The following is a 72,089-nucleotide window of genomic DNA, read 5'->3' as shown; positions in this document are numbered from 1 at the left end:
CTCATATAAATTTGACTTTTGAATGACTGAAATAAATCTGATAAATCAAATGAGTGTTCCGTTGCTTTAAATACTTATTATATTAAATTCAAGAGTATTTAAAAAGCAAATTTTTGCAATATTTAAATTTTTTAGGCCAAAATCTTGACAGTTGAAAATATTGGATTTAAACGTCAAAAATAAACATCCAAATTTCAATATTAAAATGGCCCTAGTTTCTATAATATATATCCTATGGCCATGAAACTTCACCAACTATCTTATAATTGCCTAAGCTTAGGTCATGCAAAGTTTTATTAAAATTAGTCAAGTCTTTCTATCCTATTAGATGAATTCCGTAAATGTAGATTTTGTACTTTGGCAACTTTCCTGAATGGTTTGCTGGTTTCGATTTGTCAAACTCAATAAAAGTAAAGGATTTACATCTTTGTTTGACAGAAATTCTGTTAAAATAAGCATTTTGGCATTATACGGCTAAAATAAGCATTTTAAAGCAGTTTCCATTTTATGCCTAAGAGCCATGCTGACTTTCTATCTGACAGCTTTTTATGTTCCTGATATTTGTGTTTCTATGCTTAAATCAAATTTAATTAACCATTTGTGAACTCGGAATCTACAGAAAAGTAGATTATCACAGAAAAAATGTGCAGAATATTTGTATTTATGTCCCTGGTTAAACGGCCTGTTTGATGTATGTTAAATGTGAAGAGCTATGTACATAAAATCTGTAGTCCATCACAAATATTTCACTAAATCTGTAAAAAAAACACTTTACAATGATCAGTACACCCTATTCATTTCATATGCTACCATAATTTTCTTCTTTAGGATAGTAAGTGGTTCAAATATATGCCAAATGAGACTAAAACTACATGCAAGTTTTCCATTGAAAAGTGAAAAACTGGTCATCAAACCATACTGTCTGCAAAAAAAAGTTGAATTCAAGAGTCCTTTTGCAATTAGACTTCTTGTATCATGACATCTTAGCATAGAAATGAGCAAAAAGTAACAAATTTCAATTTCTTATAGCCTCTGTGTGCATTTTTATATGTAAATATGGGCTACGGCCTAAATCGACTCTAAATAATTCTCAGTCTTACATGGCCTAAGACCATTTTATACTCATGTGGTATGCTTTTTGTAACTTTTCTTTACATTTAAAGTACATTTAATATATATGGAAGAATAATGTATGGTTAAAAAACTTCAAAAACTTCAAATTGGTTGAAAAAAATGCATATTTATGTAAGGCTTCCCTTAATTCGAAAATCTCTATTTTCAGGCACAGGCTCATATAAATTTGACTTTTGAATAACTGAAATAAATCTGATAAATCAAATGAGTGTTCCGTTGCTTTAAATACTTATTATATTAAATTCAAGAGTATTTAAAAAGCAAATTTTTGCAATATTTAAATTTTTTAGGCCAAAATCTTGACAGTTGAAAATATTGGATTTAAACGTCAAAAATAAACATCCAAATTTCAATATTAAAATGGCCCTAGTTTCTATAATATATATCCTATGGCCATGAAACTTGGCCAACTATCTTATAATTGCCTAAGCTTAGGTCATGCAAAGTTTTATTAAAATTGGTCAAGTCTTTCTATCCTAAGAGATGAATTCCGTAAATGTAGATTCTGTACTTTGGCAACTTTCCTGAATGGTTTGCTGGTTTCGATTTGTCAAACTCAATAAAAGTAAAGGATTTACATCTTTGTTTGACAGAAATTCTGTTAAAATAAGCATTTTGGCATTATACGGCTAAAATAAGCATTTTAAAGCAGTTTCCATTTTATGCCTAAGAGCCATGCTGACTTTCTATCTGACAGCTTTTTATGTTCCTGATATTTGTGTTTCTATGCTTAAATCAAATTTAATTAACCATTTGTGAACTCGGAATCTAGAGAAAAGTAGATTATCACAGAAAAAATGTGCAGAATATTTGTATTTATGTCCCTGGTTAAACGGCCTGTTTGATGTATGTGAAATGTGAAAAGCTATGTACATAAAATCTGTAGTCCATCACAAATATTTCACTAAATCTGTTAAAAAAAACACTTTACAATGATCAGTACACCCTATTCATTTCATATGCTACCATAATTTTCTTCTTTAGGATAGTAAGTGGTTCAAATATATGCCAAATGAGACTAAAACTACATGCAAGTTTTCCATTGAAAAGTGAAAAACTGGTCATCAAACCATACTGTCTGCAAAAAAAAGTTGAATTCAAGAGTCCTTTTGCAATTAGACTTCTTGTATCATGACATCTTAGCATAGAAATGAGCAAAAAGTAACAAATTTCAATTTCTTATAGCCTCTGTGTGCATTTTTATATGTAAATATGGGCTACGGCCTAAATCGACTCTAAATAATTCTCAGTCTTACATGGCCTAAGACCATTTTATACTCATGTGGTATGCTTTTTGTAACTTTTCTTTACATTTAAAGTACATTTAATATATATGGAAGAATAATGTATGGTTAAAAAACTTCAAAAACTTCAAATTGGTTGAAAAAAATGCATGTTTATGTAAGGCTTCCCTTAATTCGAAAATCTCTATTTTCAGGCACAGGCTCATATAAATTTGACTTTTGAATAACTGAAATAAATCTGATAAATCAAATGAGTGTTCCGTTGCTTTAAATACTTATCATATTAAATTCAAGAGTATTTAAAAAGCAAATTTTTGCAATATTTAAATCTTTTAGGCCAAAATCTTGACAGTTGAAAATATTGGATTTAAACGTCAAAAATAAACATCCAAATTTCAATATTAAAATGGCCCTAGTTTCTATAATATATATCCTATGGCCATGAAACTTGGCCAACTATCTTATAATTGCCTAAGCTTAGGTCATGCAAAGTTTTATTAAAATTGGTCAAGTCTTTCTATCCTATTAGGTCCAAGGACACAGTTATCGTCCTTTGGTTTTCGTTGTCTACAAATATAGTCCCTAGTGTGAACAGTGTATAACTTGCATTTTTTTTTGATACACTTTCCCAATTTATTTCTTGATATTTTATGCATGAAATATTAAGTAAGGGGATGAAATTACATGTTAAAAAAATTTGGGTGCTGAATCTTTATGTTAAGTAGTGATTTGGTCCAGTTAAAAAAGGTCAAAAATTAGAATGTCTGAAGCTGTCAAACTGAATTTTAGCCCCCCTTAACACAGAATTGTCAATATTTTGAGTTAGAGCTGGTAGAAGTTTCTATAATTTTGATATTATTTGTATCAATAGTAGTACACTACACTGTAAAAATCTTTTTGAGATAGAGCAGGTGCGATTTTTTTAATTTGAATTTACTGTCTAAAAGAAATGCACTACGAAATAACTGTGTTCTCGGGCCTAAGAGATGAATTCCGTAAATGTAGATTCTGTACTTTGGCAACTTTCCTGAATGGTTTGCTGGTTTCGATTTGTCAAACTCAATAAAAGTAAAGGATTTACATCTTTGTTTGACAGAAATTCTGTTAAAATAAGCATTTTGGCATTATACGGCTAAAATAAGCATTTTAAAGCAGTTTCCATTTTATGCCTAAGAGCCATGCTGACTTTCTATCTGACAGCTTTTTATGTTCCTGATATTTGTGTTTCTATGCTTAAATCAAATTTAATTAACCATTTGTGAACTCGGAATCTAGAGAAAAGTAGATTATCACAGAAAAAATGTACAGAATATTTGTATTTATGTCCCTGGTTAAACGGCCTGTTTGATGTATGTGAAATGTGAAGAGCTATGTACATAAAATCTGTAGTCCATCACAAATATTTCACTAAATCTGTAAAAAAAACACTTTACAATGATCAGTACACCCTATTCATTTCATATGCTACCATAATTTTCTTCTTTAGGATAGTAAGTGGTTCAAATATATGCCAAATGAGACTAAAACTACATGCAAGTTTTCCATTGAAAAGTGAAAAACTGGTCATCAAACCATACTGTCTGCAAAAAAAAGTTGAATTCAAGAGTCCTTTTGCAATTAGACTTCTTGTATCATGACATCTTAGCATAGAAATGAGCAAAAAGTAACAAATTTCAATTTCTTATAGCCTCTGTGTGCATTTTTATATGTAAATATGGGCTACGGCCTAAATCGACTCTAAATAATTCTCAGTCTTACATGGCCTAAGACCATTTTATACTCATGTGGTATGCTTTTTGTAACTTTTCTTTACATTTAAAGTACATTTAATATATATGGAAGAATAATGTATGGTTAAAAAACTTCAAAAACTTCAAATTGGTTGAAAAAAATGCATGTTTATGTAAGGCTTCCCTTAATTCGAAAATCTCTATTTTCAGGCACAGGCTCATATAAATTTGACTTTTGAATAACTGAAATAAATCTGATAAATCAAATGAGTGTTCCGTTGCTTTAAATACTTATTATATTAAATTCAAGAGTATTTAAAAAGCAAATTTTTGCAATATTTAAATTTTTTAGGCCAAAATCTTGACAGTTGAAAATATTGGATTTAAACGTCAAAAATAAACATCCAAATTTCAATATTAAAATGGCCCTAGTTTCTATAATATATATCCTATGGCCATGAAACTTGGCCAACTATCTTATAATTGCCTAAGCTTAGGTCATGCAAAGTTTTATTAAAATTGGTCAAGTCTTTCTATCCTATTAGGTCCAAGGACACAGTTATCGTCCTTTGGTTTTCGTTGTCTACAAATATAGTCCCTAGTGTGAACAGTGTATAACTTGCATTTTTTTTTGATACACTTTCCCAATTTATTTCTTGATATTTTATGCATGAAATATTAAGTAAGGGGATGAAATTACATGTTAAAAAAATTTGGGTGCTGAATCTTTATGTTAAGTAGTGATTTGGTCCAGTTAAAAAAGGTCAAAAATTAGAATGTCTGAAGCTGTCAAACTGAATTTTAGCCCCCCTTAACACAGAATTGTCAATATTTTGAGTTAGAGCTGGTAGAAGTTTCTATAATTTTGATATTATTTGTATCAATAGTAGTACACTACACTGTAAAAATCTTTTTGAGATAGAGCAGGTGCGATTTTTTTAATTTGAATTTACTGTCTAAAAGAAATGCACTACGAAATAACTGTGTTCTCAGGCCTAAGAGATGAATTCCGTAGATGTAGATTCTGTACTTTGGCAACTTTCCTGAATGGTTTGCTGGTTTCGATTTGTCAAACTCAATAAAAGTAAAGGATTTACATCTTTGTTTGACAGAAATTCTGTTAAAATAAGCATTTTGGCATTATACGGCTAAAATAAGCATTTTAAAGCAGTTTCCATTTTATGCCTAAGAGCCATGCTGACTTTCTATCTGACAGCTTTTTATGTTCCTGATATTTGTGTTTCTATGCTTAAATCAAATTTAATTAACCATTTGTGAACTCGGAATCTAGAGAAAAGTAGATTATCACAGAAAAAATGTGCAGAATATTTGTATTTATGTCCCTGGTTAAACGGCCTGTTTGATGTATGTGAAATGTGAAGAGCTATGTACATAAAATCTGTAGTCCATCACAAAAATTTCACTAAATCTGTAAAAAAAACACTTTACAATGATCAGTACACCCTATTCATTTCATATGCTACCATAATTTTCTTCTTTAGGATAGTAAGTGGTTCAAATATATGCCAAATGAGACTAAAACTACATGCAAGTTTTCCATTGAAAAGTGAAAAACTGGTCATCAAACCATACTGTCTGCAAAAAAAAGTTGAATTCAAGAGTCCTTTTGCAATTAGACTTCTTGTATCATGACATCTTAGCATAGAAATGAGCAAAAAGTAACAAATTTCAATTTCTTATAGCCTCTGTGTGCATTTTTATATGTAAATATGGGCTACGGCCTAAATCGACTCTAAATAATTCTCAGTCTTACATGGCCTAAGACCATTTTATACTCATGTGGTATGCTTTTTGTAACTTTTCTTTACATTTAAAGTACATTTAATATATATGGAAGAATAATGTATGGTTAAAAAACTTCAAAAACTTCAAATTGGTTGAAAAAAATGCATGTTTATGTAAGGCTTCCCTTAATTCGAAAATCTCTATTTTCAGGCACAGGCTCATATAAATTTGACTTTTGAATAACTGAAATAAATCTGATAAATCAAATGAGTGTTCCGTTGCTTTAAATACTTATTATATTAAATTCAAGAGTATTTAAAAAGCAAATTTTTGCAATATTTAAATTTTTTAGGCCAAAATCTTGACAGTTGAAAATATTGGATTTAAACGTCAAAAATAAACATCCAAATTTCAATATTAAAATGGCCCTAGTTTCTATAATATATATCCTATGGCCATGAAACTTGGCCAACTATCTTATAATTGCCTAAGCTTAGGTCATGCAAAGTTTTATTAAAATTGGTCAAGTCTTTCTATCCTATTAGATGAATTCCGTAAATGTAGATTGTGTACTTTGGCAACTTTCCTGAATGGTTTGCTGGTTTCGATTTGTCAAACTCAATAAAAGTAAAGGATTTACATCTTTGTTTGACAGAAATTCTGTTAAAATAAGCATTTTGGCATTATACGGCTAAAATAAGCATTTTAAAGCAGTTTCCATTTTATGCCTAAGAGCCATGCTGACTTTCTATCTGACAGCTTTTTATGTTCCTGATATTTGTGTTTCTATGCTTAAATCAAATTTAATTAACCATTTGTGAACTCGGAATCTAGAGAAAAGTAGATTATCACAGAAAAAATGTGCAGAATATTTGTATTTATGTCCCTGGTTAAACGGCCTGTTTGATGTATGTGAAATGTGAAGAGCTATGTACATAAAATCTGTAGTCCATCACAAATATTTCACTAAATCTGTAAAAAAAACACTTTACAATGATCAGTACACCCTATTCATTTCATATGCTACCATAATTTTCTTCTTTAGGATAGTAAGTGGTTCAAATATATGCCAAATGAGACTAAAACTACATGCAAGTTTTCCATTGAAAAGTGAAAAACTGGTCATCAAACCATACTGTCTGCAAAAAAAAGTTGAATTCAAGAGTCCTTTTGCAATTAGACTTCTTGTATCATGACATCTTAGCATAGAAATGAGCAAAAAGTAACAAATTTCAATTTCTTATAGCCTCTGTGTGCATTTTTATATGTAAATATGGGCTACGGCCTAAATCGACTCTAAATAATTCTCAGTCTTACATGGCCTAAGACCATTTTATACTCATGTGGTATGCTTTTTGTAACTTTTCTTTACATTTAAAGTACATTTAATATATATGGAAGAATAATGTATGGTTAAAAAACTTCAAAAACTTCAAATTGGTTGAAAAAAATGCATGTTTATGTAAGGCTTCCCTTAATTCGAAAATCTCTATTTTCAGGCACAGGCTCATATAAATTTGACTTTTGAATAACTGAAATAAATCTGATAAATCAAATGAGTGTTCCGTTGCTTTAAATACTTATTATATTAAATTCAAGAGTATTTAAAAAGCAAATTTTTGCAATATTTAAATTTTTTAGGCCAAAATCTTGACAGTTGAAAATATTGGATTTAAACGTCAAAAATAAACATCCAAATTTCAATATTAAAATGGCCCTAGTTTCTATAATATATATCCTATGGCCATGAAACTTGGCCAACTATCTTATAATTGCCTAAGCTTAGGTCATGCAAAGTTTTATTAAAATTGGTCAAGTCTTTCTATCCTATTAGATGAATTCCGTAAATGTAGATTCTGTACTTTGGCAACTTTCCTGAATGGTTTGCTGGTTTCGATTTGTCAAACTCAATAAAAGTAAAGGATTTACATCTTTGTTTGACAGAAATTCTGTTAAAATAAGCATTTTGGCATTATACGGCTAAAATAAGCATTTTAAAGCAGTTTCCATTTTATGCCTAAGAGCCATGCTGACTTTCTATCTGACAGCTTTTTATGTTCCTGATATTTGTGTTTCTATGCTTAAATCAAATTTAATTAACCATTTGTGAACTCGGAATCTAGAGAAAAGTAGATTATCACAGAAAAAATGTGCAGAATATTTGTATTTATGTCCCTGGTTAAACGGCCTGTTTGATGTATGTGAAATGTGAAGAGCTATGTACATAAAATCTGTAGTCCATCACAAATATTTCACTAAATCTGTAAAAAAAACACTTTACAATGATCAGTACACCCTATTCATTTCATATGCTACCATAATTTTCTTCTTTAGGATAGTAAGTGGTTCAAATATATGCCAAATGAGACTAAAACTACATGCAAGTTTTCCATTGAAAAGTGAAAAACTGGTCATCAAACCATACTGTCTGCAAAAAAAAGTTGAATTCAAGAGTCCTTTTGCAATTAGACTTCTTGTATCATGACATCTTAGCATAGAAATGAGCAAAAAGTAACAAATTTCAATTTCTTATAGCCTCTGTGTGCATTTTTATATGTAAATATGGGCTACGGCCTAAATCGACTCTAAATAATTCTCAGTCTTACATGGCCTAAGACCATTTTATACTCATGTGGTATGCTTTTTGTAACTTTTCTTTACATTTAAAGTACATTTAATATATATGGAAGAATAATGTATGGTTAAAAAACTTCAAAAACTTCAAATTGGTTGAAAAAAATGCATGTTTATGTAAGGCTTCCCTTAATTCGAAAATCTCTATTTTCAGGCACAGGCTCATATAAATTTGACTTTTGAATAACTGAAATAAATCTGATAAATCAAATGAGTGTTCCGTTGCTTTAAATACTTATTATATTAAATTCAAGAGTATTTAAAAAGCAAATTTTTGCAATATTTAAATTTTTTAGGCCAAAATCTTGACAGTTGAAAATATTGGATTTAAACGTCAAAAATAAACATCCAAATTTCAATATTAAAATGGCCCTAGTTTCTATAATATATATCCTATGGCCATGAAACTTGGCCAACTATCTTATAATTGCCTAAGCTTAGGTCATGCAAAGTTTTATTAAAATTGGTCAAGTCTTTCTATCCTATTAGATGAATTCCGTAAATGTAGATTCTGTACTTTGGCAACTTTCCTGAATGGTTTGCTGGTTTCGATTTGTCAAACTCAATAAAAGTAAAGGATTTACATCTTTGTTTGACAGAAATTCTGTTAAAATAAGCATTTTGGCATTATACGGCTAAAATAAGCATTTTAAAGCAGTTTCCATTTTATGCCTAAGAGCCATGCTGACTTTCTATCTGACAGCTTTTTATGTTCCTGATATTTGTGTTTCTATGCTTAAATCAAATTTAATTAACCATTTGTGAACTCGGAATCTAGAGAAAAGTAGATTATCACAGAAAAAATGTGCAGAATATTTGTATTTATGTCCCTGGTTAAACGGCCTGTTTGATGTATGTGAAATGTGAAGAGCTATGTACATAAAATCTGTAGTCCATCACAAATATTTCACTAAATCTGTAAAAAAAACACTTTACAATGATCAGTACACCCTATTCATTTCATATGCTACCATAATTTTCTTCTTTAGGATAGTAAGTGGTTCAAATATATGCCAAATGAGACTAAAACTACATGCAAGTTTTCCATTGAAAAGTGAAAAACTGGTCATCAAACCATACTGTCTGCAAAAAAAAGTTGAATTCAAGAGTCCTTTTGCAATTAGACTTCTTGTATCATGACATCTTAGCATAGAAATGAGCAAAAAGTAACAAATTTCAATTTCTTATAGCCTCTGTGTGCATTTTTATATGTAAATATGGGCTACGGCCTAAATCGACTCTAAATAATTCTCAGTCTTACATGGCCTAAGACCATTTTATACTCATGTGGTATGCTTTTTGTAACTTTTCTTTACATTTAAAGTACATTTAATATATATGGAAGAATAATGTATGGTTAAAAAACTTCAAAAACTTCAAATTGGTTGAAAAAAATGCATGTTTATGTAAGGCTTCCCTTAATTCGAAAATCTCTATTTTCAGGCACAGGCTCATATAAATTTGACTTTTGAATAACTGAAATAAATCTGATAAATCAAATGAGTGTTCCGTTGCTTTAAATACTTATTATATTAAATTCAAGAGTATTTAAAAAGCAAATTTTTGCAATATTTAAATTTTTTAGGCCAAAATCTTGACAGTTGAAAATATTGGATTTAAACGTCAAAAATAAACATCCAAATTTCAATATTAAAATGGCCCTAGTTTCTATAATATATATCCTATGGCCATGAAACTTGGCCAACTATCTTATAATTGCCTAAGCTTAGGTCATGCAAAGTTTTATTAAAATTGGTCAAGTCTTTCTATCCTATTAGGTCCAAGGACACAGTTATCGTCCTTTGGTTTTCGTTGTCTACAAATATAGTCCCTAGTGTGAACAGTGTATAACTTGCATTTTTTTTTGATACACTTTCCCAATTTATTTCTTGATATTTTATGCATGAAATATTAAGTAAGGGGATGAAATTACATGTTAAAAAAATTTGGGTGCTGAATCTTTATGTTAAGTAGTGATTTGGTCCAGTTAAAAAAGGTCAAAAATTAGAATGTCTGAAGCTGTCAAACTGAATTTTAGCCCCCCTTAACACAGAATTGTCAATATTTTGAGTTAGAGCTGGTAGAAGTTTCTATAATTTTGATATTATTTGTATCAATAGTAGTACACTACACTGTAAAAATCTTTTTGAGATAGAGCAGGTGCGATTTTTTTAATTTGAATTTACTGTCTAAAAGAAATGCACTACGAAATAACTGTGTTCTCGGGCCTAAGAGATGAATTCCGTAAATGTAGATTGTGTACTTTGGCAACTTTCCTGAATGGTTTGCTGGTTTCGATTTGTCAAACTCAATAAAAGTAAAGGATTTACATCTTTGTTTGACAGAAATTCTGTTAAAATAAGCATTTTGGCATTATACGGCTAAAATAAGCATTTTAAAGCAGTTTCCATTTTATGCCTAAGAGCCATGCTGACTTTCTATCTGACAGCTTTTTATGTTCCTGATATTTGTGTTTCTATGCTTAAATCAAATTTAATTAACCATTTGTGAACTCGGAATCTAGAGAAAAGTAGATTATCACAGAAAAAATGTGCAGAATATTTGTATTTATGTCCCTGGTTAAACGGCCTGTTTGATGTATGTGAAATGTGAAGAGCTATGTACATAAAATCTGTAGTCCATCACAAATATTTCACTAAATCTGTAAAAAAAACACTTTACAATGATCAGTACACCCTATTCATTTCATATGCTACCATAATTTTCTTCTTTAGGATAGTAAGTGGTTCAAATATATGCCAAATGAGACTAAAACTACATGCAAGTTTTCCATTGAAAAGTGAAAAACTGGTCATCAAACCATACTGTCTGCAAAAAAAAGTTGAATTCAAGAGTCCTTTTGCAATTAGACTTCTTGTATCATGACATCTTAGCATAGAAATGAGCAAAAAGTAACAAATTTCAATTTCTTATAGCCTCTGTGTGCATTTTTATATGTAAATATGGGCTACGGCCTAAATGGACTCTAAATAATTCTCAGTCTTACATGGCCTAAGACCATTTTATACTCATGTGGTATGCTTTTTGTAACTTTTCTTTACATTTAAAGTACATTTAATATATATGGAAGAATAATGTATGGTTAAAAAACTTCAAAAACTTCAAATTGGTTGAAAAAAATGCATGTTTATGTAAGGCTTCCCTTAATTCGAAAATCTCTATTTTCAGGCACAGGCTCATATAAATTTGACTTTTGAATAACTGAAATAAATCTGATAAATCAAATGAGTGTTCCGTTGCTTTAAATACTTATTATATTAAATTCAAGAGTATTTAAAAAGCAAAATTTTGCAATATTTAAATTTTTTAGGCCAAAATCTTGACAGTTGAAAATATTGGATTTAAACGTCAAAAATAAACATCCAAATTTCAATATTAAAATGGCCCTAGTTTCTATAATATATATCCTATGGCCATGAAACTTGGCCAACTATCTTATAATTGCCTAAGCTTAGGTCATGCAAAGTTTTATTAAAATTGGTCAAGTCTTTCTATCCTATTAGATGAATTCCGTAAATGTAGATTTTGTACTTTGGCAACTTTCCTGAATGGTTTGCTGGTTTCGATTTGTCAAACTCAATAAAAGTAAAGGATTTACATCTTTGTTTGACAGAAATTCTGTTAAAATAAGCATTTTGGCATTATACGGCTAAAATAAGCATTTTAAAGCAGTTTCCATTTTATGCCTAAGAGCCATGCTGACTTTCTATCTGACAGCTTTTTATGTTCCTGATATTTGTGTTTCTATGCTTAAATCAAATTTAATTAACCATTTGTGAACTCGGAATCTAGAGAAAAGTAGATTATCACAGAAAAAATGTGCAGAATATTTGTATTTATGTCCCTGGTTAAACGGCCTGTTTGATGTATGTGAAATGTGAAGAGCTATGTACATAAAATCTGTAGTCCATCACAAATATTTCACTAAATCTGTAAAAAAAACACTTTACAATGATCAGTACACCCTATTCATTTCATATGCTACCATAATTTTCTTCTTTAGGATAGTAAGTGGTTCAAATATATGCCAAATGAGACTAAAACTACATGCAAGTTTTCCATTGAAAAGTGAAAAACTGGTCATCAAACCATACTGTCTGCAAAAAAAAGTTGAATTCAAGAGTCCTTTTGCAATTAGACTTCTTGTATCATGACATCTTAGCATAGAAATGAGCAAAAAGTAACAAATTTCAATTTCTTATAGCCTCTGTGTGCATTTTTATATGTAAATATGGGCTACGGCCTAAATCGACTCTAAATAATTCTCAGTCTTACATGGCCTAAGACCATTTTATACTCATGTGGTATGCTTTTTGTAACTTTTCTTTACATTTAAAGTACATTTAATATATATGGAAGAATAATGTATGGTTAAAAAACTTCAAAAACTTCAAATTGGTTGAAAAAAATGCATGTTTATGTAAGGCTTCCCTTAATTCGAAAATCTCTATTTTCAGGCACAGGCTCATATAAATTTGACTTTTGAATAACTGAAATAAATCTGATAAATCAAATGAGTGTTCCGTTGCTTTAAATACTTATTATATTAAATTCAAGAGTATTTAAAAAGCAAATTTTTGCAATATTTAAATTTTTTAGGCCAAAATCTTGACAGTTGAAAATATTGGATTTAAACGTCAAAAATAAACATCCAAATTTCAATATTAAAATGGCCCTAGTTTCTATAATATATATCCTATGGCCATGAAACTTGGCCAACTATCTTATAATTGCCTAAGCTTAGGTCATGCAAAGTTTTATTAAAATTGGTCAAGTCTTTCTATCCTATTAGGTCCAAGGACACAGTTATCGTCCTTTGGTTTTCGTTGTCTACAAATATAGTCCCTAGTGTGAACAGTGTATAACTTGCATTTTTTTTTGATACACTTTCCCAATTTATTTCTTGATATTTTATGCATGAAATATTAAGTAAGGGGATGAAATTACATGTTAAAAAAATTTGGGTGCTGAATCTTTATGTTAAGTAGTGATTTGGTCCAGTTAAAAAAGGTCAAAAATTAGAATGTCTGAAGCTGTCAAACTGAATTTTAGCCCCCCTTAACACAGAATTGTCAATATTTTGAGTTAGAGCTGGTAGAAGTTTCTATAATTTTGATATTATTTGTATCAATAGTAGTACACTACACTGTAAAAATCTTTTTGAGATAGAGCAGGTGCGATTTTTTTAATTTGAATTTACTGTCTAAAAGAAATGCACTACGAAATAACTGTGTTCTCGGGCCTAAGAGATGAATTCCGTAAATGTAGATTCTGTACTTTGGCAACTTTCCTGAATGGTTTGCTGGTTTCGATTTGTCAAACTCAATAAAAGTAAAAGATTTACATCTTTGTTTGACAGAAATTCTGTTAAAATAAGCATTTTGGCATTATACGGCTAAAATAAGCATTTTAAAGCAGTTTCCATTTTATGCCTAAGAGCCATGCTGACTTTCTATCTGACAGCTTTTTATGTTCCTGATATTTGTGTTTCTATGCTTAAATCAAATTTAATTAACCATTTGTGAACTCGGAATCTAGAGAAAAGTAGATTATCACAGAAAAAATGTGCAGAATATTTGTATTTATGTCCCTGGTTAAACGGCCTGTTTGATGTATGCGAAATGTGAAGAGCTATGTACATAAAATCTGTAGTCCATCACAAATATTTCACTAAATCTGTAAAAAAAACACTTTACAATGATCAGTACACCCTATTCATTTCATATGCTACCATAATTTTCTTCTTTAGGATAGTAAGTGGTTCAAATATATGCCAAATGAGACTAAAACTACATGCAAGTTTTCCATTGAAAAGTGAAAAACTGGTCATCAAACCATACTGTCTGCAAAAAAAAGTTGAATTCAAGAGTCCTTTTGCAATTAGACTTCTTGTATCATGACATCTTAGCATAGAAATGAGCAAAAAGTAACAAATTTCAATTTCTTATAGCCTCTGTGTGCATTTTTATATGTAAATATGGGCTACGGCCTAAATCGACTCTAAATAATTCTCAGTCTTACATGGCCTAAGACCATTTTATACTCATGTGGTATGCTTTTTGTAACTTTTCTTTACATTTAAAGTACATTTAATATATATGGAAGAATAATGTAAGGTTAAAAAATTCAAAAACTTCAAATTGGTTGAAAAAAATGCATGTTTATGTAAGGCTTCCCTTAATTCGAAAATCTCTATTTTCAGGCACAGGCTCATATAAATTTGACTTTTGAATAACTGAAATAAATCTGATAAATCAAATGAGTGTTCCGTTGCTTTAAATACTTATTATATTAAATTCAAGAGTATTTAAAAAGCAAATTTTTGCAATATTTAAATTTTTTAGGCCAAAATCTTGACAGTTGAAAATATTGGATTTAAACGTCAAAAATAAACATCCAAATTTCAATATTAAAATGGCCCTAGTTTCTATAATATATATCCTATGGCCATGAAACTTGGCCAACTATCTTATAATTGCCTAAGCTTAGGTCATGCAAAGTTTTATTAAAATTGGTCAAGTCTTTCTATCCTATTAGATGAATTCCGTAAATGTAGATTCTGTACTTTGGCAACTTTCCTGAATGGTTTGCTGGTTTCGATTTGTCAAACTCAATAAAAGTAAAGGATTTACATCTTTGTTTGACAGAAATTCTGTTAAAATAAGCATTTTGGCATTATACGGCTAAAATAAGCATTTTAAAGCAGTTTCCATTTTATGCCTAAGAGCCATGCTGACTTTCTATCTGACAGCTTTTTATGTTCCTGATATTTGTGTTTCTATGCTTAAATCAAATTTAATTAACCATTTGTGAACTCGGAATCTAGAGAAAAGTAGATTATCACAGAAAAAATGTGCAGAATATTTGTATTTATGTCCCTGGTTAAACGGCCTGTTTGATGTATGTGAAATGTGAAGAGCTATGTACATAAAATCTGTAGTCCATCACAAATATTTCACTAAATCTGTAAAAAAAACACTTTACAATGATCAGTACACCCTATTCATTTCATATGCTACCATAATTTTCTTCTTTAGGATAGTAAGTGGTTCAAATATATGCCAAATGAGACTAAAACTACATGCAAGTTTTCCATTGAAAAGTGAAAAACTGGTCATCAAACCATACTGTCTGCAAAAAAAAGTTGAATTCAAGAGTCCTTTTGCAATTAGACTTCTTGTATCATGACATCTTAGCATAGAAATGAGCAAAAAGTAACAAATTTCAATTTCTTATAGCCTCTGTGTGCATTTTTATATGTAAATATGGGCTACGGCCTAAATCGACTCTAAATAATTCTCAGTCTTACATGGCCTAAGACCATTTTATACTCATGTGGTATGCTTTTTGTAACTTTTCTTTACATTTAAAGTACATTTAATATATATGGAAGAATAATGTATGGTTAAAAAACTTCAAAAACTTCAAATTGGTTGAAAAAAATGCATGTTTATGTAAGGCTTCCCTTAATTCGAAAATCTCTATTTTCAGGCACAGGCTCATATAAATTTGACTTTTGAATAACTGAAATAAATCTGATAAATCAAATGAGTGTTCCGTTGCTTTAAATACTTATTATATTAAATTCAAGAGTATTTAAAAAGCAAATTTTTGCAATATTTAAATTTTTTAGGCCAAAATCTTGACAGTTGAAAATATTGGATTTAAACGTCAAAAATAAACATCCAAATTTCAATATTAAAATGGCCCTAGTTTCTATAATATATATCCTATGGCCATGAAACTTGGCCAACTATCTTATAATTGCCTAAGCTTAGGTCATGCAAAGTTTTATTAAAATTGGTCAAGTCTTTCTATCCTATTAGATGAATTCCGTAAATGTAGATTCTGTACTTTGGCAACTTTCCTGAATGGTTTGCTGGTTTCGATTTGTCAAACTCAATAAAAGTAAAGGATTTACATCTTTGTTTGACAGAAATTCTGTTAAAATAAGCATTTTGGCATTATACGGCTAAAATAAGCATTTTAAAGCAGTTTCCATTTTATGCCTAAGAGCCATGCTGACTTTCTATCTGACAGCTTTTTATGTTCCTGATATTTGTGTTTCTATGCTTAAATCAAATTTAATTAACCATTTGTGAACTCGGAATCTAGAGAAAAGTAGATTATCACAGAAAAAATGTGCAGAATATTTGTATTTATGTCCCTGGTTAAACGGCCTGTTTGATGTATGTGAAATGTGAAGAGCTATGTACATAAAATCTGTAGTCCATCACAAATATTTCACTAAATCTGTAAAAAAAACACTTTACAATGATCAGTACACCCTATTCATTTCATATGCTACCATAATTTTCTTCTTTAGGATAGTAAGTGGTTCAAATATATGCCAAATGAGACTAAAACTACATGCAAGTTTTCCATTGAAAAGTGAAAAACTGGTCATCAAACCATACTGTCTGCAAAAAAAAGTTGAATTCAAGAGTCCTTTTGCAATTAGACTTCTTGTATCATGACATCTTAGCATAGAAATGAGCAAAAAGTAACAAATTTCAATTTCTTATAGCCTCTGTGTGCATTTTTATATGTAAATATGGGCTACGGCCTAAATCGACTCTAAATAATTCTCAGTCTTACATGGCCTAAGACCATTTTATACTCATGTGGTATGCTTTTTGTAACTTTTCTTTACATTTAAAGTACATTTAATATATATGGAAGAATAATGTATGGTTAAAAAACTTCAAAAACTTCAAATTGGTTGAAAAAAATGCATGTTTATGTAAGGCTTCCCTTAATTCGAAAATCTCTATTTTCAGGCACAGGCTCATATAAATTTGACTTTTGAATAACTGAAATAAATCTGATAAATCAAATGAGTGTTCCGTTGCTTTAAATACTTATTATATTAAATTCAAGAGTATTTAAAAAGCAAATTTTTGCAATATTTAAATTTTTTAGGCCAAAATCTTGACAGTTGAAAATATTGGATTTAAACGTCAAAAATAAACATCCAAATTTCAATATTAAAATGGCCCTAGTTTCTATAATATATATCCTATGGCCATGAAACTTGGCCAACTATCTTATAATTGCCTAAGCTTAGGTCATGCAAAGTTTTATTAAAATTGGTCAAGTCTTTCTATCCTATTAGGTCCAAGGACACAGTTATCGTCCTTTGGTTTTCGTTGTCTACAAATATAGTCCCTAGTGTGAACAGTGTATAACTTGCATTTTTTTTTGATACACTTTCCCAATTTATTTCTTGATATTTTATGCATGAAATATTAAGTAAGGGGATGAAATTACATGTTAAAAAAATTTGGGTGCTGAATCTTTATGTTAAGTAGTGATTTGGTCCAGTTAAAAAAGGTCAAACATTAGAATGTCTGAAGCTGTCAAACTGAATTTTAGCCCCCCTTAACACAGAATTGTCAATATTTTGAGTTAGAGCTGGTAGAAGTTTCTATAATTTTGATATTATTTGTATCAATAGTAGTACACTACACTGTAAAAATCTTTTTGAGATAGAGCAGGTGCGATTTTTTTAATTTGAATTTACTGTCTAAAAGAAATGCACTACGAAATAACTGTGTTCTCGGGCCTAAGAGATGAATTCCGTAAATGTAGATTGTGTACTTTGGCAACTTTCCTGAATGGTTTGCTGGTTTCGATTTGTCAAACTCAATAAAAGTAAAGGATTTACATCTTTGTTTGACAGAAATTCTGTTAAAATAAGCATTTTGGCATTATACGGCTAAAATAAGCATTTTAAAGCAGTTTCCATTTTATGCCTAAGAGCCATGCTGACTTTCTATCTGACAGCTTTTTATGTTCCTGATATTTGTGTTTCTATGCTTAAATCAAATTTAATTAACCATTTGTGAACTCGGAATCTAGAGAAAAGTAGATTATCACAGAAAAAATGTGCAGAATATTTGTATTTATGTCCCTGGTTAAACGGCCTGTTTGATGTATGCGAAATGTGAAGAGCTATGTACATAAAATCTGTAGTCCATCACAAATATTTCACTAAATCTGTAAAAAAAACACTTTACAATGATCAGTACACCCTATTCATTTCATATGCTACCATAATTTTCTTCTTTAGGATAGTAAGTGGTTCAAATATATGCCAAATGAGACTAAAACTACATGCAAGTTTTCCATTGAAAAGTGAAAAACTGGTCATCAAACCATACTGTCTGCAAAAAAAAGTTGAATTCAAGAGTCCTTTTGCAATTAGACTTCTTGTATCATGACATCTTAGCATAGAAATGAGCAAAAAGTAACAAATTTCAATTTCTTATAGCCTCTGTGTGCATTTTTATATGTAAATATGGGCTACGGCCTAAATCGACTCTAAATAATTCTCAGTCTTACATGGCCTAAGACCATTTTATACTCATGTGGTATGCTTTTTGTAACTTTTCTTTACATTTAAAGTACATTTAATATATATGGAAGAATAATGTAAGGTTAAAAAATTCAAAAACTTCAAATTGGTTGAAAAAAATGCATGTTTATGTAAGGCTTCCCTTAATTCGAAAATCTCTATTTTCAGGCACAGGCTCATATAAATTTGACTTTTGAATAACTGAAATAAATCTGATAAATCAAATGAGTGTTCCGTTGCTTTAAATACTTATTATATTAAATTCAAGAGTATTTAAAAAGCAAATTTTTGCAATATTTAAATTTTTTAGGCCAAAATCTTGACAGTTGAAAATATTGGATTTAAACGTCAAAAATAAACATCCAAATTTCAATATTAAAATGGCCCTAGTTTCTATAATATATATCCTATGGCCATGAAACTTGGCCAACTATCTTATAATTGCCTAAGCTTAGGTCATGCAAAGTTTTATTAAAATTGGTCAAGTCTTTCTATCCTATTAGGTCCAAGGACACAGTTATCGTCCTTTGGTTTTCGTTGTCTACAAATATAGTCCCTAGTGTGAACAGTGTATAACTTGCATTTTTTTTTGATACACTTTCCCAATTTATTTCTTGATATTTTATGCATGAAATATTAAGTAAGGGGATGAAATTACATGTTAAAAAAATTTGGGTGCTGAATCTTTATGTTAAGTAGTGATTTGGTCCAGTTAAAAAAGGTCAAAAATTAGAATGTCTGAAGCTGTCAAACTGAATTTTAGCCCCCCTTAACACAGAATTGTCAATATTTTGAGTTAGAGCTGGTAGAAGTTTCTATAATTTTGATATTATTTGTATCAATAGTAGTACACTACACTGTAAAAATCTTTTTGAGATAGAGCAGGTGCGATTTTTTTAATTTGAATTTACTGTCTAAAAGAAATGCACTACGAAATAACTGTGTTCTCGGGCCTAAGAGATGAATTCCGTAAATGTAGATTCTGTACTTTGGCAACTTTCCTGAATGGTTTGCTGGTTTCGATTTGTCAAACTCAATAAAAGTAAAGGATTTACATCTTTGTTTGACAGAAATTCTGTTAAAATAAGCATTTTGGCATTATACGGCTAAAATAAGCATTTTAAAGCAGTTTCCATTTTATGCCTAAGAGCCATGCTGACTTTCTATCTGACAGCTTTTTATGTTCCTGATATTTGTGTTTCTATGCTTAAATCAAATTTAATTAACCATTTGTGAACTCGGAATCTAGAGAAAAGTAGATTATCACAGAAAAAATGTGCAGAATATTTGTATTTATGTCCCTGGTTAAACGGCCTGTTTGATGTATGCGAAATGTGAAGAGCTATGTACATAAAATCTGTAGTCCATCACAAATATTTCACTAAATCTGTAAAAAAAACACTTTACAATGATCAGTACACCCTATTCATTTCATATGCTACCATAATTTTCTTCTTTAGGATAGTAAGTGGTTCAAATATATGCCAAATGAGACTAAAACTACATGCAAGTTTTCCATTGAAAAGTGAAAAACTGGTCATCAAACCATACTGTCTGCAAAAAAAAGTTGAATTCAAGAGTCCTTTTGCAATTAGACTTCTTGTATCATGACATCTTAGCATAGAAATGAGCAAAAAGTAACAAATTTCAATTTCTTATAGCCTCTGTGTGCATTTTTATATGTAAATATGGGCTACGGCCTAAATCGACTCTAAATAATTCTCAGTCTTACATGGCCTAAGACCATTTTATACTCATGTGGTATGCTTTTTGTAACTTTTCTTTACATTTAAAGTACATTTAATATATATGGAAGAATAATGTATGGTTAAAAAACTTCAAAAACTTCAAATTGGTTGAAAAAAATGCATGTTTATGTAAGGCTTCCCTTAATTCGAAAATCTCTATTTTCAGGCACAGGCTCATATAAATTTGACTTTTGAATAACTGAAATAAATCTGATAAATCAAATGAGTGTTCCGTTGCTTTAAATACTTATTATATTAAATTCAAGAGTATTTAAAAAGCAAATTTTTGCAATATTTAAATTTTTTAGGCCAAAATCTTGACAGTTGAAAATATTGGATTTAAACGTCAAAAATAAACATCCAAATTTCAATATTAAAATGGCCCTAGTTTCTATAATATATATCCTATGGCCATGAAACTTGGCCAACTATCTTATAATTGCCTAAGCTTAGGTCATGCAAAGTTTTATTAAAATTGGTCAAGTCTTTCTATCCTATTAGATGAATTCCGTAAATGTAGATTCTGTACTTTGGCAACTTTCCTGAATGGTTTGCTGGTTTCGATTTGTCAAACTCAATAAAAGTAAAGGATTTACATCTTTGTTTGACAGAAATTCTGTTAAAATAAGCATTTTGGCATTATACGGCTAAAATAAGCATTTTAAAGCAGTTTCCATTTTATGCCTAAGAGCCATGCTGACTTTCTATCTGACAGCTTTTTATGTTCCTGATATTTGTGTTTCTATGCTTAAATCAAATTTAATTAACCATTTGTGAACTCGGAATCTAGAGAAAAGTAGATTATCACAGAAAAAATGTGCAGAATATTTGTATTTATGTCCCTGGTTAAATGGCCTGTTTGATGTATGTGAAATGTGAAGAGCTATGTACATAAAATCTGTAGTCCATCACAAATATTTCACTAAATCTGTAAAAAAAACACTTTACAATGATCAGTACACCCTATTCATTTCATATGCTACCATAATTTTCTTCTTTAGGATAGTAAGTGGTTCAAATATATGCCAAATGAGACTAAAACTACATGCAAGTTTTCCATTGAAAAGTGAAAAACTGGTCATCAAACCATACTGTCTGCAAAAAAAAGTTGAATTCAAGAGTCCTTTTGCAATTAGACTTCTTGTATCATGACATCTTAGCATAGAAATGAGCAAAAAGTAACAAATTTCAATTTCTTATAGCCTCTGTGTGCATTTTTATATGTAAATATGGGCTACGGCCTAAATGGACTCTAAATAATTCTCAGTCTTATATGGCCTAAGACCATTTTATACTCATGTGGTATGCTTTTTGTAACTTTTCTTTACATTTAAAGTACATTTAATATATATGGAAGAATAATGTATGGTTAAAAAACTTCAAAAACTTCAAATTGGTTGAAAAAAATGCATGTTTATGTAAGGCTTCCCTTAATTCGAAAATCTCTATTTTCAGGCACAGGCTCATATAAATTTGACTTTTGAATAACTGAAATAAATCTGATAAATCAAATGAGTGTTCCGTTGCTTTAAATACTTATTATATTAAATTCAAGAGTATTTAAAAAGCAAATTTTTGCAATATTTAAATTTTTTAGGCCAAAATCTTGACAGTTGAAAATATTGGATTTAAACGTCAAAAATAAACATCCAAATTTCAATATTAAAATGGCCCTAGTTTCTATAATATATATCCTATGGCCATGAAACTTGGCCAACTATCTTATAATTGCCTAAGCTTAGGTCATGCAAAGTTTTATTAAAATTGGTCAAGTCTTTCTATCCTATTAGGTCCAAGGACACAGTTATCGTCCTTTGGTTTTCGTTGTCTACAAATATAGTCCCTAGTGTGAACAGTGTATAACTTGCATTTTTTTTTTATACACTTTCCCAATTTATTTCTTGATATTTTATGCATGAAATATTAAGTAAGGGGATGAAATTACATGTTAAAAAAATTTGGGTGCTGAATCTTTATGTTAAGTAGTGATTTGGTCCAGTTAAAAAAGGTCAAAAATTAGAATGTCTGAAGCTGTCAAACTGAATTTTAGCCCCCCTTAACACAGAATTGTCAATATTTTGAGTTAGAGCTGGTAGAAGTTTCTATAATTTTGATATTATTTGTATCAATAGTAGTACACTACACTGTAAAAATCTTTTTGAGATAGAGCAGGTGCGATTTTTTTAATTTGAATTTACTGTCTAAAAGAAATGCACTACGAAATAACTGTGTTCTCGGGCCTAAGAGATGAATTCCGTAAATGTAGATTCTGTACTTTGGCAACTTTCCTGAATGGTTTGCTGGTTTCGATTTGTCAAACTCAATAAAAGTAAAGGATTTACATCTTTGTTTGACAGAAATTCTGTTAAAATAAGCATTTTGGCATTATACGGCTAAAATAAGCATTTTAAAGCAGTTTCCATTTTATGCCTAAGAGCCATGCTGACTTTCTATCTGACAGCTTTTTATGTTCCTGATATTTGTGTTTCTATGCTTAAATCAAATTTAATTAACCATTTGTGAACTCGGAATCTAGAGAAAAGTAGATTATCACAGAAAAAATGTGCAGAATATTTGTATTTATGTCCCTGGTTAAACGGCCTGTTTGATGTATGCGAAATGTGAAGAGCTATGTACATAAAATCTGTAGTCCATCACAAATATTTCACTAAATCTGTAAAAAAAACACTTTACAATGATCAGTACACCCTATTCATTTCATATGCTACCATAATTTTCTTCTTTAGGATAGTAAGTGGTTCAAATATATGCCAAATGAGACTAAAACTACATGCAAGTTTTCCATTGAAAAGTGAAAAACTGGTCATCAAACCATACTGTCTGCAAAAAAAAGTTGAATTCAAGAGTCCTTTTGCAATTAGACTTCTTGTATCATGACATCTTAGCATAGAAATGAGCAAAAAGTAACAAATTTCAATTTCTTATAGCCTCTGTGTGCATTTTTATATGTAAATATGGGCTACGGCCTAAATCGACTCTAAATAATTCTCAGTCTTACATGGCCTAAGACCATTTATACTCATGTGGTATGCTTTTTGTAACTTTTCTTTACATTTAAAGTACATTTAATATATATGGAAGAATAATGTAAGGTTAAAAAATTCAAAAACTTCAAATTGGTTGAAAAAAATGCATGTTTATGTAAGGCTTCCCTTAATTCGAAAATCTCTATTTTCAGGCACAGGCTCATATAAATTTGACTTTTGAATAACTGAAATAAATCTGATAAATCAAATGAGTGTTCCGTTGCTTTAAATACTTATTATATTAAATTCAAGAGTATTTAAAAAGCAAATTTTTGCAATATTTAAATTTTTTAGGCCAAAATCTTGACAGTTGAAAATATTGGATTTAAACGTCAAAAATAAACATCCAAATTTCAATATTAAAATGGCCCTAGTTTCTATAATATATATCCTATGGCCATGAAACTTGGCCAACTATCTTATAATTGCCTAAGCTTAGGTCATGCAAAGTTTTATTAAAATTGGTCAAGTCTTTCTATCCTATTAGATGAATTCCGTAAATGTAGATTCTGTACTTTGGCAACTTTCCTGAATGGTTTGCTGGTTTCGATTTGTCAAACTCAATAAAAGTAAAGGATTTACATCTTTGTTTGACAGAAATTCTGTTAAAATAAGCATTTTGGCATTATACGGCTAAAATAAGCATTTTAAAGCAGTTTCCATTTTATGCCTAAGAGCCATGCTGACTTTCTATCTGACAGCTTTTTATGTTCCTGATATTTGTGTTTCTATGCTTAAATCAAATTTAATTAACCATTTGTGAACTCGGAATCTAGAGAAAAGTAGATTATCACAGAAAAAATGTGCAGAATATTTGTATTTATGTCCCTGGTTAAACGGCCTGTTTGATGTATGTGAAATGTGAAGAGCTATGTACATAAAATCTGTAGTCCATCACAAATATTTCACTAAATCTGTAAAAAAAACACTTTACAATGATCAGTACACCCTATTCATTTCATATGCTACCATAATTTTCTTCTTTAGGATAGTAAGTGGTTCAAATATATGCCAAATGAGACTAAAACTACATGCAAGTTTTCCATTGAAAAGTGAAAAACTGGTCATCAAACCATACTGTCTGCAAAAAAAAGTTGAATTCAAGAGTCCTTTTGCAATTAGACTTCTTGTATCATGACATCTTAGCATAGAAATGAGCAAAAAGTAACAAATTTCAATTTCTTATAGCCTCTGTGTGCATTTTTATATGTAAATATGGGCTACGGCCTAAATCGACTCTAAATAATTCTCAGTCTTACATGGCCTAAGACCATTTTATACTCATGTGGTATGCTTTTTGTAACTTTTCTTTACATTTAAAGTACATTTAATATATATGGAAGAATAATGTATGGTTAAAAAACTTCAAAAACTTCAAATTGGTTGAAAAAAATGCATGTTTATGTAAGGCTTCCCTTAATTCGAAAATCTCTATTTTCAGGCACAGGCTCATATAAATTTGACTTTTGAATAACTGAAATAAATCTGATAAATCAAATGAGTGTTCCGTTGCTTTAAATACTTATTATATTAAATTCAAGAGTATTTAAAAAGCAAATTTTTGCAATATTTAAATTTTTTAGGCCAAAATCTTGACAGTTGAAAATATTGGATTTAAACGTCAAAAATAAACATCCAAATTTCAATATTAAAATGGCCCTAGTTTCTATAATATATATCCTATGGCCATGAAACTTGGCCAACTATCTTATAATTGCCTAAGCTTAGGTCATGCAAAGTTTTATTAAAATTGGTCAAGTCTTTCTATCCTATTAGATGAATTCCGTAAATGTAGATTCTGTACTTTGGCAACTTTCCTGAATGGTTTGCTGGTTTCGATTTGTCAAACTCAATAAAAGTAAAGGATTTACATCTTTGTTTGACAGAAATTCTGTTAAAATAAGCATTTTGGCATTATACGGCTAAAATAAGCATTTTAAAGCAGTTTCCATTTTATGCCTAAGAGCCATGCTGACTTTCTATCTGACAGCTTTTTATGTTCCTGATATTTGTGTTTCTATGCTTAAATCAAATTTAATTAACCATTTGTGAACTCGGAATCTAGAGAAAAGTAGATTATCACAGAAAAAATGTGCAGAATATTTGTATTTATGTCCCTGGTTAAACGGCCTGTTTGATGTATGTGAAATGTGAAGAGCTATGTACATAAAATCTGTAGTCCATCACAAATATTTCACTAAATCTGTAAAAAAAACACTTTACAATGATCAGTACACCCTATTCATTTCATATGCTACCATAATTTTCTTCTTTAGGATAGTAAGTGGTTCAAATATATGCCAAATGAGACTAAAACTACATGCAAGTTTTCCATTGAAAAGTGAAAAACTGGTCATCAAACCATACTGTCTGCAAAAAAAAGTTGAATTCAAGAGTCCTTTTGCAATTAGACTTCTTGTATCATGACATCTTAGCATAGAAATGAGCAAAAAGTAACAAATTTCAATTTCTTATAGCCTCTGTGTGCATTTTTATATGTAAATATGGGCTACGGCCTAAATCGACTCTAAATAATTCTCAGTCTTACATGGCCTAAGACCATTTTATACTCATGTGGTATGCTTTTTGTAACTTTTCTTTACATTTAAAGTACATTTAATATATATGGAAGAATAATGTATGGTTAAAAAACTTCAAAAACTTCAAATTGGTTGAAAAAAATGCATGTTTATGTAAGGTTTCCCTTAATTCGAAAATCTCTATTTTCAGGCACAGGCTCATATAAATTTGACTTTTGAATAACTGAAATAAATCTGATAAATCAAATGAGTGTTCCGTTGCTTTAAATACTTATTATATTAAATTCAAGAGTATTTAAAAAGCAAATTTTTGCAATATTTAAATTTTTTAGGCCAAAATCTTGACAGTTGAAAATATTGGATTTAAACGTCAAAAATAAACATCCAAATTTCAATATTAAAATGGCCCTAGTTTCTATAATATATATCCTATGGCCATGAAACTTGGCCAACTATCTTATAATTGCCTAAGCTTAGGTCATGCAAAGTTTTATTAAAATTGTTTAAGTCTTTCTATCCTATTAGATGAATTCCGTAAATGTAGATTCTGTACTTTGGCAACTTTCCTGAATGGTTTGCTGGTTTCGATTTGTCAAACTCAATAAAAGTAAAGGATTTACATCTTTGTTTGACAGAAATTCTGTTAAAATAAGCATTTTGGCATTATACGGCTAAAATAAGCATTTTAAAGCAGTTTCCATTTTATGCCTAAGAGCCATGCTGACTTTCTATCTGACAGCTTTTTATGTTCCTGATATTTGTGTTTCTATGCTTAAATCAAATTTAATTAACCATTTGTGAACTCAGAATCTAGAGAAAAGTAGATTATCACAGAAAAAATGTGCAGAATATTTGTATTTATGTCCCTGGTTAAACGGCCTGTTTGATGTATGTGAAATGTGAAGAGCTATGTACATAAAATCTGTAGTCCATCACAAATATTTCACTAAATCTGTAAAAAAAACACTTTACAATGATCAGTACACCCTATTCATTTCATATGCTACCATAATTTTCTTCTTTAGGATAGTAAGTGGTTCAAATATATGCCAAATGAGACTAAAACTACATGCAAGTTTTCCATTGAAAAGTGAAAAACTGGTCATCAAACCATACTGTCTGCAAAAAAAAGTTGAATTCAAGAGTCCTTTTGCTATTAGACTTCTTGTATCATGACATCTTAGCATAGAAATGAGCAAAAAGTAACAAATTTCAATTTCTTATAGCCTCTGTGTGCATTTTTATATGTAAATATGGGCTACGGCCTAAATCGACTCTAAATAATTCTCAGTCTTACATGGCCTAAGACCATTTTATACTCATGTGGTATGCTTTTTGTAACTTTTCTTTACATTTAAAGTACATTTAATATATATGGAAGAATAATGTATGGTTAAAAAACTTCAAAAACTTCAAATTGGTTGAAAAAAATGCATGTTTATGTAAGGCTTCCCTTAATTCGAAAATCTCTATTTTCAGGCACAGGCTCATATAAATTTGACTTTTGAATAACTGAAATAAATCTGATAAATCAAATGAGTGTTCCGTTGCTTTAAATACTTATTATATTAAATTCAAGAGTATTTAAAAAGCAAATTTTTGCAATATTTAAATTTTTTAGGCCAAAATCTTGACAGTTGAAAATATTGGATTTAAACGTCAAAAATAAACATCCAAATTTCAATATTAAAATGGCCCTAGTTTCTATAATATATATCCTATGGCCATGAAACTTGGCCAACTATCTTATAATTGCCTAAGCTTAGGTCATGCAAAGTTTTATTAAAATTGGTCAAGTCTTTCTATCCTATTAGGTCCAAGGACACAGTTATCGTCCTTTGGTTTTCGTTGTCTACAAATATAGTCCCTAGTGTGAACAGTGTATAACTTGCATTTTTTTTTGATACACTTTCCCAATTTATTTCTTGATATTTTATGCATGAAATATTAAGTAAGGGGATGAAATTACATGTTAAAAAAATTTGGGTGCTGAATCTTTATGTTAAGTAGTGATTTGGTCCAGTTAAAAAAGGTCAAAAATTAGAATGTCTGAAGCTGTCAAACTGAATTTTAGCCCCCCTTAACACAGAATTGTCAATATTTTGAGTTAGAGCTGGTAGAAGTTTCTATAATTTTGATATTATTTGTATCAATAGTAGTACACTACACTGTAAAAATCTTTTTGAGATAGAGCAGGTGCGATTTTTTTAATTTGAATTTACTGTCTAAAAGAAATGCACTACGAAATAACTGTGTTCTCGGGCCTAAGAGATGAATTCCGTAAATGTAGATTGTGTACTTTGGCAACTTTCCTGAATGGTTTGCTGGTTTCGATTTGTCAAACTCAATAAAAGTAAAGGATTTACATCTTTGTTTGACAGAAATTCTGTTAAAATAAGCATTTTGGCATTATACGGCTAAAATAAGCATTTTAAAGCAGTTTCCATTTTATGCCTAAGAGCCATGCTGACTTTCTATCTGACAGCTTTTTATGTTCCTGATATTTGTGTTTCTATGCTTAAATCAAATTTAATTAACCATTTGTGAACTCGGAATCTAGAGAAAAGTAGATTATCACAGAAAAAATGTGCAGAATATTTGTATTTATGTCCCTGGTTAAACGGCCTGTTTGATGTATGTGAAATGTGAAGAGCTATGTACATAAAATCTGTAGTCCATCACAAATATTTCCCTAAATCTGTAAAAAAAACACTTTACAATACAATGATCAGTACACCCTATTCATTTCATATGCTACCATAATTTTCTTCTTTAGGATAGTAAGTGGTTCAAATATATGCCAAATGAGACTAAAACTACATGCAAGTTTTCCATTGAAAAGTGAAAAACTGGTCATCAAACCATACTGTCTGCAAAAAAAAGTTGAATTCAAGAGTCCTTTTGCAATTAGACTTCTTGTATCATGACATCTTAGCATAGAAATGAGCAAAAAGTAACAAATTTCAATTTCTTATAGCCTCTGTGTGCATTTTTATATGTAAATATGGGCTACGGCCTAAATGGACTCTAAATAATTCTCAGTCTTACATGGCCTAAGACCATTTTATACTCATGTGGTATGCTTTTTGTAACTTTTCTTTACATTTAAAGTACATTTAATATATATGGAAGAATAATGTATGGTTAAAAAACTTCAAAAACTTCAAATTGGTTGAAAAAAATGCATGTTTATGTAAGGCTTCCCTTAATTCGAAAATCTCTATTTTCAGGCACAGGCTCATATAAATTTGACTTTTGAATAACTGAAATAAATCTGATAAATCAAATGAGTGTTCCGTTGCTTTAAATACTTATTATATTAAATTCAAGAGTATTTAAAAAGCAAATTTTTGCAATATTTAAATTTTTTAGGCCAAAATCTTGACAGTTGAAAATATTGGATTTAAACGTCAAAAATAAACATCCAAATTTCAATATTAAAATGGCCCTAGTTTCTATAATATATATCCTATGGCCATGAAACTTGGCCAACTATCTTATAATTGCCTAAGCTTAGGTCATGCAAAGTTTTATTAAAATTGGTCAAGTCTTTCTATCCTAAGAGATGAATTCCGTAAATGTAGATTCTGTACTTTGGCAACTTTCCTGAATGGTTTGCTGGTTTCGATTTGTCAAACTCAATAAAAGTAAAGGATTTACATCTTTGTTTGACAGAAATTCTGTTAAAATAAGCATTTTGGCATTATACGGCTAAAATAAGCATTTTAAAGCAGTTTCCATTTTATGCCTAAGAGCCATGCTGACTTTCTATCTGACAGCTTTTTATGTTCCTGATATTTGTGTTTCTATGCTTAAATCAAATTTAATTAACCATTTGTGAACTCGGAATCTAGAGAAAAGTAGATTATCACAGAAAAAATGTGCAGAATATTTGTATTTATGTCCCTGGTTAAACGGCCTGTTTGATGTATGTGAAATGTGAAGAGCTATGTACATAAAATCTGTAGTCCATCACAAATATTTCACTAAATCTGTAAAAAAAACACTTTACAATGATCAGTACACCCTATTTATTTCATATGCTACCATAATTTTCTTCTTTAGGATAGTAAGTGGTTCAAATATATGCCAAATGAGACTAAAACTACATGCAAGTTTTCCATTGAAAAGTGAAAAACTGGTCATCAAACCATACTGTCTGCAAAAAAAAGTTGAATTCAAGAGTCCTTTTGCAATTAGACTTCTTGTATCATGACATCTTAGCATAGAAATGAGCAAAAAGTAACAAATTTCAATTTCTTATAGCCTCTGTGTGCATTTTTATATGTAAATATGGGCTACGGCCTAAATGGACTCTAAATAATTCTCAGTCTTACATGGCCTAAGACCATTTTATACTCATGTGGTATGCTTTTTGTAACTTTTCTTTACATTTAAAGTACATTTAATATATATGGAAGAATAATGTATGGTTAAAAAACTTCAAAAACTTCAAATTGGTTGAAAAAAATGCATGTTTATGTAAGGCTTCCCTTAATTCGAAAATCTCTATTTTCAGGCACAGGCTCATATAAATTTGACTTTTGAATAACTGAAATAAATCTGATAAATCAAATGAGTGTTCCGTTGCTTTAAATACTTATTATATTAAATTCAAGAGTATTTAAAAAGCAAATTTTTGCAATATTTAAATTTTTTAGGCCAAAATCTTGACAGTTGAAAATATTGGATTTAAACGTCAAAAATAAACATCCAAATTTCAATATTAAAATGGCCCTAGTTTCTATAATATATATCCTATGGCCATGAAACTTGGCCAACTATCTTATAATTGCCTACGCTTAGGTCATGCAAAGTTTTATTAAAATTGGTCAAGTCTTTCTATCCTATTAGATGAATTCCGTAAATGTAGATTCTGTACTTTGGCAACTTTCCTGAATGGTTTGCTGGTTTCGATTTGTCAAACTCAATAAAAGTAAAGGATTTACATCTTTGTTTGACAGAAATTCTGTTAAAATAAGCATTTTGGCATTATACGGCTAAAATAAGCATTTTAAAGCAGTTTCCATTTTATGCCTAAGAGCCATGCTGACTTTCTATCTGACAGCTTTTTATGTTCCTGATATTTGTGTTTCTATGCTTAAATCAAATTTAATTAACCATTTGTGAACTCGGAATCTAGAGAAAAGTAGATTATCACAGAAAAAATGTGCAGAATATTTGTATTTATGTCCCTGGTTAAACGGCCTGTTTGATGTATGTGAAATGTGAAGAGCTATGTACATAAAATCTGTAGTCCATCACAAATATTTCACTAAATCTGTAAAAAAAACACTTTACAATGATCAGTACACCCTATTCATTTCATATGCTACCATAATTTTCTTCTTTAGGATAGTAAGTGGTTCAAATATATGCCAAATGAGACTAAAACTACATGCAAGTTTTCCATTGAAAAGTGAAAAACTGGTCATCAAACCATACTGTCTGCAAAAAAAAGTTGAATTCAAGAGTCCTTTTGCAATTAGACTTCTTGTATCATGACATCTTAGCATAGAAATGAGCAAAAAGTAACAAATTTCAATTTCTTATAGCCTCTGTGTGCATTTTTATATGTAAATATGGGCTACGGCCTAAATGGACTCTAAATAATTCTCAGTCTTACATGGCCTAAGACCATTTTATACTCATGTGGTATGCTTTTTGTAACTTTTCTTTACATTTAAAGTACATTTAATATATATGGAAGAATAATGTATGGTTAAAAAACTTCAAAAACTTCAAATTGGTTGAAAAAAATGCATGTTTATGTAAGGCTTCCCTTAATTCGAAAATCTCTATTTTCAGGCACAGGCTCATATAAATTTGACTTTTGAATAACTGAAATAAATCTGATAAATCAAATGAGTGTTCCGTTGCTTTAAATACTTATTATATTAAATTCAAGAGTATTTAAAAAGCAAATTTTTGCAATATTTAAATTTTTTAGGCCAAAATCTTGACAGTTGAAAATATTGGATTTAAACGTCAAAAATAAACATCCAAATTTCAATATTAAAATGGCCCTAGTTTCTATAATATATATCCTATGGCCATGAAACTTGGCCAACTATCTTATAATTGCCTAAGCTTAGGTCATGCAAAGTTTTATTAAAATTGGTCAAGTCTTTCTATCCTATTAGATGAATTCCGTAAATGTAGATTCTGTACTTTGGCAACTTTCCTGAATGGTTTGCTGGTTTCGATTTGTCAAACTCAATAAAAGTAAAGGATTTACATCTTTGTTTGACAGAAATTCTGTTAAAATAAGCATTTTGGCATTATACGGCTAAAATAAGCATTTTAAAGCAGTTTCCATTTTATGCCTAAGAGCCATGCTGACTTTCTATCTGACAGCTTTTTATGTTCCTGATATTTGTGTTTCTATGCTTAAATCAAATTTAATTAACCATTTGTGAACTCGGAATCTAGAGAAAAGTAGATTATCACAGAAAAAATGTGCAGAATATTTGTATTTATGTCCCTGGTTAAACGGCCTGTTTGATGTATGTGAAATGTGAAGAGCTATGTACATAAAATCTGTAGTCCATCACAAATATTTCCCTAAATCTGTAAAAAAAACACTTTACAATACAATGATCAGTACACCCTATTCATTTCATATGCTACCATAATTTTCTTCTTTAGGATAGTAAGTGGTTCAAATATATGCCAAATGAGACTAAAACTACATGCAAGTTTTCCATTGAAAAGTGAAAAACTGGTCATCAAACCATACTGTCTGCAAAAAAAAGTTGAATTCAAGAGTCCTTTTGCAATTAGACTTCTTGTATCATGACATCTTAGCATAGAAATGAGCAAAAAGTAACAAATTTCAATTTCTTATAGCCTCTGTGTGCATTTTTATATGTAAATATGGGCTACGGCCTAAATCGACTCTAAATAATTCTCAGTCTTACATGGCCTAAGACCATTTTATACTCATGTGGTATGCTTTTTGTAACTTTTCTTTACATTTAAAGTACATTTAATATATATGGAAGAATAATGTATGGTTAAAAAACTTCAAAAACTTCAAATTGGTTGAAAAAAATGCATGTTTATGTAAGGCTTCCCTTAATTCGAAAATCTCTATTTTCAGGCACAGGCTCATATAAATTTGACTTTTGAATAACTGAAATAAATCTGATAAATCAAATGAGTGTTCCGTTGCTTTAAATACTTATTATATTAAATTCAAGAGTATTTAAAAAGCAAATTTTTGCAATATTTAAATTTTTTAGGCCAAAATCTTGACAGTTGAAAATATTGGATTTAAACGTCAAAAATAAACATCCAAATTTCAATATTAAAATGGCCCTAGTTTCTATAATATATATCCTATGGCCATGAAACTTGGCCAACTATCTTATAATTGCCTAAGCTTAGGTCATGCAAAGTTTTATTAAAATTGGTCAAGTCTTTCTATCCTATTAGGTCCAAGGACACAGTTATCGTCCTTTGGTTTTCGTTGTCTACAAATATAGTCCCTAGTGTGAACAGTGTATAACTTGCATTTTTTTTTGATACACTTTCCCAATTTATTTCTTGATATTTTATGCATGAAATATTAAGTAAGGGGATGAAATTACATGTTAAAAAAATTTGGGTGCTGAATCTTTATGTTAAGTAGTGATTTGGTCCAGTTAAAAAAGGTCAAAAATTAGAATGTCTGAAGCTGTCAAACTGAATTTTAGCCCCCCTTAACACAGAATTGTCAATATTTTGAGTTAGAGCTGGTAGAAGTTTCTATAATTTTGATATTATTTGTATCAATAGTAGTACACTACACTGTAAAAATCTTTTTGAGATAGAGCAGGTGCGATTTTTTTAATTTGAATTTACTGTCTAAAAGAAATGCACTACGAAATAACTGTGTTCTCGGGCCTAAGAGATGAATTCCGTAAATGTAGATTCTGTACTTTGGCAACTTTCCTGAATGGTTTGCTGGTTTCGATTTGTCAAACTCAATAAAAGTAAAGGATTTACATCTTTGTTTGACAGAAATTCTGTTAAAATAAGCATTTTGGCATTATACGGCTAAAATAAGCATTTTAAAGCAGTTTCCATTTTATGCCTAAGAGCCATGCTGACTTTCTATCTGACAGCTTTTTATGTTCCTGATATTTGTGTTTCTATGCTTAAATCAAATTTAATTAACCATTTGTGAACTCGGAATCTAGAGAAAAGTAGATTATCACAGAAAAAATGTGCAGAATATTTGTATTTATGTCCCTGGTTAAACGGCCTGTTTGATGTATGTGAAATGTGAAGAGCTTTGTACATAAAATCTGTAGTCCATCACAAATATTTCACTAAATCTGTAAAAAAAACACTTTACAATGATCAGTACACCCTATTCATTTCATATGCTACCATAATTTTCTTCTTTAGGATAGTAAGTGGTTCAAATATATGCCAAATGAGACTAAAACTACATGCAAGTTTTCCATTGAAAAGTGAAAAACTGGTCATCAAACCATACTGTCTGCAAAAAAAAGTTGAATTCAAGAGTCCTTTTGCAATTAGACTTCTTGTATCATGACATCTTAGCATAGAAATGAGCAAAAAGTAACAAATTTCAATTTCTTATAGCCTCTGTGTGCATTTTTATATGTAAATATGGGCTACGGCCTAAATCGACTCTAAATAATTCTCAGTCTTACATGGCCTAAGACCATTTTATACTCATGTGGTATGCTTTTTGTAACTTTTCTTTACATTTAAAGTACATTTAATATATATGGAAGAATAATGTATGGTTAAAAAACTTCAAAAACTTCAAATTGGTTGAAAAAAATGCATGTTTATGTAAGGCTTCCCTTAATTCGAAAATCTCTATTTTCAGGCACAGGCTCATATAAATTTGACTTTTGAATAACTGAAATAAATCTGATAAATCAAATGAGTGTTCCGTTGCTTTAAATACTTATTATATTAAATTCAAGAGTATTTAAAAAGCAAATTTTTGCAATATTTAAATTTTTTAGGCCAAAATCTTGACAGTTGAAAATATTGGATTTAAACGTCAAAAATAAACATCCAAATTTCAATATTAAAATGGCCCTAGTTTCTATAATATATATCCTATGGCCATGAAACTTGGCCAACTATCTTATAATTGCCTAAGCTTAGGTCATGCAAAGTTTTATTAAAATTGGTCAAGTCTTTCTATCCTATTAGGTCCAAGGACACAGTTATCGTCCTTTGGTTTTCGTTGTCTACAAATATAGTCCCTAGTGTGAACAGTGTATAACTTGCATTTTTTTTTGATACACTTTCCCAATTTATTTCTTGATATTTTATGCATGAAATATTAAGTAAGGGGATGAAATTACATGTTAAAAAAATTTGGGTGCTGAATCTTTATGTTAAGTAGTGATTTGGTCCAGTTAAAAAAGGTCAAAAATTAGAATGTCTGAAGCTGTCAAACTGAATTTTAGCCCCCCTTAACACAGAATTGTCAATATTTTGAGTTAGAGCTGGTAGAAGTTTCTATAATTTTGATATTATTTGTATCAATAGTAGTACACTACACTGTAAAAATCTTTTTGAGATAGAGCAGGTGCGATTTTTTTAATTTGAATTTACTGTCTAAAAGAAATGCACTACGAAATAACTGTGTTCTCGGGCCTAAGAGATGAATTCCGTAAATGTAGATTCTGTACTTTGGCAACTTTCCTGAATGGTTTGCTGGTTTCAATTTGTCAAACTCAATAAAAGTAAAGGATTTACATCTTTGTTTGACAGAAATTCTGTTAAAATAAGCATTTTGGCATTATACGGCTAAAATAAGCATTTTAAAGCAGTTTCCATTTTATGCCTAAGAGCCATGCTGACTTTCTATCTGACAGCTTTTTATGTTCCTGATATTTGTGTTTCTATGCTTAAATCAAATTTAATTAACCATTTGTGAACTCGGAATCTAGAGAAAAGTAGATTATCACAGAAAAAATGTGCAGAATATTTGTATTTATGTCCCTGGTTAAACGGCCTGTTTGATGTATGTGAAATGTGAAGAGCTTTGTACATAAAATCTGTAGTCCATCACAAATATTTCACTAAATCTGTAAAAAAAACACTTTACAATGATCAGTACACCCTATTCATTTCATATGCTACCATAATTTTCTTCTTTAGGATAGTAAGTGGTTCAAATATATGCCAAATGAGACTAAAACTACATGCAAGTTTTCCATTGAAAAGTGAAAAACTGGTCATCAAACCATACTGTCTGCAAAAAAAAGTTGAATTCAAGAGTCCTTTTGCAATTAGACTTCTTGTATCATGACATCTTAGCATAGAAATGAGCAAAAAGTAACAAATTTCAATTTCTTATAGCCTCTGTGTGCATTTTTATATGTAAATATGGGCTACGGCCTAAATCGACTCTAAATAATTCTCAGTCTTACATGGCCTAAGACCATTTTATACTCATGTGGTATGCTTTTTGTAACTTTTCTTTACATTTAAAGTACATTTAATATATATGGAAGAATAATGTATGGTTAAAAAACTTCAAAAACTTCAAATTGGTTGAAAAAAATGCATGTTTATGTAAGGCTTCCCTTAATTCGAAAATCTCTATTTTCAGGCACAGGCTCATATAAATTTGACTTTTGAATAACTGAAATAAATCTGATAAATCAAATGAGTGTTCCGTTGCTTTAAATACTTATTATATTAAATTCAAGAGTATTTAAAAAGCAAATTTTTGCAATATTTAAATTTTTTAGGCCAAAATCTTGACAGTTGAAAATATTGGATTTAAACGTCAAAAATAAACATCCAAATTTCAATATTAAAATGGCCCTAGTTTCTATAATATATATCCTATGGCCATGAAACTTGGCCAACTATCTTATAATTGCCTAAGCTTAGGTCATGCAAAGTTTTATTAAAATTGGTCAAGTCTTTCTATCCTATTAAATAGGTCCAAGGACACAGTTATCGTCCTTTGGTTTTCGTTGTCTACAAATATAGTCCCTAGTGTGAACAGTGTATAACTTGCATTTTTTTTTGATACACTTTCCCAATTTATTTCTTGATATTTTATGCATGAAATATTAAGTAAGGGGATGAAATTACATGTTAAAAAAATTTGGGTGCTGAATCTTTATGTTAAGTAGTGATTTGGTCCAGTTAAAAAAGGTCAAAAATTAGAATGTCTGAAGCTGTCAAACTGAATTTTAGCCCCCCTTAACACAGAATTGTCAATATTTTGAGTTAGAGCTGGTAGAAGTTTCTATAATTTTGATATTATTTGTATCAATAGTAGTACACTACACTGTAAAAATCTTTTTGAGATAGAGCAGGTGCGATTTTTTTAATTTGAATTTACTGTCTAAAAGAAATGCACTACGAAATAACTGTGTTCGCGGGCCTAAGAGATGAATTCCGTAAATGTAGATTGTGTACTTTGGCAACTTTCCTGAATGGTTTGCTGGTTTCGATTTGTCAAACTCAATAAAAGTAAAGGATTTACATCTTTGTTTGACAGAAATTCTGTTAAAATAAGCATTTTGGCATTATACGGCTAAAATAAGCATTTTAAAGCAGTTTCCATTTTATGCCTAAGAGCCATGCTGACTTTCTATCTGACAGCTTTTTATGTTCCTGATATTTGTGTTTCTATGCTTAAATCAAATTTAATTAACCATTTGTGAACTCGGAATCTAGAGAAAAGTAGATTATCACAGAAAAAATGTGCAGAATATTTGTATTTATGTCCCTGGTTAAACGGCCTGTTTGATGTATGTGAAATGTGAAGAGCTTTGTACATAAAATCTGTAGTCCATCACAAATATTTCACTAAATCTGTAAAAAAAACACTTTACAATGATCAGTACACCCTATTCATTTCATATGCTACCATAATTTTCTTCTTTAGGATAGTAAGTGGTTCAAATATATGCCAAATGAGACTAAAACTACATGCAAGTTTTCCATTGAAAAGTGAAAAACTGGTCATCAAACCATACTGTCTGCAAAAAAAAGTTGAATTCAAGAGTCCTTTTGCAATTAGACTTCTTGTATCATGACATCTTAGCATAGAAATGAGCAAAAAGTAACAAATTTCAATTTCTTATAGCCTCTGTGTGCATTTTTATATGTAAATATGGGCTACGGCCTAAATGGACTCTAAATAATTCTCAGTCTTACATGGCCTAAGACCATTTTATACTCATGTGGTATGCTTTTTGTAACTTTTCTTTACATTTAAAGTACATTTAATATATATGGAAGAATAATGTATGGTTAAAAAACTTCAAAAACTTCAAATTGGTTGAAAAAAATGCATGTTTATGTAAGGCTTCCCTTAATTCGAAAATCTCTATTTTCAGGCACAGGCTCATATAAATTTGACTTTTGAATAACTGAAATAAATCTGATAAATCAAATGAGTGTTCCGTTGCTTTAAATACTTATTATATTAAATTCAAGAGTATTTAAAAAGCAAATTTTTGCAATATTTAAATTTTTTAGGCCAAAATCTTGACAGTTGAAAATATTGGATTTAAACGTCAAAAATAAACATCCAAATTTCAATATTAAAATGGCCCTAGTTTCTATAATATATATCCTATGGCCATGAAACTTGGCCAACTATCTTATAATTGCCTAAGCTTAGGTCATGCAAAGTTTTATTAAAATTGGTCAAGTCTTTCTATCCTATTAGGTCCAAGGACACAGTTATCGTCCTTTGGTTTTCGTTGTCTACAAATATAGTCCCTAGTGTGAACAGTGTATAACTTGCATTTTTTTTTGATACACTTTCCCAATTTATTTCTTGATATTTTATGCATGAAATATTAAGTAAGGGGATGAAATTACATGTTAAAAAAATTTGGGTGCTGAATCTTTATGTTAAGTAGTGATTTGGTCCAGTTAAAAAAGGTCAAAAATTAGAATGTCTGAAGCTGTCAAACTGAATTTTAGCCCCCCTTAACACAGAATTGTCAATATTTTGAGTTAGAGCTGGTAGAAGTTTCTATAATTTTGATATTATTTGTATCAATAGTAGTACACTACACTGTAAAAATCTTTTTGAGATAGAGCAGGTGCGATTTTTTTAATTTGAATTTACTGTCTAAAAGAAATGCACTACGAAATAACTGTGTTCTCGGGCCTAAGAGATGAATTCCGTAAATGTAGATTCTGTACTTTGGCAACTTTCCTGAATGGTTTGCTGGTTTCGATTTGTCAAACTCAATAAAAGTAAAGGATTTACATCTTTGTTTGACAGAAATTCTGTTAAAATAAGCATTTTGGCATTATACGGCTAAAATAAGCATTTTAAAGCAGTTTCCATTTTATGCCTAAGAGCCATGCTGACTTTCTATCTGACAGCTTTTTATGTTCCTGATATTTGTGTTTCTATGCTTAAATCAAATTTAATTAACCATTTGTGAACTCGGAATCTAGAGAAAAGTAGATTATCACAGAAAAAATGTGCAGAATATTTGTATTTATGTCCCTGGTTAAACGGCCTGTTTGATGTATGTGAAATGTGAAGAGCTATGTACATAAAATCTGTAGTCCATCACAAATATTTCACTAAATCTGTAAAAAAAACACTTTACAATGATCAGTACACCCTATTCATTTCATATGCTACCATAATTTTCTTCTTTAGGATAGTAAGTGGTTCAAATATATGCCAAATGAGACTAAAACTACATGCAAGTTTTCCATTGAAAAGTGAAAAACTGGTCATCAAACCATACTGTCTGCAAAAAAAAGTTGAATTCAAGAGTCCTTTTGCAATTAGACTTCTTGTATCATGACATCTTAGCATAGAAATGAGCAAAAAGTAACAAATTTCAATTTCTTATAGCCTCTGTGTGCATTTTTATATGTAAATATGGGCTACGGCCTAAATGGACTCTAAATAATTCTCAGTCTTACATGGCCTAAGACCATTTTATACTCATGTGGTATGCTTTTTGTAACTTTTCTTTACATTTAAAGTACATTTAATATATATGGAAGAATAATGTATGGTTAAAAAACTTCAAAAACTTCAAATTGGTTGAAAAAAATGCATGTTTATGTAAGGCTTCCCTTAATTCGAAAATCTCTATTTTCAGGCACAGGCTCATATAAATTTGACTTTTGAATAACTGAAATAAATCTGATAAATCAAATGAGTGTTCCGTTGCTTTAAATACTTATTATATTAAATTCAAGAGTATTTAAAAAGCAAATTTTTGCAATATTTAAATTTTTTAGGCCAAAATCTTGACAGTTGAAAATATTGGATTTAAACGTCAAAAATAAACATCCAAATTTCAATATTAAAATGGCCCTAGTTTCTATAATATATATCCTATGGCCATGAAACTTGGCCAACTATCTTATAATTGCCTAAGCTTAGGTCATGCAAAGTTTTATTAAAATTGGTCAAGTCTTTCTATCCTATTAGGTCCAAGGACACAGTTATCGTCCTTTGGTTTTCGTTGTCTACAAATATAGTCCCTAGTGTGAACAGTGTATAACTTGCATTTTTTTTTGATACACTTTCCCAATTTATTTCTTGATATTTTATGCATGAAATATTAAGTAAGGGGATGAAATTACATGTTAAAAAAATTTGGGTGCTGAATCTTTATGTTAAGTAGTGATTTGGTCCAGTTAAAAAAGGTCAAAAATTAGAATGTCTGAAGCTGTCAAACTGAATTTTAGCCCCCCTTAACACAGAATTGTCAATATTTTGAGTTAGAGCTGGTAGAAGTTTCTATAATTTTGATATTATTTGTATCAATAGTAGTACACTACACTGTAAAAATCTTTTTGAGATAGAGCAGGTGCGATTTTTTTAATTTGAATTTACTGTCTAAAAGAAATGCACTACGAAATAACTGTGTTCTCGGGCCTAAGAGATGAATTCCGTAAATGTAGATTCTGTACTTTGGCAACTTTCCTGAATGGTTTGCTGGTTTCGATTTGTCAAACTCAATAAAAGTAAAGGATTTACATCTTTGTTTGACAGAAATTCTGTTAAAATAAGCATTTTGGCATTATACGGCTAAAATAAGCATTTTAAAGCAGTTTCCATTTTATGCCTAAGAGCCATGCTGACTTTCTATCTGACAGCTTTTTATGTTCCTGATATTTGTGTTTCTATGCTTAAATCAAATTTAATTAACCATTTGTGAACTCGGAATCTAGAGAAAAGTAGATTATCACAGAAAAAATGTGCAGAATATTTGTATTTATGTCCCTGGTTAAACGGCCTGTTTGATGTATGTGAAATGTGAAGAGCTATGTACATAAAATCTGTAGTCCATCACAAATATTTCACTAAATCTGTAAAAAAAACACTTTACAATGATCAGTACACCCTATTCATTTCATATGCTACCATAATTTTCTTCTTTAGGATAGTAAGTGGTTCAAATATATGCCAAATGAGACTAAAACTACATGCAAGTTTTCCATTGAAAAGTGAAAAACTGGTCATCAAACCATACTGTCTGCAAAAAAAAGTTGAATTCAAGAGTCCTTTTGCAATTAGACTTCTTGTATCATGACATCTTAGCATAGAAATGAGCAAAAAGTAACAAATTTCAATTTCTTATAGCCTCTGTGTGCATTTTTATATGTAAATATGGGCTACGGCCTAAATGGACTCTAAATAATTCTCAGTCTTACATGGCCTAAGACCATTTTATACTCATGTGGTATGCTTTTTGTAACTTTTCTTTACATTTAAAGTACATTTAATATATATGGAAGAATAATGTATGGTTAAAAAACTTCAAAAACTTCAAATTGGTTGAAAAAAATGCATGTTTATGTAAGGCTTCCCTTAATTCGAAAATCTCTATTTTCAGGCACAGGCTCATATAAATTTGACTTTTGAATAACTGAAATAAATCTGATAAATCAAATGAGTGTTCCGTTGCTTTAAATACTTATTATATTAAATTCAAGAGTATTTAAAAAGCAAATTTTTGCAATATTTAAATTTTTTAGGCCAAAATCTTGACAGTTGAAAATATTGGATTTAAACGTCAAAAATAAACATCCAAATTTCAATATTAAAATGGCCCTAGTTTCTATAATATATATCCTATGGCCATGAAACTTTGCCAACTATCTTATAATTGCCTAAGCTTAGGTCATGCAAAGTTTTATTAAAATTGGTCAAGTCTTTCTATCCTATTAGATGAATTACGTAAATGTAGATTCTGTACTTTGGCAACTTTCCTGAATGGTTTGCTGGTTTCGATTTGTCAAACTCAATAAAAGTAAAGGATTTACATCTTTGTTTGACAGAAATTCTGTTAAAATAAGCATTTTGGCATTATACGGCTAAAATAAGCATTTTAAAGCAGTTTCCATTTTATGCCTAAGAGCCATGCTGACTTTCTATCTGACAGCTTTTTATGTTCCTGATATTTGTGTTTCTATGCTTAAATTAAATTTAATTAACCATTTGTGAACTCGGAATCTAGAGAAAAGTAGATTATCACAGAAAAAATGTGCAGAATATTTGTATTTATGTCCCTGGTTAAACGGCCTGTTTGATGTATGTGAAATGTGAAGAGCTATGTACATAAAATCTGTAGTCCATCACAAATATTTCACTAAATCTGTAAAAAAAACACTTTACAATGATCAGTACACCCTATTCATTTCATATGCTACCAAAATTTTCTTCTTTAGGATAGTAAGTGGTTCAAATATATGCCAAAGGAGACTAAAACTACATGCAAGTTTTCCATTGAAAAGTGAAAAACTGGTCATCAAACCATACTGTCTGCAAAAAAAAGTTGAATTCAAGAGTCCTTTTGCAATTAGACTTCTTGTATCATGACATCTTAGCATAGAAATGAGCAAAAAGTAACAAATTTCAATTTCTTATAGCCTCTGTGTGCATTTTTATATGTAAATATGGGCTACGGCCTAAATCGACTCTAAATAATTCTCAGTCTTACATGGCCTAAGACCATTTTATACTCATGTGGTATGCTTTTTGTAACTTTTCTTTACATTTAAAGTACATTTAATATATATGGAAGAATAATGTATGGTTAAAAAACTTCAAAAACTTCAAATTGGTTGAAAAAAATGCATGTTTATGTAAGGCTTCCCTTAATTCGAAAATCTCTATTTTCAGGCACAGGCTCATATAAATTTGACTTTTGAATAACTGAAATAAATCTGATAAATCAAATGAGTGTTCCGTTGCTTTAAATACTTATTATATTAAATTCAAGAGTATTTAAAAAGCAAATTTTTGCAATATTTAAATTTTTTAGGCCAAAATCTTGACAGTTGAAAATATTGGATTTAAACGTCAAAAATAAACATCCAAATTTCAATATTAAAATGGCCCTAGTTTCTATAATATATATCCTATGGCCATGAAACTTGGCCAACTATCTTATAATTGCCTAAGCTTAGGTCATGCAAAGTTTTATTAAAATTGGTCAAGTCTTTCTATCCTATTAGGTCCAAGGACACAGTTATCGTCCTTTGGTTTTCGTTGTCTACAAATATAGTCCCTAGTGTGAACAGTGTATAACTTGCATTTTTTTTTGATACACTTTCCCAATTTATTTCTTGATATTTTATGCATGAAATATTAAGTAAGGGGATGAAATTACATGTTAAAAAAATTTGGGTGCTGAATCTTTATGTTAAGTAGTGATTTGGTCCAGTTAAAAAAGGTCAAAAATTAGAATGTCTGAAGCTGTCAAACTGAATTTTAGCCCCCCTTTTCACAGAATTGTCAATATTTTGAGTTAGAGCTGGTAGAAGTTTCTATAATTTTGATATTATTTGTATCAATAGTAGTACACTACACTGTAAAAATCTTTTTGAGATAGAGCAGGTGCGATTTTTTTAATTTGAATTTACTGTCTAAAAGAAATGCACTACGAAATAACTGTGTTCTCGGGCCTAAGAGATGAATTCCGTAAATGTAGATTGTGTACTTTGGCAACTTTCCTGAATGGTTTGCTGGTTTCGATTTGTCAAACTCAATAAAAGTAAAGGATTTACATCTTTGTTTGACAGAAATTCTGTTAAAATAAGCATTTTGGCATTATACGGCTAAAATAAGCATTTTAAAGCAGTTTCCATTTTATGCCTAAGAGCCATGCTGACTTTCTATCTGACAGCTTTTTATGTTCCTGATATTTGTGTTTCTATGCTTAAATCAAATTTAATTAACCATTTGTGAACTCGGAATCTAGAGAAAAGTAGATTATCACAGAAAAAATGTGCAGAATATTTGTATTTATGTCCCTGGTTAAACGGCCTGTTTGATGTATGTGAAATGTGAAGAGCTATGTACATAAAATCTGTAGTCCATCACAAATATTTCACTAAATCTGTAAAAAAAACACTTTACAATGATCAGTACACCCTATTCATTTCATATGCTACCATAATTTTCTTCTTTAGGATAGTAAGTGGTTCAAATATATGCCAAATGAGACTAAAACTACATGCAAGTTTTCCATTGAAAAGTGAAAAACTGGTCATCAAACCATACTGTCTGCAAAAAAAAGTTGAATTCAAGAGTCCTTTTGCAATTAGACTTCTTGTATCATGACATCTTAGCATAGAAATGAGCAAAAAGTAACAAATTTCAATTTCTTATAGCCTCTGTGTGCATTTTTATATGTAAATATGGGCTACAGCCTAAATCGACTCTAAATAATTCTCAGTCTTACATGGCCTAAGACCATTTTATACTCATGTGGTATGCTTTTTGTAATTTTTCTTTACATTTAAAGTACATTTAATATATATGGAAGAATAATGTATGGTTAAAAAACTTCAAAAACTTCAAATTGGTTGAAAAAAATGCATGTTTATGTAAGGCTTCCCTTAATTCGAAAATCTCTATTTTCAGGCACAGGCTCATATAAATTTGACTTTTGAATAACTGAAATAAATCTGATAAATCAAATGAGTGTTCCGTTGCTTTAAATACTTATTATATTAAATTCAAGAGTATTTAAAAAGCAAATTTTTGCAGTATTTAAATTTTTTAGGCCAAAATCTTGACAGTTGAAAATATTGGATTTAAACGTCAAAAATAAACATCCAAATTTCAATATTAAAATGGCCCTAGTTTCTATAATATATATCCTATGGCCATGAAACTTGGCCAACTATCTTATAATTGCCTACGCTTAGGTCATGCAAAGTTTTATTAAAATTGGTCAAGTCTTTCTATCCTATTAGGTCCAAGGACACAGTTATCGTCCTTTGGTTTTCGTTGTCTACAAATATAGTCCCTAGTGTGAACAGTGTATAACTTGCATTTTTTTTTGATACACTTTCCCAATTTATTTCTTGATATTTTATGCATGAAATATTAAGTAAGGGGATGAAATTACATGTTAAAAAAATTTGGGTGCTGAATCTTTATGTTAAGTAGTGATTTGGTCCAGTTAAAAAAGGTCAAAAATTAGAATGTCTGAAGCTGTCAAACTGAATTTTAGCCCCCCTTAACACAGAATTGTCAATATTTTGAGTTAGAGCTGGTAGAAGTTTCTATAATTTTGATATTATTTGTATCAATAGTAGTACACTACACTGTAAAAATCTTTTTGAGATAGAGCAGGTGCGATTTTTTTAATTTGAATTTACTGTCTAAAAGAAATGCACTACGAAATAACTGTGTTCTCGGGCCTAAGAGATGAATTCCGTAAATGTAGATTGTGTACTTTGGCAACTTTCCTGAATGGTTTGCTGGTTTCGATTTGTCAAACTCAATAAAAGTAAAGGATTTACATCTTTGTTTGACAGAAATTCTGTTAAAATAAGCATTTTGGCATTATACGGCTAAAATAAGCATTTTAAAGCAGTTTCCATTTTATGCCTAAGAGCCATGCTGACTTTCTATCTGACAGCTTTTTATGTTCCTGATATTTGTGTTTCTATGCTTAAATCAAATTTAATTAACCATTTGTGAACTCGGAATCTAGAGAAAAGTAGATTATCACAGAAAAAATGTGCAGAATATTTGTATTTATGTCCCTGGTTAAACGGCCTGTTTGATGTATGTGAAATGTGAAGAGCTTTGTACATAAAATCTGTAGTCCATCAAAAATATTTCACTAAATCTGTAAAAAAAACACTTTACAATGATCAGTACACCCTATTCATTTCATATGCTACCATAATTTTCTTCTTTAGGATAGTAAGTGGTTCAAATATATGCCAAATGAGACTAAAACTACATGCAAGTTTTCCATTGAAAAGTGAAAAACTGGTCATCAAACCATACTGTCTGCAAAAAAAAGTTGAATTCAAGAGTCCTTTTGCAATTAGACTTCTTGTATCATGACATCTTAGCATAGAAATGAGCAAAAAGTAACAAATTTCAATTTCTTATAGCCTCTGTGTGCATTTTTATATGTAAATATGGGCTACGGCCTAAATCGACTCTAAATAATTCTCAGTCTTACATGGCCTAAGACCATTTTATACTCATGTATTATGCTTTTTGTAACTTTTCTTTACATTTAAAGTACATTTAATATATATGGAAGAATAATGTATGGTTAAAAAACTTCAAAAACTTCAAATTGGTTGAAAAAAATGCATGTTTATGTAAGGCTTCCCTTAATTCGAAAATCTCTATTTTCAGGCACAGGCTCATATAAATTTGACTTTTGAATAACTGAAATAAATCTGATAAATCAAATGAGTGTTCCGTTGCTTTAAATACTTATTATATTAAATTCAAGAGTATTTAAAAAGCAAATTTTTGCAATATTTAAATTTTTTAGGCCAAAATCTTGACAGTTGAAAATATTGGATTTAAACGTCAAAAATAAACATCCAAATTTCAATATTAAAATGGCCCTAGTTTCTATAATATATATCCTATGGCCATGAAACTTGGCCAACTATCTTATAATTGCCTAAGCTTAGGTCATGCAAAGTTTTATTAAAATTGGTCAAGTCTTTCTATCCTATTAGGTCCAAGGACACAGTTATCGTCCTTTGGTTTTCGTTGTCTACAAATATAGTCCCTAGTGTGAACAGTGTATAACTTGCATTTTTTTTTGATACACTTTCCCAATTTATTTCTTGATATTTTATGCATGAAATATTAAGTAAGGGGATGAAATTACATGTTAAAAAAATTTGGGTGCTGAATCTTTATGTTAAGTAGTGATTTGGTCCAGTTAAAAAAGGTCAAAAATTAGAATGTCTGAAGCTGTCAAACTGAATTTTAGCCCCCCTTAACACAGAATTGTCAATATTTTGAGTTAGAGCTGGTAGAAGTTTCTATAATTTTGATATTATTTGTATCAATAGTAGTACACTACACTGTAAAAATCTTTTTGAGATAGAGCAGGTGCGATTTTTTAAATTTGAATTTACTGTCTAAAAGAAATGCACTACGAAATAACTGTGTTCTCGGGCCTAAGAGATGAATTCCGTAAATGTAGATTGTGTACTTTGGCAACTTTCCTGAATGGTTTGCTGGTTTCAATTTGTCAAACTCAATAAAAGTAAAGGATTTACATCTTTGTTTGACAGAAATTCTGTTAAAATAAGCATTTTGGCATTATACGGCTAAAATAAGCATTTTAAAGCAGTTTCCATTTTATGCCTAAGAGCCATGCTGACTTTCTATCTGACAGCTTTTTATGTTCCTGATATTTGTGTTTCTATGCTTAAATCAAATTTAATTAACCATTTGTGAACTCGGAATCTAGAGAAAAGTAGATTATCACAGAAAAAATGTGCAGAATATTTGTATTTATGTCCCTGGTTAAACGGCCTGTTTGATGTATGTGAAATGTGAAGAGCTTTGTACATAAAATCTGTAGTCCATCACAAATATTTCACTAAATCTGTAAAAAAAACACTTTACAATGATCAGTACACCCTATTCATTTCATATGCTACCATAATTTTCTTCTTTAGGATAGTAAGTGGTTCAAATATATGCCAAATGAGACTAAAACTACATGCAAGTTTTCCATTGAAAAGTGAAAAACTGGTCATCAAACCATACTGTCTGCAAAAAAAAGTTGAATTCAAGAGTCCTTTTGCAATTAGACTTCTTGTATCATGACATCTTAGCATAGAAATGAGCAAAAAGTAACAAATTTCAATTTCTTATAGCCTCTGTGTGCATTTTTATATGTAAATATGGGCTACGGCCTAAATCGACTCTAAATAATTCTCAGTCTTACATGGCCTAAGACCATTTTATACTCATGTGGTATGCTTTTTGTAACTTTTCTTTACATTTAAAGTACATTTAATATATATGGAAGAATAATGTATGGTTAAAAAACTTCAAAAACTTCAAATTGGTTGAAAAAAATGCATGTTTATGTAAGGCTTCCCTTAATTCGAAAATCTCTATTTTCAGGCACAGGCTCATATAAATTTGACTTTTGAATAACTGAAATAAATCTGATAAATCAAATGAGTGTTCCTTTGCTTTAAATACTTATTATATTAAATTCAAGAGTATTTAAAAAGCAAATTTTTGCAATATTTAAATTTTTTAGGCCAAAATCTTGACAGTTGAAAATATTGGATTTAAACGTCAAAAATAAACATCCAAATTTCAATATTAAAATGGCCCTAGTTTCTATAATATATATCCTATGGCCATGAAACTTGGCCAACTATCTTATAATTGCCTAAGCTTAGGTCATGCAAAGTTTTATTAAAATTGGTCAAGTCTTTCTATCCTATTAGGTCCAAGGACACAGTTATCGTCCTTTGGTTTTCGTTGTCTACAAATATAGTCCCTAGTGTGAACAGTGTATAACTTGCATTTTTTTTTTATACACTTTCCCAATTTATTTCTTGATATTTTATGCATGAAATATTAAGTAAGGGGATGAAATTACATGTTAAAAAAATTTGGGTGCTGAATCTTTATGTTAAGTAGTGATTTGTTCCAGTTAAAAAAGGTCAAAAATTAGAATGTCTGAAGCTGTCAAACTGAATTTTAGCCCCCCTTAACACAGAATTGTCGATATTTTGAGTTAGAGCTGGTAGAAGTTTCTATAATTTTGATATTATTTGTATCAATAGTAGTACACTACACTGTAAAAATCTTTTTGAGATAGAGCAGGTGCGATTTTTTTAATTTGAATTTACTGTCTAAAAGAAATGCACTACGAAATAACTGTGTTCTCGGGCCTAAGAGATGAATTCCGTAAATGTAGATTCTGTACTTTGGCAACTTTCCTGAATGGTTTGCTGGTTTCAATTTGTCAAACTCAATAAAAGTAAAGGATTTACATCTTTGTTTGACAGAAATTCTGTTAAAATAAGCATTTTGGCATTATACGGCTAAAATAAGCATTTTAAAGCAGTTTCCATTTTATGCCTAAGAGCCATGCTGACTTTCTATCTGACAGCTTTTTATGTTCCTGATATTTGTGTTTCTATGCTTAAATCAAATTTAATTAACCATTTGTGAACTCGGAATCTAGAGAAAAGTAGATTATCACAGAAAAAATGTGCAGAATATTTGTATTTATGTCCCTGGTTAAACGGCCTGTTTGATGTATGTGAAATGTGAAGAGCTTTGTACATAAAATCTGTAGTCCATCACAAATATTTCACTAAATCTGTAAAAAAAACACTTTACAATGATCAGTACACCCTATTCATTTCATATGCTACCATAATTTTCTTCTTTAGGATAGTAAGTGGTTCAAATATATGCCAAATTAGACTAAAACTACATGCAAGTTTTCCATTGAAAAGTGAAAAACTGGTCATCAAACCATACTGTCTGCAAAAAAAAGTTGAATTCAAGAGTCCTTTTGCAATTAGACTTCTTGTATCATGACATCTTAGCATAGAAATGAGCAAAAAGTAACAAATTTCAATTTCTTATAGCCTCTGTGTGCATTTTTATATGTAAATATGGGCTACGGCCTAAATCGACTCTAAATAATTCTCAGTCTTACATGGCCTAAGACCATTTTATACTCATGTGGTATGCTTTTTGTAACTTTTCTTTACATTTAAAGTACATTTAATATATATGGAAGAATAATGTATGGTTAAAAAACTTCAAAAACTTCAAATTGGTTGAAAAAAATGCATGTTTATGTAAGGCTTCCCTTAATTCGAAAATCTCTATTTTCAGGCACAGGCTCATATAAATTTGACTTTTGAATAACTGAAATAAATCTGATAAATCAAATGAGTGTTCCTTTGCTTTAAATACTTATTATATTAAATTCAAGAGTATTTAAAAAGCAAATTTTTGCAATATTTAAATTTTTTAGGCCAAAATCTTGACAGTTGAAAATATTGGATTTAAACGTCAAAAATAAACATCCAAATTTCAATATTAAAATGGCCCTAGTTTCTATAATATATATCCTATGGCCATGAAACTTGGCCAACTATCTTATAATTGCCTAAGCTTAGGTCATGCAAAGTTTTATTAAAATTGGTCAAGTCTTTCTATCCTATTAGGTCCAAGGACACAGTTATCGTCCTTTGGTTTTCGTTGTCTACAAATATAGTCCCTAGTGTGAACAGTGTATAACTTGCATTTTTTTTTTATACACTTTCCCAATTTATTTCTTGATATTTTATGCATGAAATATTAAGTAAGGGGATGAAATTACATGTTAAAAAAATTTGGGTGCTGAATCTTTATGTTAAGTAGTGATTTGTTCCAGTTAAAAAAGGTCAAAAATTAGAATGTCTGAAGCTGTCAAACTGAATTTTAGCCCCCCTTAACACAGAATTGTCGATATTTTGAGTTAGAGCTGGTAGAAGTTTCTATAATTTTGATATTATTTGTATCAATAGTAGTACACTACACTGTAAAAATCTTTTTGAGATAGAGCAGGTGCGATTTTTTTAATTTGAATTTACTGTCTAAAAGAAATGCACTACGAAATAACTGTGTTCTCGGTCCTAAGAGATGAATTCCGTAAATGTAGATTCTGTACTTTGGCAACTTTCCTGAATGGTTTGCTGGTTTCAATTTGTCAAACTCAATAAAAGTAAAGGATTTACATCTTTGTTTGACAGAAATTCTGTTAAAATAAGCATTTTGGCATTATACGGCTAAAATAAGCATTTTAAAGCAGTTTCCATTTTATGCCTAAGAGCCATGCTGACTTTCTATCTGACAGCTTTTTATGTTCCTGATATTTGTGTTTCTATGCTTAAATCAAATTTAATTAACCATTTGTGAACTCGGAATCTAGAGAAAAGTAGATTATCACAGAAAAAATGTGCAGAATATTTGTATTTATGTCCCTGGTTAAACGGCCTGTTTGATGTATGTGAAATGTGAAGAGCTTTGTACATAAAATCTGTAGTCCATCACAAATATTTTACTAAATCTGTAAAAAAAACACTTTACAATGATCAGTACACCCTATTCATTTCATATGCTACCATAATTTTCTTCTTTAGGATAGTAAGTGGTTCAAATATATGCCAAATGAGACTAAAACTACATGCAAGTTTTCCATTGAAAAGTGAAAAACTGGTCATCAAACCATACTGTCTGCAAAAAAAAGTTGAATTCAAGAGTCCTTTTGCAATTAGACTTCTTGTATCATGACATCTTAGCATAGAAATGAGCAAAAAGTAACAAATTTCAATTTCTTATAGCCTCTGTGTGCATTTTTATATGTAAATATGGGCTACGGCCTAAATCGACTCTAAATAATTCTCAGTCTTACATGGCCTAAGACCATTTTATACTCATGTGGTTTGCTTTTTTGTAACTTTTCTTTACATTTAAAGTACATTTAATATATATGGAAGAATAATGTATGGTTAAAAAACTTCAAAAACTTCAAATTGGTTGAAAAAAATGCATGTTTATGTAAGGCTTCCCTTAATTCGAAAATCTCTATTTTCAGGCACAGGCTCATATAAATTTGACTTTTGAATAACTGAAATAAATCTGATAAATCAAATGAGTGTTCCGTTGCTTTAAATACTTATTATATTAAATTCAAGAGTATTTAAAAAGCAAATTTTTGCAATATTTAAATTTTTTAGGCCAAAATCTTGACAGTTGAAAATATTGGATTTAAACGTCAAAAATAAACATCCAAATTTCAATATTAAAATGGCCCTAGTTTCTATAATATATATGCTATGGCCATGAAACTTGGCCAACTATCTTATAATTGCCTAAGCTTAGGTCATGCAAAGTTTTATTAAAATTGGTCAAGTCTTTCTATCCTATTAGATGAATTCCGTAAATGTAGATTCTGTACTTTGGCAACTTTCCTGAATGGTTTGCTGGTTTCAATTTGTCAAACTCAATAAAAGTAAAGGATTTACATCTTTGTTTGACAGAAATTCTGTTAAAATAAGCATTTTGGCATTATACGGCTAAAATAAGCATTTTAAAGCAGTTTCCATTTTATGCCTAAGAGCCATGCTGACTTTCTATCTGACAGCTTTTTATGTTCCTGATATTTGTGTTTCTATGCTTAAATCAAATTTAATTAACCATTTGTGAACTCGGAATCTAGAGAAAAGTAGATTATCACAGAAAAAATGTGCAGAATATTTGTATTTATGTCCCTGGTTAAACGGCCTGTTTGATGTATGTGAAATGTGAAGAGCTTTGTACATAAAATCTGTAGTCCATCACAAATATTTCACTAAATCTGTAAAAAAAACACTTTACAATGATCAGTACACCCTATTCATTTCATATGCTACCATAATGTTCTTCTTTAGGATAGTAAGTGGTTCAAATATATGCCAAATGAGACTAAAACTACATGCAAGTTTTCCATTGAAAAGTGAAAAACTGGTCATCAAACCATACTGTCTGCAAAAAAAAGTTGAATTCTAGAGTCCTTTTGCAATTAGACTTCTTGTATCATGACATCTTAGCATAGAAATGAGCAAAAAGTAACAAATTTCAATTTCTTATAGCCTCTGTGTGCATTTTTATATGTAAATATGGGCTACGGCCTAAATCGACTCTAAATAATTCTCAGTCTTACATGGCCTAAGACCATTTTATATACTCATGTGGTATGCTTTTTGTAACTTTTCTTTACATTTAAAGTACATTTAATATATATGGAAGAATAATGTATGGTTAAAAAACTTCAAAAACTTCAAATTGGTTGAAAAAAATGCATGTTTATGTAAGGCTTCCCTTAATTCGAAAATCTCTATTTTCAGGCACAGGCTCATATAAATTTGACTTTTGAATAACTGAAATAAATCTGATAAATCAAATGAGTGTTCCGTTGCTTTAAATACTTATTATATTAAATTCAAGAGTATTTAAAAAGCAAATTTTTGCAATCTTTAAATTTTTTAGGCCAAAATCTTGACAGTTGAAAATATTGGATTTAAACGTCAAAAATAAACATCCAAATTTCAATATTAAAATGGCCCTAGTTTCTATAATATATATCCTATGGCCATGAAACTTGGCCAACTATCTTATAATTGCCTAAGCTTAGGTCATGCAAAGTTTTATTAAAATTGGTCAAGTCTTTCTATCCTAAGAGATGAATTCCGTAAATGTAGATTCTGTACTTTGGCAACTTTCCTGAATGGTTTGCTGGTTTCAATTTGTCAAACTCAATAAAAGTAAAGGATTTACATCTTTGTTTGACAGAAATTCTGTTAAAATAAGCATTTTGGCATTATACGGCTAAAATAAGCATTTTAAAGCAGTTTCCATTTTATGCCTAAGAGCCATGCTGACTTTCTATCTGACAGCTTTTTATGTTCCTGATATTTGTGTTTCTATGCTTAAATCAAATTTAATTAACCATTTGTGAACTCGGAATCTAGAGAAAAGTAGATTATCACAGAAAAAATGTGCAGAATATTTGTATTTATGTCCCTGGTTAAACGGCCTGTTTGATGTATGTGAAATGTGAAGAGCTTTGTACATAAAATCTGTAGTCCATCACAAATATTTCACTAAATCTGTAAAAAAAACACTTTACAATGATCAGTACACCCTATTCATTTCATATGCTACCATAATTTTCTTCTTTAGGATAGTAAGTGGTTCAAATATATGCCAAATGAGACTAAAACTACATGCAAGTTTTCCATTGAAAAGTGAAAAACTGGTCATCAAACCATACTGTCTGCAAAAAAAAGTTGAATTCAAGAGTCCTTTTGCAATTAGACTTCTTGTATCATGACATCTTAGCATAGAAATGAGCAAAAAGTAACAAATTTCAATTTCTTATAGCCTCTGTGTGCATTTTTATATGTAAATATGGGCTACGGCCTAAATGGACTCTAAATAATTCTCAGTCTTACATGGCCTAAGACCATTTTATACTCATGTGGTATGCTTTTTGTAACTTTTCTTTACATTTAAAGTACATTTAATATATATGGAAGAATAATGTATGGTTAAAAAACTTCAAAAACTTCAAATTGGTTGAAAAAAATGCATGTTTATGTAAGGCTTCCCTTAATTCGAAAATCTCTATTTTCAGGCACAGGCTCATATAAATTTGACTTTTGAATAACTGAAATAAATCTGATAAATCAAATGAGTGTTCCGTTGCTTTAAATACTTATTATATTAAATTCAAGAGTATTTAAAAAGCAAATTTTTGCAATATTTAAATTTTTTAGGCCAAAATCTTGACAGTTGAAAATATTGGATTTAAACGTCAAAAATAAACATCCAAATTTCAATATTAAAATGGCCCTAGTTTCTATAATATATATCCTATGGCCATGAAACTTGGCCAACTATCTTATAATTGCCTAAGCTTAGGTCATGCAAAGTTTTATTAAAATTGGTCAAGTCTTTCTATCCTATTAGGTCCAAGGACACAGTTATCGTCCTTTGGTTTTCGTTGTCTACAAATATAGTCCCTAGTGTGAACAGTGTATAACTTGCATTTTTTTTTGATACACTTTCCCAATTTATTTCTTGATATTTTATGCATGAAATATTAAGTAAGGGGATGAAATTACATGTTAAAAAAATTTGGGTGCTGAATCTTTATGTTAAGTAGTGATTTGGTCCAGTTAAAAAAGGTCAAAAATTAGAATGTCTGAAGCTGTCAAACTGAATTTTAGCCCCCCTTAACACAGAATTGTCAATATTTTGAGTTAGAGCTGGTAGAAGTTTCTATAATTTTGATATTATTTGTATCAATAGTAGTACACTACACTGTAAAAATCTTTTTGAGATAGAGCAGGTGCGATTTTTTTAATTTGAATTTACTGTCTAAAAGAAATGCACTACGAAATAACTGTGTTCTCGGGCCTAAGAGATGAATTCCGTAAATGTAGATTCTGTACTTTGGCAACTTTCCTGAATGGTTTGCTGGTTTCAATTTGTCAAACTCAATAAAAGTAAAGGATTTACATCTTTGTTTGACAGAAATTCTGTTAAAATAAGCATTTTGGCATTATACGGCTAAAATAAGCATTTTAAAGCAGTTTCCATTTTATGCCTAAGAGCCATGCTGACTTTCTATCTGACAGCTTTTTATGTTCCTGATATTTGTGTTTCTATGCTTAAATCAAATTTAATTAACCATTTGTGAACTCGGAATCTAGAGAAAAGTAGATTATCACAGAAAAAATGTGCAGAATATTTGTATTTATGTCCCTGGTTAAACGGCCTGTTTGATGTATGTGAAATGTGAAGAGCTTTGTACATAAAATCTGTAGTCCATCACAAATATTTCACTAAATCTGTAAAAAAAACACTTTACAATGATCAGTACACCCTATTCATTTCATATGCTACCATAATTTTCTTCTTTAGGATAGTAAGTGGTTCAAATATATGCCAAATGAGACTAAAACTACATGCAAGTTTTCCATTGAAAAGTGAAAAACTGGTCATCAAACCATACTGTCTGCAAAAAAAAGTTGAATTCAAGAGTCCTTTTGCAATTAGACTTCTTGTATCATGACATCTTAGCATAGAAATGAGCAAAAAGTAACAAATTTCAATTTCTTATAGCCTCTGTGTGCATTTTTATATGTAAATATGGGCTACGGCCTAAATCGACTCTAAATAATTCTCAGTCTTACATGGCCTAAGACCATTTTATACTCATGTGGTATGCTTTTTGTAACTTTTCTTTACATTTAAAGTACATTTAATATATATGGAAGAATAATGTATGGTTAAAAAACTTCAAAAACTTCAAATTGGTTGAAAAAAATGCATGTTTATGTAAGGCTTCCCTTAATTCGAAAATCTCTATTTTCAGGCACAGGCTCATATAAATTTGACTTTTGAATAACTGAAATAAATCTGATAAATCAAATGAGTGTTCCGTTGCTTTAAATACTTATTATATTAAATTCAAGAGTATTTAAAAAGCAAATTTTTGCAATAGTTAAATTTTTTAGGCCAAAATCTTGACAGTTGAAAATATTGGATTTAAACGTCAAAAATAAACATCCAAATTTCAATATTAAAATGGCCCTAGTTTCTATAATGTATATCCTATGGCCATGAAACTTGGCCAACTATCTTATAATTGCCTAAGCTTAGGTCATGCAAAGTTTTATTAAAATTGGTCAAGTCTTTCTATCCTATTAGGTCCAAGGACACAGTTATCGTCCTTTGGTTTTCGTTGTCTACAAATATAGTCCCTAGTGTGAACAGTGTATAACTTGCATTTTTTTTTGATACACTTTCCCAATTTATTTCTTGATATTTTATGCATGAAATATTAAGTAAGGGGATGAAATTACATGTTAAAAAAATTTGGGTGCTGAATCTTTATGTTAAGTAGTGATTTGGTCCAGTTAAAAAAGGTCAAAAATTAGAATGTCTGAAGCTGTCAAACTGAATTTTAGCCCCCCTTAACACAGAATTGTCAATATTTTGAGTTAGAGCTGGTAGAAGTTTCTATAATTTTGATATTATTTGTATCAATAGTAGTACACTACACTGTAAAAATCTTTTTGAGATAGAGCAGGTGCGATTTTTTTAATTTGAATTTACTGTCTAAAAGAAATGCACTACGAAATAACTGTGTTCTCGGGCCTAAGAGATGAATTCCGTAAATGTAGATTCTGTACTTTGGCAACTTTCCTGAATGGTTTGCTGGTTTCAATTTGTCAAACTCAATAAAAGTAAAGGATTTACATCTTTGTTTGACAGAAATTCTGTTAAAATAAGCATTTTGGCATTATACGGCTAAAATAAGCATTTTAAAGCAGTTTCCATTTTATGCCTAAGAGCCATGCTGACTTTCTATCTGACAGCTTTTTATGTTCCTGATATTTGTGTTTCTATGCTTAAATCAAATTTAAGTAACCATTTGTGAACTCGGAATCTAGAGAAAAGTAGATTATCACAGAAAAAATGTGCAGAATATTTGTATTTATGTCCCTGGTTAAACGGCCTGTTTGATGTATGTGAAATGTGAAGAGCTTTGTACATAAAATCTGTAGTCCATCACAAATATTTCACTAAATCTGTAAAAAAAACACTTTACAATGATCAGTACACCCTATTCATTTCATATGCTACCATAATTTTCTTCTTTAGGATAGTAAGTGGTTCAAATATATGCCAAATGAGACTAAAACTACATGCAAGTTTTCCATTGAAAAGTGAAAAACTGGTCATCAAACCATACTGTCTGCAAAAAAAAGTTGAATTCAAGAGTCCTTTTGCAATTAGACTTCTTGTATCATGACATCTTAGCATAGAAATGAGCAAAAAGTAACAAATTTCAATTTCTTATAGCCTCTGTGTGCATTTTTATATGTAAATATGGGCTACGGCCTAAATGGACTCTAAATAATTCTCAGTCTTACATGGCCTAAGACCATTTTATACTCATGTGGTATGCTTTTTGTAACTTTTCTTTACATTTAAAGTACATTTAATATATATGGAAGAATAATGTATGGTTAAAAAACTTCAAAAACTTCAAATTGGTTGAAAAAAATGCATGTTTATGTAAGGCTTCCCTTAATTCGAAAATCTCTATTTTCAGGCACAGGCTCATATAAATTTGACTTTTGAATAACTGAAATAAATCTGATAAATCAAATGAGTGTTCCGTTGCTTTAAATACTTATTATATTAAATTCAAGAGTATTTAAAAAGCAAATTTTTGCAATATTTAAATTTTTTAGGCCAAAATCTTGACAGTTGAAAATATTGGATTTAAACGTCAAAAATAAACATCCAAATTTCAATATTAAAATGGCCCTAGTTTCTATAATATATATCCTATGGCCATGAAACTTGGCCAACTATCTTATAATTGCCTAAGCTTAGGTCATGCAAAGTTTTATTAAAATTGGTCAAGTCTTTCTATCCTATTAGATGAATTCCGTAAATGTAGATTCTGTACTTTGGCAACTTTCCTGAATGGTTTGCTGGTTTCAATTTGTCAAACTCAATAAAAGTAAAGGATTTACATCTTTGTTTGACAGAAATTCTGTTAAAATAAGCATTTTGGCATTATACGGCTAAAATAAGCATTTTAAAGCAGTTTCCATTTTATGCCTAAGAGCCATGCTGACTTTCTATCTGAAAGCTTTTTATGTTCCTGATATTTGTGTTTCTATGCTTAAATCAAATTTAATTAACCATTTGTGAACTCGGAATCTAGAGAAAAGTAGATTATCACAGAAAAAATGTGCAGAATATTTGTATTTATGTCCCTGGTTAAACGGCCTGTTTGATGTATGTGAAATGTGAAGAGCTTTGTACATAAAATCTGTAGTCCATCACAAATATTTCACTAAATCTGTAAAAAAAACACTTTACAATGATCAGTACACCCTATTCATTTCATATGCTACCATAATTTTCTTCTTTAGGATAGTAAGTGGTTCAAATATATGCCAAATGAGACTAAAACTACATGCAAGTTTTCCATTGAAAAGTGAAAAACTGGTCATCAAACCATACTGTCTGCAAAAAAAAGTTGAATTCAAGAGTCCTTTTGCAATTAGACTTCTTGTATCATGACATCTTAGCATAGAAATGAGCAAAAAGTAACAAATTTCAATTTCTTATAGCCTCTGTGTGCATTTTTATATGTAAATATGGGCTACGGCCTAAATCGACTCTAAATAATTCTCAGTCTTACATGGCCTAAGACCATTTTATACTCATGTGGTATGCTTTTTGTAACTTTTCTTTACATTTAAAGTACATTTAATATATATGGAAGAATAATGTATGGTTAAAAAACTTCAAAAACTTCAAATTGGTTGAAAAAAATGCATGTTTATGTAAGGCTTCCCTTAATTCGAAAATCTCTATTTTCAGGCACAGGCTCATATAAATTTGACTTTTGAATAACTGAAATAAATCTGATAAATCAAATGAGTGTTCCGTTGCTTTAAATACTTATTATATTAAATTCAAGAGTATTTAAAAAGCAAATTTTTGCAATATTTAAATTTTTTAGGCCAAAATCTTGACAGTTGAAAATATTGGATTTAAACGTCAAAAATAAACATCCAAATTTCAATATTAAAATGGCCCTAGTTTCTATAATATATATCCTATGGCCATGAAACTTGGCCAACTATCTTATAATTGCCTAAGCTTAGGTCATGCAAAGTTTTATTAAAATTGGTCAAGTCTTTCTATCCTATTAGATGAATTCCGTAAATGTAGATTCTGTACTTTGGCAACTTTCCTGAATGGTTTGCTGGTTTCAATTTGTCAAACTCAATAAAAGTAAAGGATTTACATCTTTGTTTGACAGAAATTCTGTTAAAATAAGCATTTTGGCATTATACGGCTAAAATAAGCATTTTAAAGCAGTTTCCATTTTATGCCTAAGAGCCATGCTGACTTTCTATCTGACAGCTTTTTATGTTCCTGATATTTGTGTTTCTATGCTTAAATCAAATTTAATTAACCATTTGTGAACTCGGAATCTAGAGAAAAGTAGATTATCACAGAAAAAATGTGCAGAATATTTGTATTTATGTCCCTGGTTAAACGGCCTGTTTGATGTATGTGAAATGTGAAGAGCTTTGTACATAAAATCTGTAGTCCATCACAAATATTTCACTAAATCTGTAAAAAAAACACTTTACAATGATCAGTACACCCTATTCATTTCATATGCTACCATAATTTTCTTCTTTAGGATAGTAAGTGGTTCAAATATATGCCAAATGAGACTAAAACTACATGCAAGTTTTCCATTGAAAAGTGAAAAACTGGTCATCAAACCATACTGTCTGCAAAAAAAAGTTGAATTCAAGAGTCCTTTTGCAATTAGACTTCTTGTATCATGACATCTTAGCATAGAAATGAGCAAAAAGTAACAAATTTCAATTTCTTATAGCCTCTGTGTGCATTTTTATATGTAAATATGGGCTACGGCCTAAATGGACTCTAAATAATTCTCAGTCTTACATGGCCTAAGACCATTTTATACTCATGTGGTATGCTTTTTGTAACTTTTCTTTACATTTAAAGTACATTTAATATATATGGAAGAATAATGTATGGTTAAAAAACTTCAAAAACTTCAAATTGGTTGAAAAAAATGCATGTTTATGTAAGGCTTCCCTTAATTCGAAAATCTCTATTTTCAGGCACAGGCTCATATAAATTTGACTTTTGAATAACTGAAATAAATCTGATAAATCAAATGAGTGTTCCGTTGCTTTAAATACTTATTATATTAAATTCAAGAGTATTTAAAAAGCAAATTTTTGCAATATTTAAATTTTTTAGGCCAAAATCTTGACAGTTGAAAATATTGGATTTAAACGTCAAAAATAAACATCCAAATTTCAATATTAAAATGGCCCTAGTTTCTATAATATATATCCTATGGCCATGAAACTTGGCCAACTATCTTATAATTGCCTAAGCTTAGGTCATGCAAAGTTTTATTAAAATTGGTCAAGTCTTTCTATCCTATTAGGTCCAAGGACACAGTTATCGTCCTTTGGTTTTCGTTGTCTACAAATATAGTCCCTAGTGTGAACAGTGTATAACTTGCATTTTTTTTTGATACACTTTCCCAATTTATTTCTTGATATTTTATGCATGAAATATTAAGTAAGGGGATGAAATTACATGTTAAAAAAATTTGGGTGCTGAATCTTTATGTTAAGTAGTGATTTGGTCCAGTTAAAAAAGGTCAAAAATTAGAATGTCTGAAGCTGTCAAACTGAATTTTAGCCCCCCTTAACACAGAATTGTCAATATTTTGAGTTAGAGCTGGTAGAAGTTTCTATAATTTTGATATTATTTGTATCAATAGTAGTACACTACACTGTAAAAATCTTTTTGAGATAGAGCAGGTGCGATTTTTTTAATTTGAATTTACTGTCTAAAAGAAATGCACTACGAAATAACTGTGTTCTCGGGCCTAAGAGATGAATTCCGTAAATGTAGATTCTGTACTTTGGCAACTTTCCTGAATGGTTTGCTGGTTTCAATTTGTCAAACTCAATAAAAGTAAAGGATTTACATCTTTGTTTGACAGAAATTCTGTTAAAATAAGCATTTTGGCATTATACGGCTAAAATAAGCATTTTAAAGCAGTTTCCATTTTATGCCTAAGAGCCATGCTGACTTTCTATCTGACAGCTTTTTATGTTCCTGATATTTGTGTTTCTATGCTTAAATCAAATTTAATTAACCATTTGTGAACTCGGAATCTAGAGAAAAGTAGATTATCACAGAAAAAATGTGCAGAATATTTGTATTTATGTCCCTGGTTAAACGGCCTGTTTGATGTATGTGAAATGTGAAGAGCTTTGTACATAAAATCTGTAGTCCATCACAAATATTTCACTAAATCTGTAAAAAAAACACTTTACAATGATCAGTACACCCTATTCATTTCATATGCTACCATAATTTTCTTCTTTAGGATAGTAAGTGGTTCAAATATATGCCAAATGAGACTAAAACTACATGCAAGTTTTCCATTGAAAAGTGAAAAACTGGTCATCAAACCATACTGTCTGCAAAAAAAAGTTGAATTCAAGAGTCCTTTTGCAATTAGACTTCTTGTATCATGACATCTTAGCATAGAAATGAGCAAAAAGTAACAAATTTCAATTTCTTATAGCCTCTGTGTGCATTTTTATATGTAAATATGGGCTACGGCCTAAATCGACTCTAAATAATTCTCAGTCTTACATGGCCTAAGACCATTTTATACTCATGTGGTATGCTTTTTGTAACTTTTCTTTACATTTAAAGTACATTTAATATATATGGAAGAATAATGTATGGTTAAAAAACTTCAAAAACTTCAAATTGGTTGAAAAAAATGCATGTTTATGTAAGGCTTCCCTTAATTCGAAAATCTCTATTTTCAGGCACAGGCTCATATAAATTTGACTTTTGAATAACTGAAATAAATCTGATAAATCAAATGAGTGTTCCGTTGCTTTAAATACTTATTATATTAAATTCAAGAGTATTTAAAAAGCAAATTTTTGCAATATTTAAATTTTTTAGGCCAAAATCTTGACAGTTGAAAATATTGGATTTAAACGTCAAAAATAAACATCCAAATTTCAATATTAAAATGGCCCTAGTTTCTATAATATATATCCTATGGCCATGAAACTTGGCCAACTATCTTATAATTGCCTAAGCTTAGGTCATGCAAAGTTTTATTAAAATTGGTCAAGTCTTTCTATCCTATTAGGTCCAAGGACACAGTTATCGTCCTTTGGTTTTCGTTGTCTACAAATATAGTCCCTAGTGTGAACAGTGTATAACTTGCATTTTTTTTTGATACACTTTCCCAATTTATTTCTTGATATTTTATGCATGAAATATTAAGTAAGGGGATGAAATTACATGTTAAAAAAATTTGGGTGCTGAATCTTTATGTTAAGTAGTGATTTGGTCCAGTTAAAAAAGGTCAAAAATTAGAATGTCTGAAGCTGTCAAACTGAATTTTAGCCCCCCTTAACACAGAATTGTCAATATTTTGAGTTAGAGCTGGTAGAAGTTTCTATAATTTTGATATTATTTGTATCAATAGTAGTACACTACACTGTAAAAATCTTTTTGAGATAGAGCAGGTGCGATTTTTTTAATTTGAATTTACTGTCTAAAAGAAATGCACTACGAAATAACTGTGTTCTCGGGCCTAAGAGATGAATTCCGTAAATGTAGATTCTGTACTTTGGCAACTTTCCTGAATGGTTTGCTGGTTTCAATTTGTCAAACTCAATAAAAGTAAAGGATTTACATCTTTGTTTGACAGAAATTCTGTTAAAATAAGCATTTTGGCATTATACGGCTAAAATAAGCATTTTAAAGCAGTTTCCATTTTATGCCTAAGAGCCATGCTGACTTTCTATCTGACAGCTTTTTATGTTCCTGATATTTGTGTTTCTATGCTTAAATCAAATTTAATTAACCATTTGTGAACTCGGAATCTAGAGAAAAGTAGATTATCACAGAAAAAATGTGCAGAATATTTGTATTTATGTCCCTGGTTAAACGGCCTGTTTGATGTATGTGAAATGTGAAGAGCTTTGTACATAAAATCTGTAGTCCATCACAAATATTTCACTAAATCTGTAAAAAAAACACTTTACAATGATCAGTACACCCTATTCATTTCATATGCTACCATAATTTTCTTCTTTAGGATAGTAAGTGGTTCAAATATATGCCAAATGAGACTAAAACTACATGCAAGTTTTCCATTGAAAAGTGAAAAACTGGTCATCAAACCATACTGTCTGCAAAAAAATGTTGAATTCAAGAGTCCTTTTGCAATTAGACTTCTTGTATCATGACATCTTAGCATAGAAATGAGCAAAAAGTAACAAATTTCAATTTCTTATAGCCTCTGTGTGCATTTTTATATGTAAATATGGGCTACGGCCTAAATGGACTCTAAATAATTCTCAGTCTTACATGGCCTAAGACCATTTTATACTCATGTGGTATGCTTTTTGTAACTTTTCTTTACATTTAAAGTACATTTAATATATATGGAAGAATAATGTATGGTTAAAAAACTTCAAAAACTTCAAATTGGTTGAAAAAAATGCATGTTTATGTAAGGCTTCCCTTAATTCGAAAATCTCTATTTTCAGGCACAGGCTCATATAAATTTGACTTTTGAATAACTGAAATAAATCTGATAAATCAAATGAGTGTTCCGTTGCTTTAAATACTTATTATATTAAATTCAAGAGTATTTAAAAAGCAAATTTTTGCAATATTTAAATTTTTTAGGCCAAAATCTTGACAGTTGAAAATATTGGATTTAAACGTCAAAAATAAACATCCAAATTTCAATATTAAAATGGCCCTAGTTTCTATAATATATATCCTATGGCCATGAAACTTGGCCAACTATCTTATAATTGCCTAAGCTTAGGTCATGCAAAGTTTTATTAAAATTGGTCAAGTCTTTCTATCCTATTAGGTCCAAGGACACAGTTATCGTCCTTTGGTTTTCGTTGTCTACAAATATAGTCCCTAGTGTGAACAGTGTATAACTTGCATTTTTTTTTGATACACTTTCCCAATTTATTTCTTGATATTTTATGCATGAAATATTAAGTAAGGGGATGAAATTACATGTTAAAAAAATTTGGGTGCTGAATCTTTATGTTAAGTAGTGATTTGGTCCAGTTAAAAAAGGTCAAAAATTAGAATGTCTGAAGCTGTCAAACTGAATTTTAGCCCCCCTTAACACAGAATTGTCAATATTTTGAGTTAGAGCTGGTAGAAGTTTCTATAATTTTGATATTATTTGTATCAATAGTAGTACACTACACTGTAAAAATCTTTTTGAGATAGAGCAGGTGCGATTTTTTTAATTTGAATTTACTGTCTAAAAGAAATGCACTACGAAATAACTGTGTTCTCGGGCCTAAGAGATGAATTCCGTAAATGTAGATTCTGTACTTTGGCAACTTTCCTGAATGGTTTGCTGGTTTCAATTTGTCAAACTCAATAAAAGTAAAGGATTTACATCTTTGTTTGACAGAAATTCTGTTAAAATAAGCATTTTGGCATTATACGGCTAAAATAAGCATTTAAAAGCGGTTTCCATTTTATGCCTAAGAGCCATGCTGACTTTCTATCTGACAGCTTTTTATGTTCCTGATATTTGTGTTTCTATGCTTAAATCAAATTTAATTAACCATTTGTGAACTCGGAATCTAGAGAAAAGTAGATTATCACAGAAAAAATGTGCAGAATATTTGTATTTATGTCCCTGGTTAAACGGCCTGTTTGATGTATGTGAAATGTGAAGAGCTTTGTACATAAAATCTGTAGTCCATCACAAATATTTCACTAAATCTGTAAAAAAAACACTTTACAATGATCAGTACACCCTATTCATTTCATATGCTACCATAATTTTCTTCTTTAGGATAGTAAGTGGTTCAAATATATGCCAAATGAGACTAAAACTACATGCAAGTTTTCCATTGAAAAGTGAAAAACTGGTCATCAAACCATACTGTCTGCAAAAAAAAGTTGAATTCAAGAGTCCTTTTGCAATTAGACTTCTTGTATCATGACATCTTAGCATAGAAATGAGCAAAAAGTAACAAATTTCAATTTCTTATAGCCTCTGTGTGCATTTTTATATGTAAATATGGGCTACGGCCTAAATGGACTCTAAATAATTCTCAGTCTTACATGGCCTAAGACCATTTTATACTCATGTGGTATGCTTTTTGTAACTTTTCTTTACATTTAAAGTACATTTAATATATATGGAAGAATAATGTATGGTTAAAAAACTTCAAAAACTTCAAATTGGTTGAAAAAAATGCATGTTTATGTAAGGCTTCCCTTAATTCGAAAATCTCTATTTTCAGGCACAGGCTCATATAAATTTGACTTTTGAATAACTGAAATAAATCTGATAAATCAAATGAGTGTTCCGTTGCTTTAAATACTTATTATATTAAATTCAAGAGTATTTAAAAAGCAAATTTTTGCAATATTTAAATTTTTTAGGCCAAAATCTTGACAGTTGAAAATATTGGATTTAAACGTCAAAAATAAACATCCAAATTTCAATATTAAAATGGCCCTAGTTTCTATAATATATATCCTATGGCCATGAAACTTGGCCAACTATCTTATAATTGCCTAAGCTTAGGTCATGCAAAGTTTTATTAAAATTGGTCAAGTCTTTCTATCCTATTAGGTCCAAGGACACAGTTATCGTCCTTTGGTTTTCGTTGTCTACAAATATAGTCCCTAGTGTGAACAGTGTATAACTTGCATTTTTTTTTGATACACTTTCCCAATTTATTTCTTGATATTTTATGCATGAAATATTAAGTAAGGGGATGAAATTACATGTTAAAAAAATTTGGGTGCTGAATCTTTATGTTAAGTAGTGATTTGGTCCAGTTAAAAAAGGTCAAAAATTAGAATGTCTGAAGCTGTCAAACTGAATTTTAGCCCCCCTTAACACAGAATTGTCAATATTTTGAGTTAGAGCTGGTAGAAGTTTCTATAATTTTGATATTATTTGTATCAATAGTAGTACACTACACTGTAAAAATCTTTTTGAGATAGAGCAGGTGCGATTTTTTTAATTTGAATTTACTGTCTAAAAGAAATGCACTACGAAATAACTGTGTTCTCGGGCCTAAGAGATGAATTCCGTAAATGTAGATTCTGTACTTTGGCAACTTTCCTGAATGGTTTGCTGGTTTCAATTTGTCAAACTCAATAAAAGTAAAGGATTTACATCTTTGTTTGACAGAAATTCTGTTAAAATAAGCATTTTGGCATTATACGGCTAAAATAAGCATTTAAAAGCGGTTTCCATTTTATGCCTAAGAGCCATGCTGACTTTCTATCTGACAGCTTTTTATGTTCCTGATATTTGTGTTTCTATGCTTAAATCAAATTTAATTAACCATTTGTGAACTCGGAATCTAGAGAAAAGTAGATTATCACAGAAAAAATGTGCAGAATATTTGTATTTATGTCCCTGGTTAAACGGCCTGTTTGATGTATGTGAAATGTGAAGAGCTTTGTACATAAAATCTGTAGTCCATCACAAATATTTCACTAAATCTGTAAAAAAAACACTTTACAATGATCAGTACACCCTATTCATTTCATATGCTACCATAATTTTCTTCTTTAGGATAGTAAGTGGTTCAAATATATGCCAAATGAGACTAAAACTACATGCAAGTTTTCCATTGAAAAGTGAAAAACTGGTCATCAAACCATACTGTCTGCAAAAAAAAGTTGAATTCAAGAGTCCTTTTGCAATTAGACTTCTTGTATCATGACATCTTAGCATAGAAATGAGCAAAAAGTAACAAATTTCAATTTCTTATAGCCTCTGTGTGCATTTTTATATGTAAATATGGGCTACGGCCTAAATCGACTCTAAATAATTCTCAGTCTTACATGGCCTAAGACCATTTTATACTCATGTGGTATGCTTTTTGTAACTTTTCTTTACATTTAAAGTACATTTAATATATATGGAAGAATAATGTATGGTTAAAAAACTTCAAAAACTTCAAATTGGTTGAAAAAAATGCATGTTTATGTAAGGCTTCCCTTAATTCGAAAATCTCTATTTTCAGGCACAGGCTCATATAAATTTGACTTTTGAATAACTGAAATAAATCTGATAAATCAAATGAGTGTTCCGTTGCTTTAAATACTTATTATATTAAATTCAAGAGTATTTAAAAAGCAAATGTTTGCAATATTTAAATTTTTTAGGCCAAAATCTTGACAGTTGAAAATATTGGATTTAAACGTCAAAAATAAACATCAAAATTTCAATATTAAAATGGCCCTAGTTTCTATAATATATATCCTATGGCCATGAAACTTGGCCAACTATCTTATAATTGCCTAAGCTTAGGTCATGCAAAGTTTTATTAAAATTGGTCAAGTCTTTCTATCCTATTAGGTCCAAGGACACAGTTATCGTCCTTTGGTTTTCGTTGTCTACAAATATAGTCCCTAGTGTGAACAGTGTATAACTTGCATTTTTTTTTGATACACTTTCCCAATTTATTTCTTGATATTTTATGCATGAAATATTAAGTAAGGGGATGAAATTACATGTTAAAAAAATTTGGGTGCTGAATCTTTATGTTAAGTAGTGATTTGGTCCAGTTAAAAAAGGTCAAAAATTAGAATGTCTGAAGCTGTCAAACTGAATTTTAGCCCCCCTTAACACAGAATTGTCAATATTTTGAGTTAGAGCTGGTAGAAGTTTCTATAATTTTGATATTATTTGTATCAATAGTAGTACACTACACTGTAAAAATCTTTTTGAGATAGAGCAGGTGCGATTTTTTTAATTTGAATTTACTGTCTAAAAGAAATGCACTACGAAATAACTGTGTTCTCGGGCCTAAGAGATGAATTCCGTAAATGTAGATTCTGTACTTTGGCAACTTTCCTGAATGGTTTGCTGGTTTCAATTTGTCAAACTCAATAAAAGTAAAGGATTTACATCTTTGTTTGACAGAAATTCTGTTAAAATAAGCATTTTGGCATTATACGGCTAAAATAAGCATTTTAAAGCAGTTTCCATTTTATGCCTAAGAGCCATGCTGACTTTCTATCTGACAGCTTTTTATGTTCCTGATATTTGTGTTTCTATGCTTAAATCAAATTTAATTAACCATTTGTGAACTCGGAATCTAGAGAAAAGTAGATTATCACAGAAAAAATGTGCAGAATATTTGTATTTATGTCCCTGGTTAAACGGCCTGTTTGATGTATGTGAAATGTGAAGAGCTTTGTACATAAAATCTGTAGTCCATCACAAATATTTCACTAAATCTGTAAAAAAAACACTTTACAATGATCAGTACACCCTATTCATTTCATATGCTACCATAATTTTCTTCTTTAGGATAGTAAGTGGTTCAAATATATGCCAAATGAGACTAAAACTACATGCAAGTTTTCCATTGAAAAGTGAAAAACTGGTCATCAAACCATACTGTCTGCAAAAAAAAGTTGAATTCAAGAGTCCTTTTGCAATTAGACTTCTTGTATCATGACATCTTAGCATAGAAATGAGCAAAAAGTAACAAATTTCAATTTCTTATAGCCTCTGTGTGCATTTTTATATGTAAATATGGGCTACGGCCTAAATCGACTCTAAATAATTCTCAGTCTTACATGGCCTAAGACCATTTTATACTCATGTGGTATGCTTTTTGTAACTTTTCTTTACATTTAAAGTACATTTAATATATATGGAAGAATAATGTATGGTTAAAAAACTTCAAAAACTTCAAATTGGTTGAAAAAAATGCATGTTTATGTAAGGCTTCCCTTAATTCGAAAATCTCTATTTTCAGGCACAGGCTCATATAAATTTGACTTTTGAATAACTGAAATAAATCTGATAAATCAAATGAGTGTTCCGTTGCTTTAAATACTTATTATATTAAATTCAAGAGTATTTAAAAAGCAAATTTTTGCAATATTTAAATTTTTTAGGCCAAAATCTTGACAGTTGAAAATATTGGATTTAAACGTCAAAAATAAACATCCAAATTTCAATATTAAAATGGCCCTAGTTTCTATAATATATATCCTATGGCCATGAAACTTGGCCAACTATCTTATAATTGCCTAAGCTTAGGTCATGCAAAGTTTTATTAAAATTGGTCAAGTCTTTCTATCCTATTAGGTCCAAGGACACAGTTATCGTCCTTTGGTTTTCGTTGTCTACAAATATAGTCCCTAGTGTGAACAGTGTATAACTTGCATTTTTTTTTGATACACTTTCCCAATTTATTTCTTGATATTTTATGCATGAAATATTAAGTAAGGGGATGAAATTACATGTTAAAAAAATTTGGGTGCTGAATCTTTATGTTAAGTAGTGATTTGGTCCAGTTAAAAAAGGTCAAAAATTAGAATGTCTGAAGCTGTCAAACTGAATTTTAGCCCCCCTTAACACAGAATTGTCAATATTTTGAGTTAGAGCTGGTAGAAGTTTCTATAATTTTGATATTATTTGTATCAATAGTAGTACACTACACTGTAAAAATCTTTTTGAGATAGAGCAGGTGCGATTTTTTTAATTTGAATTTACTGTCTAAAAGAAATGCACTACGAAATAACTGTGTTCTCGGGCCTAAGAGATGAATTCCGTAAATGTAGATTCTGTACTTTGGCAACTTTCCTGAATGGTTTGCTGGTTTCAATTTGTCAAACTCAATAAAAGTAAAGGATTTACATCTTTGTTTGACAGAAATTCTGTTAAAATAAGCATTTTGGCATTATACGGCTAAAATAAGCATTTTAAAGCAGTTTCCATTTTATGCCTAAGAGCCATGCTGACTTTCTATCTGACAGCTTTTTATGTTCCTGATATTTGTGTTTCTATGCTTAAATCAAATTTAATTAACCATTTGTGAACTCGGAATCTAGAGAAAAGTAGATTATCACAGAAAAAATGTGCAGAATATTTGTATTTATGTCCCTGGTTAAACGGCCTGTTTGATGTATGTGAAATGTGAAGAGCTTTGTACATAAAATCTGTAGTCCATCACAAATATTTCACTAAATCTGTAAAAAAAACACTTTACAATGATCAGTACACCCTATTCATTTCATATGCTACCATAATTTTCTTCTTTAGGATAGTAAGTGGTTCAAATATATGCCAAATGAGACTAAAACTACATGCAAGTTTTCCATTGAAAAGTGAAAAACTGGTCATCAAACCATACTGTCTGCAAAAAAAAGTTGAATTCAAGAGTCCTTTTGCAATTAGACTTCTTGTATCATGACATCTTAGCATAGAAATGAGCAAAAAGTAACAAATTTCAATTTCTTATAGCCTCTGTGTGCATTTTTATATGTAAATATGGGCTACGGCCTAAATCGACTCTAAATAATTCTCAGTCTTACATGGCCTAAGACCATTTTATACTCATGTGGTATGCTTTTTGTAACTTTTCTTTACATTTAAAGTACATTTAATATATATGGAAGAATAATGTATGGTTAAAAAACTTCAAAAACTTCAAATTGGTTGAAAAAAATGCATGTTTATGTAAGGCTTCCCTTAATTCGAAAATCTCTATTTTCAGGCACAGGCTCATATAAATTTGACTTTTGAATAACTGAAATAAATCTGATAAATCAAATGAGTGTTCCGTTGCTTTAAATACTTATTATATTAAATTCAAGAGTATTTAAAAAGCAAATTTTTGCAATATTTAAATTTTTTAGGCCAAAATCTTGACAGTTGAAAATATTGGATTTAAACGTCAAAAATAAACATCCAAATTTCAATATTAAAATGGCCCTAGTTTCTATAATATATATCCTATGGCCATGAAACTTGGCCAACTATCTTATAATTGCCTAAGCTTAGGTCATGCAAAGTTTTATTAAAATTGGTCAAGTCTTTCTATCCTATTAGGTCCAAGGACACAGTTATCGTCCTTTGGTTTTCGTTGTCTACAAATATAGTCCCTAGTGTGAACAGTGTATAACTTGCATTTTTTTTTGATACACTTTCCCAATTTATTTCTTGATATTTTATGCATGAAATATTAAGTAAGGGGATGAAATTACATGTTAAAAAAATTTGGGTGCTGAATCTTTATGTTAAGTAGTGATTTGGTCCAGTTAAAAAAGGTCAAAAATTAGAATGTCTGAAGCTGTCAAACTGAATTTTAGCCCCCCTTAACACAGAATTGTCAATATTTTGAGTTAGAGCTGGTAGAAGTTTCTATAATTTTGATATTATTTGTATCAATAGTAGTACACTACACTGTAAAAATCTTTTTGAGATAGAGCAGGTGCGATTTTTTTAATTTGAATTTACTGTCTAAAAGAAATGCACTACGAAATAACTGTGTTCTCGGGCCTAAGAGATGAATTCCGTAAATGTAGATTCTGTACTTTGGCAACTTTCCTGAATGGTTTGCTGGTTTCAATTTGTCAAACTCAATAAAAGTAAAGGATTTACATCTTTGTTTGACAGAAAT

Source organism: Mytilus californianus, unplaced genomic scaffold (genome assembly GCF_021869535.1).
Source record: "Mytilus californianus isolate M0D057914Y unplaced genomic scaffold, xbMytCali1.0.p SCAF_17, whole genome shotgun sequence".
Taxonomy (NCBI): domain Eukaryota; kingdom Metazoa; phylum Mollusca; class Bivalvia; order Mytilida; family Mytilidae; genus Mytilus; species Mytilus californianus.
The sequence above is the reverse complement of the archived record's forward strand: the minus strand, read 5'-3'. Positions refer to the sequence as shown.